A 71,862-nucleotide genomic window follows, 5' to 3' on the forward strand; every position below is an offset into this window, starting at 1 on the left:
CACACTCAAGCGTCTTACCACGCTCTTACAAATGTTCTTACCAACGCAGCAAGGAGGAACAACCGTGGAAGCGTGGGATGATTGCAAGAGTGAACCTGTTCGGATCAAAAGAGGTGGAGCTTGGAAGGCACAATATGGTAGCAAGGATTAGCAATAACTGTAATCAGATGAGCAAAGCTAAATAAGTGTCCAAAGTATGAATCACAGTTGCTGGTCTATCACATGTCCCTAGTCCTAGCACAACAGCTGAAACAAAGCTAAAAAGGATGATCAGAGAAAGACAGCAAATAGCACAATGATCTGGGTGTTCTCTATGTGCTCCTCTTTTTTGTCTTTTAGCACTAGTAGGAATCACGAATTTTTTTTTTGTATTTTTCTGATATTTTTTTCTGAACTAGGAGTACACAAGCAACAACCACAGAAATTTTCAGCTCAAACAGATGCAAGATGTGGCCTATAGAAAATCAAGCACGTTCTCTGAAAAGCGTGCGGAAACTTCGCGGCTCAAATACTCAATCTTCCGAGCCGAATTTGGGGAAAAAATTTTGGCGGAACCCGAGGAAGTGAGGGAGCAACGGATGTAACTTTTTTTGTAGATATCCGTGAAAATTTTTTTTGCCTGATTCTGAGTCCGTATGAGAAAGTTATGGTTGTTTTACTGAACCCCTATCGAGTTAGGGTTTTTTTTCAAGCAACTCTTGCAGAAATTGACCTCTTTAAGGTATTGCAAGCAATAGGATCGCGAGATGAACAAGGATGGCAGCAGTGGCAGGGCAAGTGATACAAGGTGGCTTGCGACCTATCTAGGGTTAGCGTGGCGGAAAGTAACACAAGGCGACTCGCGGTGGCAAATCGAGTAATGTGGTGGCTCGACTTGTTGGTGGGGATGGAGGCGATGGGATAGCGGCGTGATCAAAACAGCACGGAGCGTTGACTAAAAACTAAGAACACGACTCTAAAACCAGCAACAAGACTCGACCACGGACACAAACTCAACAACGCGCAACTGAAAACAAAAATTGCAAAGGCACAAAGGGTTCTAGGGCAGTGGAAATTGACGGAATTTTTTTGGCTTTTTCTGGACTCTAGGTAATGAAAAACAGACTAATCTAAAGGGGAAAACGAAATTACCTAACGAGCAACCTGAAAATCTGATACCAGTTGATGAGTAATGTTGGGGAGAACTCGACATTGATGATCCAAAGGCTTCAACCCGAACAGATCGTCTCACTTGCAATCACTATACCACAGCTCTGGTGGTTATCAACCGTGTCGCGCGGTTGACCTCGCCAAGAAGGCTCAATCCCTGCAAGCGTACCGAGAACACAAGCAAGAACGTAGAAGATGCAATCTGAAATATTGCGAATTGAATTCAAGCACTCGAAGTCGGGGTTCCACAAACCCTTGCGGCGGCCTAGTCGGTCCGGAACAAGAGCGAAAATCTCACAACTATGTGTAGATCAATATCTAAGCAAAACCAAACCCTAATTAAGGCGGCGGCTACTGTATATAAAAGACTAGGGTCGGCCAAGGACCCCTGGACGTGTCCCTAATGGACTCCAACACGTTACACGGCCCAACGGCCCAAAAGATGGTGGCGCAACACCCTGACAGATTCTGGACGTAGTATTGTTTCGACGATTCCTGTTGACTCAGACAGAATTTGGACATGGGACCAGTTCCGTTGGAAAGCTTATCTCCTTAGCTTTCCAACCATGTGTAGAACGTCAAAAACGGAGTCCGTATGCATCCTGGGCGACGATTTTAGTGCAGACTGGTCCTGAACTCCGAAACGGACTCGAACTGGATTGGACCTCCACCTTGCCTTGGGCGCCCTTGCTGTTCTTCTCCCGTGTTCCTAAGTAACAATACATCACAATTATTCAGTAGCATCCCATCCTCATCAAAATATAAAGGAACACTAAGGAACGAGCTCACCTCATGATTTAGTTGACGTGCACGAGCTCGTGTCAATGGACCTATTGTTGGAGGAATACTCGGTGTGTGTGTATCCGAAAGAGTGATGTCCTCATCACGTGCGGCAGCTCCCGAGCACTCGGGTCCCCGAGGATCCGTACAAGAGTGCTCGGGAGAGAGTGCTCGAGGCTGCGCGCGGTAGCCCTCGAGCACTCGGTTCCCCGAGGATCCGTACAAGAGTGCTCAGGAGAGAGTGCTCGGGGCTGCGCGCGGCAGCCCTCGAGTACTCAGTTCCCCGAGGGTCCGTGCAAGAGTGCTCGGGGAGGTGAACAGTACCCCCGAGCACCCGGCACCCCGAGGATAAGGATAGGCATTCTCGGGCGAAAGTGCTCGGGGATGTGAACATCCTTGAGCGACTCCCTCAGGACAGTTATAGCATCCATACAGGAGTAGGGTATTACGCCCCCGTGCGGCCCGAACCTGTCAAAATTCCGGTGCATTTACTTCTTCTTGCATTAGGTCAACACCCCCACCACCGGTTGTTGCATTCATTCCCATTTATTTCTCCGACAAACTTATTCAGGATCATCCCCCTGGCCGAATCTCTAAAAAGGGGTCTCTCAGGATCCCTGCGACAGGAGTTAATCCTCCGACAGCTGGCGCGCCAGGTAGGGGGGAAGCATCCCTGAATCTGTTTGTTTGTTTTCTTCCACAGAAAAAATGGCCGGTGGTCACCGCCTCCAGCGTTCCGGCTCCAGTTCCAGCGGGGAAATGCAGCCCCTCGCACAGGAGGCCCCAGCCGCTGCTACGTCCCAGCAGCAGCCGCGATCCGCACGTGCGGTGTTCCCCTCCCAAGGGGACCAAGGCGCTGGGCCCAGCAGGGCCGCCGCCGCCGGTGCACCATCCGACCCCCAGCTGGTGGTTGAGACTCCGGCCGCCAGGTCCGCATCTGGACAGCGCCGGGCGCCCCTCCGGCGTAGGCTCGCCTTCGGCGAGGCCAGCCCCTGGAGCGCGCTGCTTGCGGCGCACGCTCTCCTCAGGCACCCGCCTGTCCAGGCGACGGCGGAAACCCCGGGGGGCCGCTGGCTCCAAGAAGTCGCTGCCCTGGTCGGCACAGCTCGTCGCCAGGTGTTGGCCGAGAGTTCTCGCGCCACCACCCAGCGTGGCGCCGCCAGAACTGGCCCATCGTCGGGTAACATTCGCACAAGCCGGGGGGCCTCCAAGCGGAGCGCCGCCCCCTGGCCGCGTCCGAAGCCCAAGATCTCCGCTTACGTCTCAACGAGCGGAGGGGCCTCGAAGATGCACGTGTCACTCTCGAGCGCCAGTGGGAGACCCGACAGGAGGCCGAAGCTGAGGACCAGGCTTCCTCTTTGCCGGCCTATGATCGCTAGGATTCCCCGGCCTGCCAGCGTTCACTGCCAAGGAACACCACCCGCGTTACAGGGTACGACACCGGCTGTCATGCCTTCACTAGCGAGCTCCGCCAGGTCAAATGGCCCTCCAAGTTCCGCCCTGAGCTGCCGGAGAAGTATGACGGGTCCATCGACGCCGTTGAGTTCCTCCAGATATACACTATGGCCGTCCAGGCGGCCGGTGGCAGTGAGAAGGTGATGGCTAATTATTTCCATGTCGCCTTGAGGGGCTCTGCCCGTTCTTGGCTCATGAACTTACCCCCAGGGTCTATTAGCTACTGGGACGATCTTTGCCACCAGTTCGTGGCTAACTTTCAGGGCACGTTCACGCGCCCCGGCTTGGAGTGCGACCTCCACGCTGTCAAGCAGCAGGAGGGGGAGACGCTGCGGCGTTTTATTCAGCGCTTCAGCCAGGTCCGCAACACTATCCCACGGATAGCCCCCCACGCTGTTATTGTCGCTTTTCGGCAGGGCGTTCACGACGAGCGGATGCTCGAGAAGCTAGGTACGCACGAGATCGAGACCACCGCGGAGCTCTTCGCGCTGGCCGACAAGTGCGCTAAGGCGGCGGAGGTGCGGGCTTGGCACGCTCCGCGCCCCGAGCGCCCCGTCGCTGACCAACCAAGTTCTTCCCGCTCTGACAGGCGGGAAAAGAAAAAGAGAAGCCCAACCAAGAGCCCGACCACCGGCAAGAGCGCCAGACCGCCGGCAAGAGCACCGGGCGGCCGCCGACAGGCGGCCTACGCCTGCGAGGGCTCCGGCTCCCGCAAGGGCTTCGGCCCCCGCCCGGGCTCCTGCTCCAGCAAGGGCCCCCGCTCCTGTGGGGCCCGAGCCAGGCAAATGGTGCCCAATCCACCAGACCAGATGGCATGACTTCACGGGAGTGTCGTACGGTCAAGGGCCTCGTCGAGCAGCGCCAGAGGGAGTGCGACGAAGCCCACGGGGGAGGCGACGTTGAGGCCGCCCCCGGCAACGCAGAGCTCGGCTTTCAGGAGCCCGAGCACACCGTCACCTTCATTGACGGAGGTGCCTATACGCCTGCCTCGCGGCGTGGCATCAAGACCATGCGGTGCGAGGTATGCTCGGTAACCCCGAGCGAAGAGGCCACAAGGCCCCTGAGATGGTCGGACACTCCGATCACATTTAGTATAGCCTATCACCCCGCCAATACTGCAGGCGTGGGGCGACTACCCTTGGTGGTGTCCCCCACCATCTGCAATGTCAAGGTCGGTAGGGTGCTGATCGATGGGAGCGCAGGCCTCAACCTCCTCCCCAAGGAGGCCTTTGAGAAGCTGCAGGTGCCCTCCAGGCGCTTAAATCCATCGCTTCCATTCTGCGGAGTGACACCCGGGCACTCCCTGCCCCTCGGGCAGGTCAAGCTACCCGTGACCTTCAGGAGTCGGGAATTTTTCCGCACGGCGAACGTCCTCTTCGACGTTGTGGAGCTCCTCCTCCCCTACAACGCCATCCTTGGGTGTCCGGCGCTCGCAAAGTTCATGATGGCTGCGCATTATGCGTATCTCACGGTCAAGTTGCCGGGTCCAGTAGGCCCCATCTCCGTGACCGCCGACTCCGGCGGCGCCGTCTCCTGCGCCGAGCAGTCATACCTGGCCTTGGTCTCAGCTCAGGCCGAGGTCGAAGGCTGTCCAGGGGGCCCGGGACCCTCTTCATCCAAACCTCGACTCACTGCCGATGCCTCCGTTCCTACAAAGGAGGTCGTGGTGGGCGAAGACGCCTCCCAGCTCATCCGAATCGGCGGTGACCTGGACAGCAAATAGGAAAGCACGCTCGTCACCTTCCTCCGGGCTAACGCCGACGTGTTTGCTTGGCAACCGTCCGACATGCCAGGGATCCCTAGGGAGGTGATTGAGCACCACTTGGCTGTGCGTCCAGACGCACACCCGGTGAAGCAGAAGGTCCGGCGGCAGGTGCCTGAGCGCTAGGAATTCATCCGGGAGCCGGTCAGCAAGCTCCTTGACGCTGGATTTATCTGAGAAGTCCTCCCCCCTGAGTGGCTGGCGAATCCAGTTATCATCCCGAAGGCCAACGGCAAGCTCCGTATGTGCGTGGACTACACCGATCTAAATAAAGCTTGCCCTAAAGATCCTTTTCCTTTGCCCCGCATAGATCAAATTGTAGATGCAACCGCGGGATGTATCTTTTGTGTTTTTTAGATGCAAACTCTGGTTATCACCAGATTCGCATGGCCGTAGAGGATGAAGAAAAAACTGCTTTTAGCACCCCGGTGGGGACTTATTGTTATATGTCAATGCCTTTTGGTTTGCGCAACGCTGGGTCTTCTTTCCAGCGCGCTATTCGCATCACCCTTGATTCGCAGGTTGGCCGCAACGTTGAGGCCTACATCGATGATCTCATGGTCAAGTCTCGAGACCGCGCCACCCTGCTCGAAGATCTCGCCGAGACTTTCAATAGTCTCCGCACTACCCGCCTGAAACTCAACCCCGAGAAATGTGTTTTTGGGGTACCTGCGGGCAAGCTCCTCGGTTTCTTGGTTTCCAGCCGAGGGATCGAGGCCAATCCAGAGAAGATCCAGACCATCGAGCAGATGCGACCCCCGGCTTGACTCAAGGAGGTTCAGCGTCTCACCGGCTGCATGGCGGCCCTCGGGCGCTTCATCTCCAAACTTGGGGAGCGAGGGCTCCCCCTCTTCAAGCTCCTGAAGAAAACTGGTCGTTTCGACTGGACGCCGGAGGCCGAGCAGGCCTTCCGCGATCTGAAGAAGTATCTCACCTCACCACCCATGCTGGTGGCTCCGTCCGAAGGCGAGCCACTGCTACTATATGTCTCGGCCACTCCTCAGGTCGTAAGCATGGTGCTGGTGGTAGAGCGCGACGAGTGCGTGGGGCCAGGTGCTGGGTCCCAGCTCCCGGCCGCCCCGGGCACTCCCCCGTCCTTGCGGATCGTCCCGAGCAGGGGGTCAAGCCCGAGCACCTGGCTCCCCCCGAGCAGGGGGTCGCGCCCGAGCACCTGGCTCCCCCCCCCCCGAGCAGGGGGTCGAGCCCGAGCACTCGGCTCCTCCCGACCAGGGAGTAGAGCCCGAGCACCCGGTCAGCCCCGACCACGCCGCCGAGCCTGGGGGCTGCAACAGCCCCTCGGGTGAGGCCACGGTCCGGGCCCGCCGGGTACAACGACCGGTGTACTTCGTCAGTGAGGTCCTCCAGGAGGCCAAAACGAGGTACCCCCAGGCTCAAAAGCTGCTCTACGCCGTGCTCATCGCTTCCCAGAAGCTGCGCCACTACTTCCAAGCGCACAGGGTCTCGGTGGTTACCACGTACCCACTGGGACCCATACTCCGGAACCGAGAAGGCACTGGGCGTGTTGTCAAGTGGGCGGTGGAGCTGGCGGAGTTCGACCTGCACTTTGTCAGTTGCCAGGCGATTAAAAGCCAGGCACTCTCTGACTTCGTGGCAGAGTGGACACCCGTCCCCGAGGTCGTCCCAAAAGAGATTTCTACGTATCCCGGGCACGATGCGCCGGGGTACTGGATCATGCATTTTGACGGTTCCCTCTCGCTAAAAGGCACGGGGGCCGGAGTGGTTGTCACCTCCCCAACGGGTGAATAACTCCGGTACGTCGTGCAGCTGCAGTTCCGCGCGTCCAACAACATGGCGGAATATGAAGGTCTCATCGCTGGCCTCCGAGCCGCGGTGGGCCTCGGGATTCATCGCCTCCTGGTCAAGGGAGACTCCCAGCTGGTAGTCAACCAGGTGTCCAAAGAGTACCAGTGCACGGATCCTCAGATGGCGGCGTATGTGGCGGCTGTCAGGAAGCTGGAGAAGCGCTTCGATGGTCTGGAGCTGCGGTACATCCCTCACCACGACAACGCTCTGGCCGACGACCTCTCCCACCTGGCCTCCTCCCGTGCACGCGCCCCTGCCGGAGTCTTTGAAGAAAGACTCACACGACCTTCCGTCCTACCTGCCGAACAGGGCGAAGGGGAAACCTCGAACTCAATTCAGGGGACCCCGGCGGCGCCCTCAGTGGGAAGCCCCGTCAGGGTGCCACCGTCCGGCGAGTGCGTTGCACTTGCTGAATGTTCTCAAGATGCCTCGTGGATGGATGACATCCGAGTGTACTTGAAGGAAAAGTTCCTCCCCAGGGATGAGGCGTCTGCCGAAAGAATTGCTCGGCAGTCCAAACGCTATGCCATAGTAGATGGGGATCTCTACCGGTGTAGCACAGGCGGTATTCTCCTGAAATGCATCTCCTGGGCAGAAGGCAGCGAGCTTCTCGCTGAGATCCACGAGGGCGAGTGCGGTGGCCATGCATCGTTCCGCACGCTGGTCGGGAAGGCTTTCTGGTAAGGTTTCTACTGGCCTACAGCCCTCCAGGATGCTTCCAAGCTGGTTCAGCGCTGCAGAGCGTGCCAATTCCATGCAAAGCAGATTCACCAGCCAGCTCAGGCTCTTCACACCATCCCCCTTTCATGGCCTTTCGCGGTCTAGGGGCTGGACATTTTGGTTCCATTCCCTCGAGCAATCGGGGGCTATGAGTACCTCTACGTCGCCATCGACAAGTTCACCAAGTGGCCGGAGGTGGTCCCAGTCATCAAGGTGACCAAGAACACGGCGCTCCAGTTCATCCGCGGCATCACCAGTCGCTTTGGTGTCCCGAACCGGATCATTACCGACAACGGCACCCAGTTCACAAGTGCCTTATTCGGGGACTACTGTGAAGACCTCGGCATCAAGCTCTGCTTCGCCTCCATCGCTCATCCTCGGAAAAACGGGCAGGTTGAGCGCGCCAACGTGGAGATACTGAAGGGGCTCAAAACCCGGACCTACGATGTGCTCGCAAAGCACGGGAAGGGGTGGATCGACGAGCTGCCTGCCGTGCTATGGGCCAATCGGACCACGCCAAACCACGCTACCGGGGAGACTCCTTTCTTCCTCGTGTACGGCACTGAGGCGGTCCTCCCCTCCAAGCTCACTCTAGGCTCCCCTCGGGTGCATGCCTACTCTGAAGGTGAACAGGAGCAGCAGAGGCGCGACAACGTCGACTACTTGGAAGAGCGCCGGTGGCGTGCCGCCGTCCGGGCAGCCCGCTACCAGCAAAGTCTGCGGCGCTACCATCAGCACCACGTCCGGGCCCGGTCTCTCGAGGTGGGGGATCTAGTTCTCTGACGCGTCCAGTCACGCGAAGGAAGAAATAAGCTATCCCCTATGTGGGAAGGCCCCTTCACCGTGATCGGGGTCCCGCGAGAAGGCTCCTTCCGGCTGGCCGCAGAAGATGGGCAACCGCTCCCCAACCCATGGAACATCGAGCACCTGCGCAAGTTCTACCCGTAGATGGCCGTGCTCGCGGCTCAGGTCAACCAGGCCGAGGGCTTCCCCCCCGCCCAAGTTGACCGGGGGCTACCACTAACTGGGTAAGTCACCCAACCTTGTAAAAAATTGTCAATACAGTATCAATGTTAATGTGCAATCATGTGTCAATTTCATTTTTCTGGATTCCGTATGTTTAATCTGTCTGGTGAGATGCTCGATTGTGCGAGAAAAGTTCGCTCCCTCTTTTTCTCCGCTGATAAAAGAATCCCGATCGGTATGCGCGCGGGCAGTTGCTGCTAACTTACGTCTGATGTGGTAGGCTGTGGTGTTCGGTGTCGTGGCAGGCTCCCGGGCACTACCGAGCCTCTGGGGTTCTCGGGTAATCCTATCGCTCGAGCGGCTCGGGTAGTCCGGAGCCTAGGCCCCAGGGGCGGGCTGTCGGTGCTCGGTCTGGTCTGTCATACCTGGGCGCCACCGAACCATAGGACCTCTGGGTTATGCCTCCGTCTGCTCTTGTCCGCCGGTCTGGGTATTCGAGAGGTCTCGGGTCGAAAACAAGAGCAGTCTATAACGAGTACCGCACTAACAGAGCGCACCAAGCAAATAATTCCTCTATTTTTTTCTCAAGTCACAAATCGACAATCAAAGCAAAAGCAGCTCGACCACGAGGGCCTCAGTGCCTAAGTCGCTGCTCGGCCCCAAAAGGTCCTCAGGTGGTCCTACCGCTCAAGAGTGAGTGGTCGAGATCGCCTGACCCCGGGCTCCTCACGCGCCCCTTGGTGCTCGGGCACCCCGGCCGTGGGAACCAAGTCCCCGGGAATCCCGAGCTCGGAGCGCATACCCCTCCTGGATCGGTTGGCCGAAAGGCTGACAGCTGTCCGGTGAGTGGTTAAGTTCAGGCGAATTTACATTCAATAATATTTTGTTCCCGAGTTGTCCTCAGGGACCCTCGTATTCTAATATGCCCGGTGAGATGGTCTCCTCGCGCACAAAACCCTACCGCGTGTCCACTTTTTCCTAGAACGACAGAACGGTCCGTAGAAAGGTGCACCGTACGTGCGGTAATGTCCGATCGAAGTCTTTCATGGTGGTCATGGTGTTCGGTCCGCTTTTAGGGCCCCGAGCACTACCGAGTCCTTGGGCGCCCTGGGTAATCCTATCGCTCGAGCTGCTCGAGTAGTCCGGAGCCTAGGCCTCAGGGCCGGGCTGTCGGTGCTCGGTCCGGTCCGTCCTAAGCCCGGGCACCACCGAACCATGGGGACTCTTGGTCGCATTCCCGCCCGCGCGTGTCTCCGGTCTGCTGACTGAGTGGTCGCAAGGCAGAAAAGTGTTCACGGGTCATGGCATGCCCCGCGCTGGATCGATCTATCTCCCGAGCAAGGGAGTTCGTGCCTTTGTCTTTTGACTTAACCGATGCAGACTCGCGAGGGCTCGACAGGCTGAACGCACCGAGAAGGACGATCGGGACGACTTCGTTCTCGGCGATGGAAAGATCGGGGTCGGTCCGACTGAGTACTCCTCGGGGCATCAAGTGAAAACAGCGGAAACTACACTAAGTACTCAGAAATACTGGAGTTGCGACCCCAAAGAAAGGCTTCCATTACATTCACAGAGAAGGGTAGCTGTTCTGAGGGATGACTCCCAAATTATATCAAGTCAAAAAGAAAAGAAGAAGGAAAAACTACTACAAAAGCCTAGTCAGAGTCGGAGTCAGAGCCTTCGTCGCCGCTCCTCGGGACTGGGGGCGGTGGCAGCTCCCGCTTGAAGCCGACCACCACCGCGGCGGCGGTGCTCCAAACTGCCTCCCGGGCGGCATCCTCCTCGGCTTCAACCACCCCTTCCTGAGCTGAATCCAATGGGAAGTTCGGGTCTCGGCTCCGGTAGCAAGCCAGGACGTGTTCGGCCACTGCTTGGGCCAAGCCACGCCCCTCCCGGGCGGCGAGTTCCTGGATGGCCCAGGGCAGTGCCTCGAGGTGCTCGCAGACCTACTGGAAGCCTAGGGCATACCGGCCAGGGCCTCCCCCCTTCGTCTCCACGATGAGTTGCCTGAGCCCGACCGCCGCCACGGACCGCTGCATCCGCCAGAGGGTGTCCTCCAACATCAGCTGCAGGCTGGCCCGCACGACCGAGGCAGCCTCGAGCTCCTCCTTCGCAAGCCGCAGCCGCTCCTCGAGCCCCTGGCCCCCGACCGCGCCAGCAGAACCGGCGCCGGGTGCATGGCCGGCGGCCAACTTTACCTGCCCCGCCAGGACGGACAAGGCCTGCTCGCGGGCGGCCAGCTCCGCCTCGGACTTGGTGATCTGCTCCTCCCTAGCAGCAGCGGCCGCCGCCGTCTCGGTAGCCTCCGACTCCCGGCGGGCCAGCAGATCCTCCCAGGCGCCCAACTCCTCCACCGTTATCTCGGCGTCGGTCTCCCGGATCGCGATGTCTTCCTCCCGGCTTTGGAGCTCCCCATCGACGTCCTGGAGTTTCGCTGCAAAGTGCTGGAGCTCAGCATGGGTCCGGTCGACTTCGCTTTTCTGGCGAGCTAGGTCAGCCTGGAGGGCCTCCGCTGCCCTCTCGCGGTTCCCCGCCGCCTCCTCCCGCTCCTGCGCCTGCCTCTCCCTTGCAAGGGCCTCGGCAGCCTGCTGCCGCGATGCCTCGGCCAGGCGGGCGGCGTCTTCTCGCTCCCGCACAACCTCCGCGTGGGTATCCTCCAAATCCTTCCGCTCCCGCGCGACCTCGGCGCGGGCCTCCTCCAAGGCCTTTCGGCCCTCCTCCGTGGCGCGCCGCTCATCCTCGTTAGCGACACGTGCCGCGGCGAGCTGCGCTCTTTCCGTGGCTAGAGCGGCGCGCTCCGCCTCTCGCCGCACCATCTCCTCTGCTAGAGCCGCCTCCAGCCGCCCGAACACCTCCCGGGCGCTCCCCAGCACGACCGGGAGAGGTTCGGTGGATTGGATGGGCGGCGGCTGGGCGCTGGGTCCCCTGCGAGCCTCCCTCGGGGGGCTCGGGGTCCCCAAAAGTTGCCACGCGGTCGCCAACCCCGTGCTCGGCACGCTTGGGGCGGGTTCAGACGGCTCCGGGCGCTCGGGCGGCAGCCGCGTCTCTGTCTCGGCCACTGCATCCGCCGGCCCCATCTCGTCTGCCGCATCCGCCGGCCCCAGCAAGGCCGTCGTGTCCGCCGGCACCGGCTCTGCCGCCGCGTCCGTCGGCCCCGGCTCTGCCGCCGCGTCCGTCGGCCCCGGCACCGCCACCGCGTCCGTCAGCCCCGTCTCCGCCACCGTGTCCGCTGGCCCCGGCTCCGCCGCCATGCTTGCCAGCCCTGTCTCCGCCGGTGCGCTCGGCTCGGGGGCTGGCGCCGGCCTCGGCGCCTCCGGCCACCCCTGGCACTCAGCGGCGCCCGTAGGCAGCCTGCAAGAGAAGGACAAAGATCAAAACCGAAATCCAGAACTTAGTTCGGGCAAAGCACGCCCAAGAAAGAATGAAGAACAAGACTTACGCGGTTGTGGGTCTTCGGTACTGCCATCGTGCTGCCAGAATCCTAAACTCCGGGCTCGATGGCGCCGGCCCGGAATCCTCCCTCCTCCTCTTCCGCCGGGGGTTCTGCGGGGCCTCCGCGTGGTCTCCGGGCGCTGGATCGGGCCCAATCCGAACAAGGCGCGGTTCCAGAACCGGGAATGCCGCCCCCACTGATGGCGACGGCGGGGACTCCGGCACAGGAGTGAAGAGCCGAGGGCGCTTCCCCCGGTCTTCCGGTGCCGACGGTGCCTCCCCCTCCGGTGCAGTGGCTGCTGCCCGCAACAGCCCCACTGCTGGCCTGCGGCTCGCCGCTCGCGGCGCCCGGGCCACCAGTCCGCACCGGACCGCTTGCGGCCCCCTCGCCGGCCGCCTCATCCAACCCGGGGATCTCAGCGATCTCGGGACTTCGGCGCCTCGATCGGTCAACCAACCCCTGGGCATCGAACTCCGGCAGCTTCGCCTGGATCACCACCCGCTCAGGGTTGGCGCAGAACGCCATTTCCATCCACGGGAGCTCCACCCGGCTCATCTCATCCACCCCGGTCACCACCCAGAGCATGCCCTTCAACTCCGCCGTGCCTAGGTCCCAGTCCTCACCGATCTGGGTCCGGGTGATGTCCTTGGGGCTGGTGTAGAGCCAACAAGGCCGGGCCCGCTCCCGCAGGGGCGCCAGGCGGCGGCGCAAGAAGTCCGCCACCACCATAACTGAGGTGAGCCCGGTGTCCCGCAGGAACCCGATGCGCTCGAAGACCGGCTCCAGCCGCGCATCCGACGGCGGCGGTACCTCCCAGGTCACCTTCTGGGGCTCCACCGCCACCTCCGGCAGGGTGAGACGGTCGTGGGGGTCGACGTCGATGTAGAACCAATCGCGCCGCCACTCCTCCCACTTGCTTTGCAGCACCTGGGGGATGTATCGCTCCCCCAGGCCGTCCCGCAGCCGGAAGTTGCAGCAGCCCGCGACGTCCGCGGTGGAGTAGCCCCTCTTCTTCCCGGCAGATCGCAGCGTGAAGAAATGCCGGAAGAGTGTCACCGACGGCGCCACTCCCACGAACATCTCGCAGAAGTGGGCGAAGACCGCCAGGATGACGACCGAATTGGGGCTTAGGTGCACCAGCTGAATTCCGTAGGTGTCGAGGATTTGAAGAAAAAACGTGGAGAACGGCGGCACCAGCCCGGCCACCATGAAAGAGGTGAACAGGACGATGCACCCCGGGCGGGTCGTCGCCGGCGGGAAGCTCACCGGCATCACCACCAGGGCCCCCTGCTGGCCCTCGGGGACCAACAACTTCCTGATCTTCCCCGCCGCCTCTTCGTTCGTCTGGTGAGACTCCGGCAGCACGCCGTCCGGAGTCCTATCGCGGCGGCTTCCTCCAGCTTTCGGCATTTCATCGGAGGGGGAGATGGTCTGGGTGGTGGAGAGGGAGATCTGCTCTGATCACCTAGGAGACTCTAAGGGCTCAAGAGCGTGAAGGAAGCAAGGGCTGGATCATGAGATGGCGTAAAGAGGAGGGCGGTTAGCTCCCCTCCTCCTTTTATACCTCAGAGAATTCAAACGTCTCCTGCCACGGCACACTCGGCGGTACGGTTTCCTCGATAGACGCAACTGCCAGACGAGTCTCCCACAGGTCGTGTGATGTCAGCGGTGGCCAGGCGTATTTTCCTCGATCTGCGCGACTGCCGCGTATGCCGCCTGCTCTGTCGTCACGCACCGCCCGTCCCGTTGTCATGCCCTTCGGGAGTTGTGTGGACGCGTGTCCATTCATCTCCCCGTTGGGCCGTACCAAAGGCCCGGACCGAAGGGGCCACCTTTCTGAAAGCTTGCCACGTGGCGTCCACGCCGGCTTCGGCGGCCTCGTTTGCGACGAAGGGCCCATCCGCAGTCTCTGGGCTATCGCCTGCCGATGGGTCTGGGGGCTACTGTCGGTGTATCAGGAACCAGGGGTCCCCAAATCCCGAGGCCAGGCCAGCCATCCGCCACATGGCGCCATCCCGCGAGGTCTCTCCTGTAGGATGAGAAAAGGTCAAGTCCCAGGAGAAGGTGCTCGGGGCCACGGTCGGTGGCCCCCAAGTACCCCAGTTCCCCGATGATCCACGGAATCCAAGTACCGGGAAGAAAGTGCTCGGGGAGGTGTACGATCACCCCCGAGCACCCTAGTCCTCCGACGATCAGAAGAGCTACGTTCCGGGAGAGAGTGCTCGGGGCTGCGAGCGGCAACCCCCGAGCACTCGGTTCCCCGATGATCCGTACAAGAGTGCTCGGGAAAGAGTGCTTGGGGCTGCGCGCGGCAGCCCTCGAGCACTCGGTTCCCCGAGGGTCTGTGCAAGAGTGCTCGGGAGAAAGTGCTCAGGGAGGTGAACAGTACCCCCCGAGCACCCGGTACCCCGACGACCCAGAAAGACCCCCGAGGGGCCTGCCGATGAGGTGCCAACCAGTCAGAGGTCCGAGGCCGCATTTAATGAGCGTGCGTGGCCTGACACCTCCAACTGCTCCCGCCGCGCTCAGCGTCAGTTCCTGCCATGTTTTGGCAGAGGGGCGTGGGGTCATTAATTGCACAGGTCCCGTCCCGTGCCATCCGGCTTGTCTCGGGATAACGTCGTAAGGATCAAGGCGTTCTGTCTGCCGCGCTGCTGTGGCAGGGGAACAAGACAGGGCGAGCACGCCGGGTTGCTCTGCGGCTGCCCGGTGGGCCCTCTCTACGGCGCCCGTTGCTAGGGCATTTATGGTGACGGGCGACCGGGCGTGCAACTCATTTTCCACCCCCGTTCACCTCGCCCAGAAGAAATGATGACGCCCTCTCCATTTATGGCGTCTCAGAACTCGAGCCCCTTCCTTCCGTTCGGGGCATGTCGTGGCTGGCGAGTACTTAAAGCAGCTGGCGGCACAGAAGCGACGGACCGACCAGCAACGAGAAATAGAGAAAGCGAGACAGAGAAAAGGACAAAGAACACAGCGCAAGAGAAACACTGTGAGCAAGGCTGAGTCCAGTTCCAGCCGAAGAACAAGGAGCCTCAAGCTCTTAGTTAGACCAACATTCTTGTAACTAGCAACATCCTTGAGGGACTCCCTCAGGACAGTTATAGCATCCATACAGGAGTAGGGTATTACGCCCCCGTGCGGCCCGAACCTGTCAAAATTCCGGTGCATTTACTTCTTCTTGCATTAGGTCAACACCCCCACCACCGGCTTTTGCATTCATTCCCATTTATTTCTTCGACGAACTTATTCAGGATCATCCCCTCGGCCGAATCTCTAAAAAGGGGTCTCTCGGGATCCCTGCGACAGGAGTTAATCCTTCGACAGCGTTGGTGTTGTTGTTGTTGCTGTTGTTGCCACACTTGGTGTTCACCATTTGTTGATAGCCAAGATACGAGCGGGGGAATATAAGAGAAAAGCGAGGGCGGAAAAGCAAGACAAGAACAGATATAGCACGAAAGAAAGAAAGGGCTCCCAACTATTATTATATTATTAACTGATGCAATGTAAAGGAAAAACCCCCACATTACACCAACACTCATGCAAAGATCCAACTCATGACAAGGTTCATACTATAGACACACAAGCAACAAACACGGACTTGAACAAAAGACACACGAGACTAAACAATTTATTTAGCTAAGGACATCCTCCTAGCTCGACACTACGACTCGTCTGCTGTGCCTGATGGACCAGCTACATCTGCCGAACGAAGCCTCTTGCGTGATGGGGAACGGGGTGGTGCAGCCACGGGTGCCTGAGGGGCCTCCTCGAGGAACTGGCCAGGGTCCTCCAGCAGAATCTGTAGCTTATGGATGCTCTGCTCTTGCTCCGCATGATACGGATGCATATCTTCCAGCTCATCGAGGGCTCTATCAAGCTCAGCGTATAGGGTGGCAATGAGGTGGACCTGCTCTCTCAGATATCTATCTGGCTCATTGTTGACAGGCACGAAGATGACCTCCATACTACCGGACGGGCACTGTGGGAACTTGCCAAACTGAGTGAGGTAGAGAACCTATATGTTCTCCCGACAGAGAACAACCAGAGCCTGGCGGGCGGCATCCTCGATCTCAGCCTCGAAGGTAGCTCTACGGGATACAACGGAGTGAACACGGCGAACCCGTCGAAGACTGTCATTAGTGGGCCCCTCGAACATGGTCACCTCCACTGACCAGGAGTAACCACGGTCTCTAAGCAGAACTCTGACTCCCTTGTAGAGTGGAGCGTCGTGGTAGCCCAGACCCTGAAGTAGGTACCACAACATGTAGGGGAAGTAGCCGGCGAGCTGTCCATTAGAGTAGAACTCAATAGGGGGTTGGTGCGCCCAAACAGCACCAGCGAGGATCTCTTGATCAGGAACCAGCACACGCTTGCTCGAGGTGATCTTCATGTGGGCCATCTAAAATTTTTAAGAAGGCAAAAAATTAGTAATAGTTTTATAAAGAACAATGGACAGAGTAAGGAGAAACTGAAAGGAAAACCATTTTGTAAAAGTAGTTTGTACAACATAAGTTCTTAACACATCCTTTCTATCTAGGCCATGTCGTACTATCAACACGGCTCTGACACCACTTTTGTACCACCCAGTTTCAAAGGAACAAAACTAGGTTCAACATATGTATGCCAGGATCAAGTTTTCATACATACGTTACATCATCAGTGTATCATCACAGTGCCATTATTACAATAACGTTATTAATTTATTACAAAAGGACCCGAAGGTCTTAAAAGAAAACACAGCGGAAAAGAAAACTCCAGCGCCAGAGGATCTTCCATCATCCACAGGCGTCAACCGGGGGCACACCAGCCTAGAACAGGAGCTCCCGGTCGAAGCTGTCTTGATCGAAAGATGCGGCTTCATTGACGGCTTCTGAACAACAGAAGAATGCAAGAGAGAAAGCAACGGGTGTAAGTACACAATGTACCCAAGTGTAGGAAAGCATGATATGGGACTTAAGACAAGGAAAGGTTAGACACTGATTAACTGCACTAAACAACCTTAACATATGAGTCTAATAATAGGCATCCTATTTACTAAGTGTGAAAACACAACTATAACAAGAAGGATAACTCATCATATTCCATTCGACTACCAAAACTCACCAGATAATCATACCAAAACCCTTATTCCAACTAATCAAGAAGATGTCCAAGCCTGCTACCATGAGCACGGCTGATCGATCAGTTTGATACTGTGTAGAGTTTGCACAACTTTCCCCAAGAGTCATGATTCCCATGTTGCTTCACACTTCCGAGGTGTGGAGTTGGGGTCTCACTACAGAGACTTTACAAAGTTCCTACCGATCCATAGACAGCCACTAAGGCTTCATCGCTAACAGACGATTCCATCGCTACAGAAGCCCCCTCTTGTGTCACTCGACCGTCCATTCGTGCCCGCAGAACCAGAGGGGTGGCTATTTATTTGGCTAGGCTATACCCATATAAGCCTCATGGTTGTGTGGTTTAACTTGATTACATATTCAAGAACCGGTCCTTAGGATCCCACACAGGAACAACCACAATCCAACTGCGCATTACCCGCACACGTGCATTCCCGCACCATCATCACATAAACATCATGTTAGGATCCCTATACCATGTTGCTACAAAAGAATACCATACCCAATTCTTGTTTCATAAACATTAGTCAAGTTTAACATTTACCTTAACCATGACAGCGACTAGAATATCTACCCTTCATAACCCAAGACTCATCAACAACCACAAGGATAATCATACAGAATCTAGTAAACCCTAACATGGGATTCCAATTTAGACAAGCATGCAATGAAAGATAAACAACTACATAAATATCCTAAAATAGGAGCAAGATGTTCAAGGATACTTGCCTTCAGCTGAGGGTTGCTCGAAATCCTCAAAGGCATGATCTTGCAAGTTCACAAATTGATCACCTCCTAATCGACACACCGGAAAAGCATACAAGGGAAACTACTATGAACTGTACACCAAACAATACTAAAACTAGGTAAAAACCCTATAAAAAGATTCTACATGTCACTATAAGAATTTAAGCCTGAAAATCACCCAAATCAGAGCAACGAGCAAAAAGTTACAAGCTTTTGAAGTTCTAGGGCTTTTATGCAAGTTTTACTTAATTACAGAGAATAAACCGAATAAATTTTATACTGAAAATCTTGATTATGATATCATAAAGCAAGAAAGGAATTATTTTGTTATTGTAAAACACGTGGACTGAGTCTACGGGATATGAAGCGAAGGGAAAAGCTCTCGGTCCACCGGTCCACGATGGACCGGAAGAACTGGCGGGCTCGGCACGGCGGCGGGCGGCTGGAGAAGCGGCTGAAATGGCACTCCCGTGGCTAGACTTTGCCAATGAGTAGTAGAAAATGGAGGGCAGGTGACGGTGATCTCACCCCATGCAAAAACATCACCGAAGAGGAGTCGGAACAGCCGGGCGATGAAGAGGTGCAGCTGGTGGAGCTCGGGCTTGGTGCAGGCGGCGCTCCGAGGGTCGAGCGACACCGAGAAGCGGCTGGGAGTCTCTCCGGTGACCCTGCCATGCCGTAGAGGGGAGAAATGAGGTTAGAGGCGCTTGGCCATGCAAAAATGAGCGGTGACGGAGCTCTTTACTGGTGTCGGGGAAGAAAGGCACAATAACGGCGCAAGAGCGAGGGAGAGAGGGCAATAGTGGCTGGACGGGGTGGAGAACGGGTGCACGATGCTCGGGAGGGGCTTAAATAGGGAGGAAGGGGGCTCGAGGAGGGAGATCAACACGGCCGGAGCCGTTTCCAAACCAGCGGCCACCTTCCATAAATCAGAGTGAAGAGAGGGGAAAGAAGGCCTTCCATAAATCAGAGTGAAGAGAGGGGAAAGAAGGGGAGAGGGCCCGAGCGGTTTCCATGAGATGCGTAAAGGAGGGGAGGGGATCGTGGGTACGGTATTGAATCGGCGAGAAACGGCTCGGGGTGGCGTCAGATTTGAATGGCCAGCGGCAATTGGGGGCGGGATTGATGGGGAGATAGGAGGAAGAAGGAGAGCTGGGCGGGCGGCTTGGTGGCTCGGGAGGCTCTAGCCGGACCCGCTGGTAGAGAGAGGGGCGGGAGGGGGCGGCTCGGGCGCGGGAGAGCCGGCTCAGCCAGGCGGGCTCAGCCCGAGAGAACGGAGGGGAAGGAGAATGGACCATAGCTCAAGTGGGTGAGAGAAAAGGCAGCCCGTAAAGAATAGAAGGGGAGGGGGGGAAAGGGATTTGGGCCGGATTAGAGAGAGAGAAGTCGGCCCAGGTCGGTTTTGCAAAATTATAATGGCTTTTCTATTTATATTTCAAACCATTTTGAAAAGAGGTTTAAATGAGTGCCTTCTAGCGTACTTTTGCAAATATTTTTCACGCATAAAATCCTATTGCAACTACTGCAGTATGAATGCATCAAATTTAAATATAACCTATGACAAATTTAAATTTAGAAATTAATTTCTTTCTATTTGAACAAAATTTACACTCCTATTTAATTCTAGCAAAATTTTAAACTATTACAAAAATTAAAAATTTAGGGTGTTACGGTTGAAATTTTCCTTGAAAATTAAGATTTCCTTATGATATCAAGGAAAAAGGGTCATCTTAACCAAAAGAAATTGAAATGGCAATCAAAAGTGTTGCTTTTATAATAACAACATAAATACTCAGCACCTCTCTTTTTTATCGTCACTTTGCTAGTTCAGTTTGTCTTATAGTCCGAATTGCTCTATGTATTAATCCACCTAGGAGTTTTTCTCACAAATGAAAAAGATTTTTGTTGGAGTGTCCGCTTTATGTGGGGCTATATAGCTATGCCAAAATGACATTACTCTTCTCACAAACAGAAATATACAACTTCTTGCAGGTTATCTTCATGTGAGTTTATTGGCTAGGACATTGGGCATTGCTGCAAAATGATGAAGAAAGAGAGCCGACATACATGTCCTGCAAAGCTTTGGAGATGGTTGTTATGGAATTTTTCGTCATGCATGAGTGATGGTTTAGTAATAGGCTACCTATTGCTTGTGATGTCAACCACTATATGACTTGTTATGTTGTTGCTTTGAGACTTCAACCTTGAGCTCAAATGATGTAATAAAGGATGCACCACATGATGGAATCAGAAAAAAAAATATATCATTTGTTTCGTTGATTTGAAAAAAAGAAGAAGCAAAAGGCTGGAACAATTTTTCCATTATCTAAAAAACAAAATTAGTCGTGCCCTAATAATGGAGTCATTTGAACTGAGAGCAGGTTGTTTCAGTATCACACATTGCACAATTAATCAAAGGACAGTGCTAAATTCTGTCGTTCATCTCTCAAGGTCCAACAAAATTAATTCATCGGAAAGGGAATCCAACAAAAATGGTTTTAGGTGGTATATCAATTTTACCTACCATTTTAAAAAGTAACCAGTCACTTTCGCACAGATGGACCAAGTTTGTCACCAATCACAGCACCAGAAAATACGATCAATCTTCCAAAAACTACTTTTTACCAAAGTTGTGAAGGCCATATGCATATAGCATATAGCATCCAAAGTTTTTTCTTTTTAAAAATATATGATGGCAGCTAAAGAAACTGATAACCAACTTACTCAAAAACAGTAAGAGACAACCACAAGGAAGCAAAATATCTTCAGAAAGACGAGAGCAGGTAGCCGATAGTAGCATGAATAAATCAATCACCCATGGATTCAGAAATAATAGTTTATTACTTTATAATGCCCTTATCTATTCTAGATTATCCTACTCTCTCAAGAATGCCCATGTTTATAGTTTTAAACTAGACAGTGGCCGACAGTAGTTGCAAGAATTGATGTTTTCCTGCGTCCTTTTCTCATTTTGATGTACCGAAGCTTATATTGAGAATTGAGTGGCTACTGAAGAATGAATGGCACTGCTACTAAATAGCCAAATCAAACTTAAAAGTGAAGCTCGAATGCTAGTTCGCTAAAAACAGTTGTTGTTCTTCTGTGTCTGAAGAGGGCACTGGGTCAGACCGGCAACGTTAAGAATAGCATCAGGCTTCGACAAATGCAATTTGGCACTCAGTCACAAAAGCCACAATGTCGTTGCCGATCTCAGCCGGCCCGGGTCCCTGATAACAATCTCCACCTTCCGAACTCATCTTCCCCAGCATCATGGGGTGCTTGGAGGTGTTGACGGGGTAAGGGAGGCATTGGCATGGTGGCGATGCGGATCCCCATGTCGGCGGTTCGGATCCCACTAGATCTAGCCTGTAGCGACGTCGAGGAGCAGAGGAGGAGGTCAGGAGTAGGCAGCGCCAACACTGGACAAGGATTTGCATGGATTGCTGGTTCAAGAACTTTCCACCGCCTCGCCGCTCGTTGCTCGCCGCCGATTCTCGTGCCCATCTCCCCGTCGACTGCCTATCCTGTTTGGGCGCCGGTCATCCTTGGGTCCATCTCCTCGCCGCTCGCCCTGGGCTGAGGAGCGCGACCCCCAGCCCCTCCTCGCCGCCCGCCGCCACATCGTCAACACCGTTTTGGCAACCGTCCCCAACTCGTCGTCAAGTTCCACCAAGCTGCACCACTCCGACGGGGTGTCGCTGGTGGGAGAGGACGACTGCAACATCGAGGACCAGCCCAAGAAGACGTCGGTTTGAGGGGCGTCATCGACGTAGATGCCAGATATGTGAGATCTACAAGATCTACATTCCGAACCCCAAAAGCTCCCGATTTTGATCATTGGAGGATGGAGTAGGAAAAACAAGCTGCTCCGAGTTGAAATTGGAAAAAGTCCAAATTAACCCTTAATTGTTGTTGTGGTCTAATTTTCATCCCTCAATTTTAATACAGAAATCTTTCATCTCTAAACTTTTAAAATTGTTTAGAATTCATCCCTCAGTTCACTTTTGAGTAGTTTTGCACAAGTGATGTGTATGACTAGGATCCCTTGTGGGCCAAACATACTGAGTTAGCTGTCTCTTCATCTCTATCTCTCTCTAGCATACCAGCATAGCACAGCACAACCTGTTGGCTGGATGGTCCTTAACATAGCTCCACATTGCCGGCGATGCAGACTTCCTGATCTGAGCCATGACCTTGCCCACCTATTTCTAACCCTTGTTACATTCCCTGCCCTGACTTGCCACTCCAGTCGACCGCATGCTTTACTTAGCATCCTAGGTAGCCCTGCCCTGTCCACCACTTCATGAGCACAATCGAGTGTGTATGCACCATCATTCATCTCGTGTCCCTCTTTGCATCACAGGGCAAAGTGGTGCAGCAGTGGTGTTGGTCGGTCAATGCGATCATGGTGACCCCGTCGTCAACGTGCGACGAGGGGTCTGAGGTCGACGCGTGCTCGCAGTCCGACTACGCCACTTCGATGACCTGGACAAGTCACGGGGCCACCGTTGGGAGGGGTCATCCAATGTGTCCTCTGAGTGCAGCGGGGAGCCCGGGAGCCCTGTACGGCTCGTCATACCCACGTTGGCCGGTTTGTAAGCTCCCCGTGCAGATGTCGCAGCCATCGCTGCTGAAGGGGCTCAGCATGACACGGCATGCCAGCGGCGGCACGCGTGATGGGAAGACCGGCTTATGGCAGTAGGTCTTTCTCTATCATTGCTTTAAGTTTTATGGCTCCTTGATGCTAAATTGCTAACTAATAGTGCGGTGAATTCGGAGAGCTGTAGCTAATGAATGAGAGGTACTCAAAGCTTCTACTAGGGGAGGACATGTCGGGTGATGGTGACCAGGCAGAGGTCCAACATCCACGTCAACCTCCCTGCCCTCAAGAAACTCGACGACATGTTGCTTGTAAGATCTAAACTTCTTTTTCTTGTGTTGCTAAATGGATTTGAGCCGTAAAACTTGCTGCTTGCTCAAATCAAGTGGTGGTTGCCCATGCCATGCATCATCAAGCCCGAGCTGACAGAACCAGCACGAAGAGACCTACAATAGAAGTGTGAGTTCGCAAGCCAAATCCACAAGGCGGCCTTGGCAATCAACAATGGCATTCTTGCAGAGATATGAACCCCTGACCTGTACAAGCAAGCACTACCCAAAGTAACATTAGATCTCTATGACATTTCTTGAGATTACGTACGATTCATCAGCATCCCTGAATCTAAAAATGGATTCTGAATCCTAAATGTTGAATGTTCAGTGCAGGTGGGCTAGCGTGGGGAACCTCATCTACCAGCACATGTCGTTCCCGGGCAAGTTCTCACTAGAGTACCTCCTGGACTGCCTGAAGATCTTATTGAAGCATGAGGCCTGGTAGGCAATAGACCGCGTGGAGGTGGCGATGCACATGTTGCGGTGGAAGGCAAGCTAGAGCCACTCAAGGTTACCCTGGAGCATGATCAAGGACATGATGGAGTCCGATAAGAACGTGATGCTAGTGAGCCACACCGATGATGTGCTGCTCTGCCTCAAGCAAATCAGGGGTTTTGGACGGAGAGGCCATGGCGGATTTTGAGGTCGAAGGGCCTTATGGCGATGACAACCATGGAAATAGGAGGGAAAGGATAGGGGGAGAAGAAGAAGAGGCTGACAGGTGAACCCTAAAGTGGAAGAGGCTAAGTCAGCATGGTCAGGCCACGCGTGATGCAAGTTAGTAGCATGACATGTGCAAAACCGCTCTAAAACATGTCAATGGACGAGTTCCGGATGGTTATAGATGTTGGGGGATGAGAAAGATTTCTAGCATTAGAGTTCAAGGACAAAAACTAGACCGCAATGATAGTTGAGGGATAAAAAATAGACTTTTTTCGTTGAAATTTAGAACTTCGTCTAAAATAGAGAGTTGAAATTTGGAACTCATGCACTCCTGGTGCTCGGCCTAGAGGTGGTGTTCCACTCTGCTGCCGTCCGACCTCCACGTCGCGCCCCTCATCCACTAGGTGAATCGGGTAGCGACAAGCCCAAGTTCCTATTGGATTGGTTCTCCAACACCGTTGGCCTCCTGCGCCGCTCTCCCCCACTAGATCTGAGTGGGGGAACATGCTGCATTCATGCTGTAGGGGGCTCCTCTATGGGCCCCTCGACGTCACTGGCCATTGCTGGTGCTTCTCTCCCCTTACCAAATGCATGCAATGACACTCCACCTCTCTCTTATGTGTCTATCACCCAATGATCACCTCCTCACCTCAAAATCATCATCACAGTGCCATTCTGATCTCGAAAAAGTGAGGCACTTCCTCCAGCTCTTTTTGACAACAGCGTCGCACGTCCAGCTGATGCATCATCAAGACCCCCACTATTGCCTAGGCCAAAGGGACCTTGCACAACCACCCTCATTATGAAACAATCCATCGAGAATTAGGATGGATCCAAATGAAAGGCAAATATTGGTGGTGGTATTACACTCAATGGAGGGCTCAGATCGAGCCCAAAGCAAGAAGACTCTTTAACCCTCTAGCTCTTTCGCAGAAGAACTCATGGGAAATGTTTCATTTGCCTCACCTCTGACCACCGTGCCTTTGCCTGTAGAGACCCTGTGAAGTACTTTCACTGCTACTACTTTGGACTCCATGAGCGGAGCTGCTCTTCAAGCCACAACGCACCTTTGGTAGACTGTACCATTGTCACGCTAGCAATAATGACAACACTGATGGTTGTGGTCATTGTATAAGCAATGACCACGAGCAGAACTTTGAGGTGTCTTCCTTGGTGTTTGGTCATGATGAGGTGTGCCGAGAGCACGAACCACGGCAATTGCATCAGGGTGCAAACTGTCATGAGGGTGACCAACACCGCATGATTTCTTTCATTCCTAGGAGCCTCCCGCCACCTCTGCAAGGTATGCTAGTTGCGGTTGACAGCCTTCAACCCCACTCGCCATCCTAGGATGGCCATAGAACGAAGTCAACCAACAAGGATCTCTTTTCATCCTACACGGTCACTCTCCGATGCGAGCTCAGCAGCCTTCTCCATGAGAAAGTGCATGCTGCAATCAAGATGCAAGAACTCCAAGATGCAACCAGGCAGTGTATGTACATTGCCGAGGACTACGTGCTCTAAGCTAGGGCCTTGGCGGATAGACTTCGCATGTGCAATGCCTCTCTCAAATTAGCCAACCCACATCTAGGAGGATGGGGTGTCATGCTGTGGCACTCATTGTGCACTGAGCATGATGACATGACACATATGCCTCCTCAATTGTCAGCCATGATGAATTTTTCAACTACTGACCGTGTCAACACTACTATAGTCATGTGCGATGACATGATATCTACCTTGTCGGGGGCAACTCACGAAAAAGTTATAGTGACATTTGACTACATGGAAAAGACAACGGCATTCCTGGCTGGATTAGTGAATGTTGTGCTAGCGAGCACAATCAATGCTTCAACGACACCCAGCTTGCCTGTAAACATAACATGCCTAGCTACTCTATCTCCTCTCTGTGATGGCGAGGAGTGCTTCCCAAGCAACGGTGATGCTGAGCAACTCCCTAACACCAACTCTAGTGGTGGTGCTTAGGCCAGGCTCCAAACGCGCCACTTTTTAAGTGCCAGAATCCCCTGATCACGATCAAACTAAGGTGGTTACTCCCCCTAGGCCCACCTTTCGTGTGTCGTGGGTTGAGGACCTCTTCACCACCCCGGAGCGACCCATCCTACAGTACCAATCCCCGCCTCCTCTACCAATAGAGGCACCTATGAGACAAAGAAGTCAAACCTTCGACATGTCCATGGTCCACACAAGTACCCGCCTTGGCAATAGATGACCAATGCCAACCATGCAACATGCCATGACAACTTGTAGCACAAGCTCGGCCTCCTCCATGATATATGTGAGCCTTTGGAAGCCGCTCTCCAAGAGTACTTGGCTATGTTTGATGGTCCACTTCCAACTAGATGTTCGACCTCAACAACAATTACGTCACCTAGATGAATAATGCACTTCTCGAGCGTGTGGGCAAAGGAATTGCCAACTTGCAGAGTGGTTGCTCCAGTGGTGGCCTAAAGGATTCAAGATGACTCGATGAGCCCTCATGGAGGAGAAGTAATACGATGCAGACCTCAAAACATGGTGGTGCTTGGTCTCACATATTGGCGATGGCATGGGTGATAACTCCTAGGATTCCAAAATTTTGGAAAAAGTTCTAGCACAAGAGTCGTGTCGACAAGATCCGAGAGAAAGCGAGGAAAGTGAGGAAATAGTTTGGAAAGAGTTCAAGCACTATCACATAGGCGTGTCGCCTGGCCTGCAGCCAGTCCCATTCGAGACCAAACTGCGGCCCAACCCAACCTAGGTTTCGGCCCATGCATGCAATCCCCAGAGTCCATGGTACATGCCTACGAGTGGCGCACCACTGCCGCTTTCTTGACGCAAGCAGCTTTCCTGTCTCCCATGCTGCAGCCCGCAGCCCGCAGCACGCAGGGAGACGGATGATGGGAGAAGGGGAGGCACGGGTCCATCAAGCAAAGCATCGTCAACGCGAAACACGATGGAGATGCTTTCTCGATAAGGAGGCATCCATCGACTCGACGGCCTCTCCTCCCGGTGATACCATGCGCAATAGAATAGTGCCGTGGGCGCCCACCGCCCGCGTAGATCGGACGCTGTCTTACAAGCCCACGGCCGCCATGCTCCCGTGGCGAAAAAAAAGAAAAAAAGCGGCATCCCGCCCTTTAAAAGCCCCGCGCGACCCCGTGGCAAAACACGAGCGAACCTCACCGTACGTCCGCGGGATCGTCGATGGCTAGCCTGACCGTGCCGCCGGCGCCAACGTGGCCCCGGCAGGACGCCGTCGACCTCCACAGGGCGTTCAAAGGTCGGACTCCGTTCCTGCGGTCAGATCCCGGCTCGAAATTAGCAGCTCTGATTGCTAACTGGCCTGTGCATGCAGGGTTCGGCTGTGACAGCACGACGGTGATCAACATCCTCGCCCACCGCGACGCCAGGCAACGCGCGCTCATCCAGCAGGAGTACAAGGCCATCTTCAACCAGGACCTCTCCCGGCGCGTCGCGTCGGAGCTCAGCGGACACCACAAGGCAAGCTAGCCATGCATGAAAACTGTTGATCAACCACTGAGTAAGACTACTCTTGCTGAACAACGTACTAACCCAAACCGACACCAGAGAGCGATGCTGCTGTGGATCCTTGATCCCGTAGCGCGCGACGCGACGATACTGAAGCAGGCTCTCACCGGGGACACCACCGACCTGAGGGCAGCTACCGAGATCATCTGCTCCAGGACGCCGTCCCAGCTGCAGATCATAAGACAGACCTACCGCGCCAGGTTCGGCTGCTACGTTGAGCACGACGTCACAGAGCGCACCTCCGGCGATCACCAGAGGGTACGGTATTTGTTTAATTACTCATCTAATAAGACGACGAATCAGCTCAATCAGGACCTGAAGAATCTCTGCTGAGCGCAGTTGTCACTTTTCTGCCGAGGAAGAAGTGAATGATAGATCTATACGATGTGCATTGCAGCTTCTGCTGGCGTACCTGACGATCCCGCGGTACGAGGGCCCCGAGGTGGATCCGTCCACGGTGACGCTCGACGCGCGGGAGCTGTACAAGGCCGGGGAGCGGCGGCTGGGCACGGACGAGCGGACGTTCATCCGCGTCTTCAGCGAGCGCAGCTGGGCGCACATGGCGTCCGTCGCCTCCGCCTACCACCACATGTACTACCGGTCCCTCGAGAAGGCCGTGAAGAGCGAGACGTCGGGCAACTTCGGGTTCGGCCTGCTGACCATCCTCCGGTGCGCCGAGAGCCCCGCGAGGTACTTCGCCAAGGTGCTGCACAAGGCGATGAAGGGGCTGGGCACGAGCGACTCGACGCTGATCCGGGTGGTGGTGACGCGAGCGGAGTTCGACATGCAGCACATCAAGGCGGAGTACCACAAGATGTACAAGAGGTCGCTCGCCGACGCCATCCATTCCGAAACGTCGGGGAACTACCGCACCTTCCTCCTCTCCCTCGTCGGCCGCGACCGCTAGCCATCGACGCCACCGCCACCGTCGGGAAAATCTTAGTTATTAATTTCCTAGTGTTTCTAATTTGGGCATCCATTGAGAACATGTAGATATTTCTGTTCAAATAATACCAAGAGGCTGGTCTCGCTTGGACATAAGATGAGATAGACATTTGGATTCGTGCACAGAGGCTGAGAGATTAAAATTTCACTGAAATTTTAGAGAGGAACGAAATATCTAATTACGAAATTTTCTTTCATGAATATGTAAGACTCACGAAACAGAGGATGAAAAATAACCAAAATTTTATCGTGACTTTACAAATTTCAATGCTGAAAGAAAAATTGTAAAACGAAATTGAAATCCTTAACTGAGAACGTGTCAATATACAACGAGGCATCTTTCACAATGTATATGAAGCAAGTAGCGATGGCTATCAAAGTTTATCAGGTCATATCACACTTGGACCAATATTAGCCGCTATGACATACATGCTGCTAAAGTTGAGACCTAGGAACACAACAACTAAAAGGGACGGATACACCGAGAGAACCAAAGCTGCCGCCACAAGCTCGTTATTCTCTACTCTCTACTATCTTAGTCCAAAGTAGGATAACTCGTATAATTCACACAGATCAAGCTTCGTACAGGTCGTCCAGCGAATCGAAACCAGCTTCAGTCCACAGGCTTCTGGTTCACATGCAGGGAGTACGATTAGGACGCCAAACTTGTCGTGCCGATGGAGTGCTTCGTCAGGTCCATGCTTTTCCTTGCAGCCAACCAAGTCATCCAGAAGAACCCAACCCAACCTGCAGTAGAATAGGATGGTTTCTGAACATTAGCACACGTGATGTAAAAAGGTTCCCAGAAGGCGAAGAATTGCTTTTGCGCCTAACAAATCTGAAAAAAGTGTATTTTCTCGCTGCAAGGAAGCTGCTTTGCCAAAACAAATTATTCCGTGCTTACATTTCTAGATATGGAGCATCACGATCTCCATAAGTTTCTGACGCGAATCAACATTATATCTATTTTTTCTAAAGGGGTGCCACTTTATTCTCTCTTATCTCAGCCTACCTTCATTTGAATCATTCAGTTATTCTCCACAATAGTGCAAAAGTGCCGTGGTGATTACCATTCCCGAAGCGAAAAAGGAGAACTTGACAACATATTCCAAACTATTGGTCAGTTGCATCTTGCCTTTCAAAAATTTCGTCATCTAACTATTTTATCAGAAGGTTCAAACTTAGTGGTTGCAATCACAATTTTCCGGTACTTGAGTTCTACTGCTTTGCTTTCCCCTGACATTTCAATTTTCATTTCTTCTATTTTCGAAATTCTTTCATGTTGCAGGTTCATACTTTTCACCACATCTCAAAGTCTGACTCAACAGTTAAGCGGGGACGCATGCTAAGTATTTGCGGTGAAACAAATTTCACTGTTGCTCCACTTTTAAAGAAATCCTGTTACAATGGTATTGCAGTGGTTAAACAACATCCGGTCGCTCTTAATGCTGAGAGATAATTGGGTCCATGGCTTGATCGTGCTAAAGGTGAGCACATAGGCAACCCAATGGCCAGTAGCCCAGTACTACAATCAGCCCATGCAAGAACAGGAATACTGAATTCTGATCTAATTTTAATTTGCCAGGTAAGATAATGAATTTGAGATAATTCAGTTGGAAAGATAGATGTTTGTTAAGAACTTCAACATATTAACACTGACTGAATTAACTTAACATGCCAAACATCTTCAATACAGGTTGGCCATTTGCATGTCATAAATTATGACTGAAGGTGGTTTGGATATTAACATATCAACAAAACTTCAATCTTTTAGAGGGGAAAAGTGATGATTTACCAGTAGCAATCATCACTCCAACAATTGCTGAGATAACCGTGGCAGAGATGGTGAATGTAGCAATTGATACTGCCCCAATATACACTGCAACTAAGCAAGCAAAGAAGATAGCCAAGAATCCTCCGGCAGCTGCCAATGACATCAGGACAGAAACGACGACGGCATTGGCAGTCGCAACCAGCAGGAAGAACATGAAGATCAGAAGGCCAGTCAACGCAATAAGCGTGATTGTCCCAATCTGCCACATCAAGAACAGATGAAATGAGGATAATTAATTCGCTGTGCAATTTCAAGGATTCCTAAAGCAAATGGAATATCAATGGCAGCATGTAAGAGCTTTTTTTTTTAGAAAATGGAATTAGCATTATCCCTGCCTCTGCATCAAACGATGCAGATAGCCGTAAGAGCTACAAATAAATGCCACCTCAAATTACCAAAACTGCGCACATATCTGGCTCTGATAGGTTCAGGTATTATGTAATGTCCATGTATTTTCACTTACAACTTATATTCAGCATATTATTCATTTGCTTCCGCATATTTTTTGTGGCACATATTAATCCAATTTAGCATGGTTGGCAACTGTGGCATGGTAATAATCCTAGTGACAAAGAAAACACATCTAAAGCAACCAAAAAACTAGTCAGACATCTATAAGGCCAACAAATGATAAAAGTGAGTCCAATTTAGTGAACGGAGGAAGAAAATTCATGGTTATTCGATGGATCAAGGAACGTTGTCAACGAATGGGCACGCGCCGGCTCACGGGGATGACGAGGATGGCGCGGAGGCCGCTGCCCCGCCTGGTCCACTCGAGCATGTCCCGCGCCGAGTTCCGGGACGCCTCGCGCAGCCGCGGGACGGCCTCGTAGGACGCGTCCCGGAGGCGCCGCAGGAGCGGCTCGTCCCCGCCGCCGGCGCCCGAAGAGCAGACGCTGTCGACGAAGCTGCGGAGCACCCCGGGGAGCGTGTCCTCCTCGACGTCCACCGCGCGGGCGCCTGAGGAGGCCTCGCCATTGGGAGCTTGACGGCGGGGGTGGGCCCATCCATAACCTCGGGCGCGGTGGGGTGAGGAGTCAATTGAACTCGCCGGCGTCGGCGAGAGGAACGGATGGCGAGTGATGCGCCGGTCGCTGTGCTAGATTTAACAAGAGGGATTCGGCAACACGTGGCCGGTGGAGTGGCGCGCCGTTTGCCACGTAGGTGACAGGTGTATCCGGTGGGTCCAGCTGTCACTCTCCACTTTGCATTATGCACTTAAAGTGGGATGAAGCGACTGTCCCATTAAAAAAGTTCAAATAGTTTTATCGCATATCGGATTGGGATGTAGTAAATCATGTATTCATCGGATATCGGACATTCGATAATAAAATTGAATATACCCTAAGACTATCTAACGATTTTACATTATACGATCAGAGTGGGTTGAAGGCCCTTCTAGATAGCTGAGGCTTTGCGTATAAACCATTTTAAGCTTAACTGTCTATATGTGCTCTGGTCTGTAGACATCCTGAATTTAATTTTAAGTGTCCTTGAATTTGGATCAAGTTAGACTGAATTATTCGACAAAAACATTATGTTTGCTTACGCCATGGATAGGTGAAAAGTGACAAATGTTCACGCATATTGAACTTTCTGACCATGACGTTACCTCTTGTCGACAATTGCTAATCTTACAAACTTGTGAATGAGGTAAAGGATAATTCATGTAGCCGAATCATACGGCATGCATAGAGGTTTATATAGGTTTAAACCTCTATTAGGATAATAGTCATATATCCTGTATGTCTTATATTGATCTCTGAGACTGATTATAAGAGTGTTCTTGGCTATCTTAGATTGATCTAAACTTAGTCGAGGGGTTCCTTGTGTGTAGTCATGGAGGGTTGCTGATGTAGATCGGTTACACAGAAAGCTTGAGGGCTCAAGGCTTCTGTAGGTTTGAATGGACTTCAATTGTCTTGTCCTCTGCAGGGTCGCCTGACTCTGTATATAGGAGGTCATCGTACAACCTCTAGACTCCTACCTTATCATTTTTAGAGATAAACTTTAACGTTTATGATATATCCCGGATACCTGTGGGCAGCTTCCATACATTTAGGGATTCTCTTCCCAAACACAGAGATATGCCCTAAGGATATCGGAAACCCTTGGGGATCGAGATATGTCATTTTTATACTACCTATCATCAAACTCCCCATCAGTACATGAAATGAGGCTTCGACGGATCAAAAGCATAGTCAACAAAGATAAACATTTTGATCTATTGTATCTTTGAGTTGTAACTCAGGTTCCCATATAGGATAGTTCATCTAATCGGGATGTCAGAGTCCTCAGGTCGTCTAGTCGGGATTCCGAATACCTCCGAGTGCTCAGGTGAGCCGTTGAGAAGGCATTCCATCCGAACATGAATTTTGAGTCCAGGAAATATTGTCCCAACCTTTTGACAGGGATGGGGAGAAAAGACTTATCGCTGACTAGGTTTGAATTCGTCACAACGGAGATTTTGCGTGGTAGTAAAAAGAATCTTTCCCTGGCAAAAGATCATGACGACGTTTGGAAACTGGGTGCGTATGGTGGAGTAGTGTGTCGTTCTCCCTAGGGTACTGTTTCAATTGCTCCTACTTGCATCAAAAGATATCCTAAGCATTTAATATGACAAGACGTTAGCGTTAGAGGTTGCAGCCTTGAGTTGTACTTACAACCGTTACCGTGCTAGTCGGAGAGCCATCAAGTGCCTCTATGTCTGTGCAAGCTCGCTGAGTAGACATGATTTGATTTATGGTATATGCTTGGTTTAACGTGAATCATTATGAGGCCAAAACCATCGAATGACATTTGAAGACAAAGAGTCACGACCGCTCCATGGCCTAGAGGCTGTTTTTAACCCCCAGGTTGCGAGGACTTGTTATCCCAGGTAACCCACCTTAGCCTCGAAACCTAGTCATGGAGTCTTCATCATTTTCTAACTCTCAGAAAATCAAGGATAGGGTTCCATCACCAACAGGTCCTCTGCCCTCATTACTAAGGTCTCTCCCTCTAGCACCACCACCTTCCCCAGCTGAGTCTAAATCCGTTGTGGAGGTCATCAACATCTCCTCCGATGAGGAGATGGATGAGGCAACAGTGGCAATCAATTCCACCGTCACTGGGATTGAGCAATACGATGAGGCTCCGATCGCCAAGCACTCATTCCCAAGCCAGGAAGAAGTGGACTGGGATCTCCTGGAGGAAGAAGCGCGGGAGGAGGCATCAAATGATGAGAAGATGGAGGAGGCCAAGGATTCCACTTCGTCCTCATACCTAAGCGACAACAACAATGACAACGACGGTGACGATAGCGGAGCAACCAACTACTACATTAGCTGCTCCAGAGGGAGGAACCTTGGGCATAGGCTTTTCTATTAGGGCCTTCTGATCTTCTCTTTCTTCCTCTTCCTGCACGACGTCGAGCTAGGACATAGGCCTTCTTTTGGACATTATTTTGGATTATAGCTTCTCTAGCATATCTGTAAATAGAACTTAAAATCTCGTTAATGAGATCTCTACTTTCTACTGAATTGCCTATGTAGTGATGTGGGACTTCATGAGTACAGGATACAGAAAGCATGCATCAACTTATCAGCTTAGCCTCTGACATGTTTTCCTCCAATTAGTTTAGGAAATTTGTAGCCACTTGCCGAGATGTACATTGTGGATTGCCTTAGGTCTGACTTGATTTAAAGGAAGCTTAGCCTTCAGGCACTTGAGGACTTGATAAGGATTTTCATGGTCCCTATAGTTGTGACTTAAAAGCATTACCCCTTCTCATTAGAAACCATTTTGAAGCATGCACAAGATGTATTTGTAGCATTTAGTACCGAGTACTCATTAAGCCTCGACTAGTTATCTGGGAACTATTCCCGGATAGATAGTATAGGTCATAAAAGACAAAAGTAAAAAATCATACTACCCCTCATTGAGAAACCTTGAGCACACATGTAGGTGTAGATACCCGAACAATGACTTATCTCATTATTAGGCATTGAGTTGCAATGTGGAATAGGAAGGGTGGAAGAAAGATTCATTCGGCTTCTCAGGTAATTTGACAACTACCATTACAAGATATATCCTAAGTACTTACACATAGAACTTACAAAGTAGATTGATATTCCAAGAGTTTTTAAGAACTTGACCATCTTCCATTGCTAACCTATATGACCCAGGACGATTGAATTCAACCACCTTATAAGGCTCCTCCCACTTCAGAGATAGCTTGTCGCTATTCTTCTAGCTTTGAATGAGTCGTAGAATCAGATCTCCAGATTGTATCGTTCTTTTTCGAACGTTCTGGTCATAGTAGGGCTGGAGAGCTTGTTGGTATCTTGTTTATTGTGTAAGCGCTTGAGTCTTTTTTTCTTTGAGAATGTTGAGATTATCCTGTCTTCTCAATAATTATTGATGTGTAGCTCAACGTTGGGAGACTTGATATTTACTTCATAGAGTAGCATAGCTTCGGCTCTAGCATAGGTAGATAAATAGTTGAAGACACATGTCTTGATTCCTTATAGTACTATACCATTGGTCCACTCAACTTGTTCATTGCTCTACGGATGAGCTATTGACGTAAAGCAAACCTTAGTGACTAGTCCTTCGTAGTAATCGGTGAAGGTTGCACTTGCGAACTAAGTTCTATTGTCAATGATGATCCTACACAGGATGCAGAATCTTGTCATTTCATGATGAACTTCTTGGCTGCTGCCGAGGTGATCTTGCCAACTGACTTAGCTTCAATTCACTTGGTGAAGTTATCGATTGCGTCGAAGAGGAACTTGAAGCCCCTGGGAAGGGCCCCAAAATATCAAGCCACTAGTCATGAATGGCCATGACAAGGGGATCATCTATAAGGCTTGTGCGGGCTAGTGTATGTGCCTGCTATGAAATATACGGCTGGAACACATTTTTACCATCTCACTCGTATCATGGAGAGCCGTAGGCTAGTAGAAACCTTGTTTGAATGCCTTTTCAACTAGGGTTTGGAAGGAAGCATGTCACATCCCAAATCCATAATCACACGCTCATATTTATGCGTCATTAGTGTTATGATTAAATTTGAGGCAATTTATTTAGGTGCATTAGAGCACTTCGTTTGAAGTCGATTGGACGAGAGAAAGAAATTCGAGGGAGAAAAGAATCGTTCTCGCAGTAAAACATACTTTCTTCTTTTACACGTGGGACCCACCTAGCTGGCTGGCCCCACCACCTCACTCCCTCACCTGCTCCCTCGTTCTGCCTGTGCTCTCTCTCACTCCCATGCTCCCCACCGGCCACAAGAGCAAGGAGCTCCCTCTCTCCCACCCTCCCTCAAGCACACACTCTCTCTCTCTCCCCCAAAATCTAATCTCAAGAGAAGGATTTGAGGTAAGCATATGGTACTCACACGATCACAAGCTCATAAGCTTCCTATCCCTCCAATTTATTTTTTTCCAAAGGATTTGAGTCGGTTTTGATGTCTTTCGGTGTCCATGGTTGAAGCACAAGAAGCATCAGAGTTCTTCCTCTTCGTGAGCTTTTCCCCCTTGAACCAACGGTCCCAAAGCTCTACAAAGTACCTTGGATGAGTCTCCTATGCTCTCATGGCACGAATGCATATTTTGATTGGTCAATATTCGAGTTTTAGAGCTTTGTTGCAAAATGCCCGAGTTCTTGATGTTTTTGGAGCAATAATGAGATTTTGGTGAAATTGAACTAGGGAATCGAGTTGATAGGTTAGTAAGTAAGTTCTAGACCCCATGAGCCATTGCAAAATCTTGATTTTTGGTTTGGAATCGAATCAACCAAAGTTTCCTCTCAAAATTGCTCTCTGCGCATGTCTGAAGACTCCGGACAAATGTCCGAACAGTCCAGACTTTCCAGAAAAGAGCCGTTGAATTGTACTAAAAAATCATTAGGGTTTAGGGTGCAAGTGGGGTCTAGAACCCTTTGTATAGTGTATATGCATATCGATGTAGCATAGATTCGTCACGCGAGTCGAATCGATCGATGAAACGGCAAACGCGTTTTCCACTGGAAGTCCGGAGGGTCTGGAGAATTTTTTGGAGTCTTTGCAACCCGGAGAGTTCGGAAAACTTCCCGAAGAGTCTGGAGATTTTCCTGGAGTCTTCGGCCTCATGTTGGTTTTCCGATGTACTTTAGATCGCACAATTGTTATTCTTTCACATGTCTTACACTTTAGCGTGTTGTTATGCATATTGTGGCATACTTTGTTTCACTTCATTCATACTCATCATTGCGCGCGTTCTTGTTTAGTGAATGAAGAACCGGCGTGTGACCCGGCCGCGGTTGAAGGCGACGCCAATCTCTCTGAATTCTGTGAGTGTTGCGTAGGTAGCATTAGACGGTCACCTAAGCAGCAAGGCAAGCACCTAAGCATATTTCTCCCAGTACTTTAGATCATATGTGTCTAATGTGATAAGTTATGCTTTATGTATGTTCGCATGATGATGAGTTGATGTCAGGTTTATGATGGGTAGAACCTATGTTGATGCACCAATTCTTCTGTCTTGAATAACTGTTGATTTGTATCCTTGTAGCCTAGGTTTAATATAGTGTTATCTAACTTAAAATGTCATTCATGATGCTTAGCAAGTGCTTAGGTCTTTGATAGAAGTCGAGTAGTGAAATATTTCATTGTTCACGAGCATAGGCTTTAATTACTTGCACAATGATCATAATGATGGGTTGATGGTGTTGGTTGGATAAGTGGTGAGGATGAGATGAGATGTGGGTGGTGTTAGGGGTGTTTGTCCTGCTCGGATGTGAAGTTCCCTTGGGTAAGTCAGGAGAGGGACCCAGACACCGTAGACCTCTTGCATCGTTTAAGCATCGATCATTGTTGCAGTTGACTTTAGTACTTTCCGTGCTTACTACATGTCGCATATGTGCTTACTACCTTTGTAGCTATGGCTTTTTGGTGTGCCAATGGTGCCAGGCATGAGGCCAGTTGGGGTTTCCATTTTGCTCATGGAGTAGTTTTGGATGACCCTTGCACCTATTAGCGCATGATCAAATGGCCAGGGCTTATTGGAAAAGGTTGACATGAGTAGCCCCTTTTACGGACCTATATGATCATGCAAGTCGTATGGTCCTCAAGTTATGTAGGTAAAGGAGTACCCCCTGCATGGTATAAAAACATTTCAAAATGGCGCGCTCTCGGTCAGGAGTATGCTTTTGTCCATTTGTAGCAGTCGTAGAGTTATGAGTGTGGATTGATGTGGTTGATGGGTTGAGATGGTACTTTACAGATATTATTCTTATGGCTCTATTTACATATATGTTCAGTTGAGGTTTATGGGTTAGATAGTCATGTTGGTCAAGTATAGATGCTCATACATGTTTATGTCAAATTTTCTTTCGCATATGAAGTTTACTTAACCATGTGGCCTTTCTTACTAACTTCCAAATGCATAATCCTTAGAGTTAGACTATTTATAAGTACCCATTATGATTAAATCTTGCGAGTACTTTCGTACTCACACTATTTTTTGGTGTTGTTGTCGAGGAGTTAGTCTTTGGCTTCTTCACACTTGCCAAGGGTGGTGGCAGGCATGAGTAGGCAACTACTCAGAGGTCGTGCTTTTGGGGTGAAGCCTAAGGGTATATGGCTTCACCAATCTTTTGCTGTCTTTAGCTTTTATTTCTACTGCGTAGTTTCTTTTATTAGTTAGGAGTTGAGTCAGTTTTTATCTCCTCATAGCTCTCTTTTATTGTAAATTATAATAACTTGGTAAATGCTTATGAACATGTATTTTAATGTTAATTACTCACTCTTTATTAAGCTGTGTTGTGATGCTAAATGTTGGAAAGGCATGTGTTTTGATCTTGGGCACAAAACACGTGTCAGGGCTATCAAAATAGTTTTTGGTTAATTGTTGAAGTCATGATTAAGTAAATGATCAACTTAATGATGAATTAGAATACTGTTTGGACGGTTCCTTACAAAGCATGAACTCTACACATCCCTCCATAGATTTCTTTGATTACTTCTTCACCCTGCTTCTGAGAGATGCACTACATGAGTACTCTGTTGGCACCCCTTCAATAGAGGATACCGTCCACCAAGGTATACATTCTGGACCAATGGGATATGTGATCGGATAGTGCATTGGCTTTAGGCACAACTTGATCTTGAAGAAACTTGCAGATTGGATCCATCCACGAACTTCGTACTCGAGCAGAGCCACAAGTTCCCCTGTGTCTCCTTTTGGAGTGTTGATTCTGGCGAGCCCTTGAGTTGGTTATAAGGTCTCGTAGACCACCACTCCTTCGGCCATATCGTTTGATGATTTCATGGACGACTTTGACAGTCTCTCTATGAAGACCCTTGTTTCTCCTAAAGAATGTGAGGAGGCTAGTTGGGAAAGACTATTAGCGAGGCAATTGTCCTTTCTAGAGATGTACTTGACCTCGAGTCTGATGAATTTATTTTCCAACTTCCTCATCTCCGGAAGGTAGTATGCCATGGTCTTGTCTGAGGTTTGGTACTCCTTGCTAACTTGCTTCACTACCAACTGTGAATCCGCTTTCACGAGAAGACGGCTGATACAAAGTAGGGAAGCTACTCGAAGACCGATGTGTAGACCCTCATACTTGGCTATGTTGTTTGTGGCTGGAAAGTCTAGCACAAAGCATATTATAACCTTTCTCCTATGGGAGAGATGAATATAATTCCAGCCCCCAAGCCTTGAAGAGTAAGCAGACCATCAAAGAAGAGAGTCCATACATCAGAATGTCGCTATGGTTGTCCTTGGGTTCATCGAGTTCTTCCCATTCAGCGACGAATTCCGCAAATACTTGTGATCTGATTGTTGTCCGAGGTATGAAACGAACATCGAATTTCCCGAGCTCAACAACCCACTTAGCGATTATTCCAATGGCATCTCTATTGTGAGGATTTCTCCGAGTCAAAATATTGATGATATAGTGATCTTATGGGCCTGAAAAATAGTGTCTTAGATCGCGAGAGACCATCAGTACTGCATATAGCAGCTTCTATACTTGAGGGTAGGGCTCCTTGGGACCATGGGGTACTTCGTTGACGTGGTATACCGGTCACTGGCTCTTTTCTCGCTTGTTGGGCACTTCCCGTTCCACCACCAATACTCCGCTCACGGTGCGTGACCCCGCTGCTATGTATAACAAGAGTTCTTCGTTTGGGTCAGGAGCGAGTAGCACAGGGGGCAAAGAGATACCTCTTTATATTTTTGACTGCATCATAAGCCTCTTCAGACCATTCGAACTTGTTGTGTTGGCATAGTAATTTGAAGAAAGGAAGTCCCCAGTCTCCGAGTTGGGATATGAAATGACTAAGGGCTGCGATGCACCCGGTTAGTTTTTTAATTTCTCGTACTAAACTGTGGGGTTGCATTTCTTTGATGGCCTTGATCTTGTCGGGGTTGACCTCAATTCCTTGGTATGACACTAGGTACCCCCGTAGCTTTCATGCATTGATTTCGAACACACACTTTTCTGTATTAAGCATGACCTAGTGCTTGCATTGATTGTTGAAGGTCTCTTGCAGGATGGGGATAAGATCTTCCTTTTTTTAGTCTTGATGACAAGATCATCAACATAGACTTCGACATTTTGGCCAATCTGATCGTGAAGGGTTATTTGCATACCGCGATGATGGGTGATGCTTGCATTCTTCAATCCGAATGGCATCTTTACATAACAGGATACTCTGAAAGGAGTTATAAAGGAGGCTTTCTCCTCATCCTCGGGATGCATACGGATCTGGTGATATCCAAAGAAGGCATAGAGAAAGCTTAGATAGTCGCATCCGGAGGTAGAATCGACTATCTGATATATACGAGGTAGAGGGAATGCATCCTTGGGGTAGGCTTTGTTGAGGTCGGTAAAATTCACGCACATGCGCCATTTGCTATTAGACTTTTTAATCATGACAGGGTTAGCGAGCCATCCGGGATGTTCCACTTCTCTAATGGATCTTGCCTTAGTGAACCTTTCGATTTCCTCCTTGATTTCTTCCTTCCGGTTGGGCATGAACCGCCGGAGCTTCTGCTTGACTCGTTGGTATTGGGCCAGATAGCTAGTTTGTGCTCGATCACCTCCATAGGGATACTAGAAAAATCGAACAACTACCGTGCAAACACATCGGCATTTGCTCAGAGGAAGGTGACAAGTGTGAGTTTCTATTTGGGATCTAGGTTAGAGCCGATCTGAACTACCTTGGATGGCTCCGCTGGGTCCAAAAGAACGATTGTGACTTCGCAGTGAGACTTCACGGCTGCCTTAGGCCTCAAGTTCTTAGTCTCCTTATCGGGTTGATGTTGAGTCACCATATTGAAATCCGGCTTGTCACAGCAGAGGCCCGTTTTGGGGCATCCCTGAACGGTAATGACTCCCTTGGGTCCTGGGATCTTCACGAACTGGTAAGCGCAATGTATAACAGCCATGAACTTGACTAGAGTTGGTCATCCTAAGATGGTATTGCACGTCATCTCGAAATCGACCACATCGAATAGAATCTTCTCTATCAGAAAGTTATCATGCTTTCCAAAGGTGATGGGAAGCGATATCTAGCCGATGGATGTGGCCAAAAATCTGGGTACTATGCTATAGAAGACTTGGATAACCGGTTTGATGACAGATCGAGATATCTGTATCGCATCAAGTGCACCTGAGAAAAAAGTGATTTAGAGAACTTCCTCTATCGATAAGCACTTCATCTGGGCAGTTGCATTGGCCAAAAGAGATTTTAACATCCGACTATTTGACAACCTGGCCACTGGTGAGCACCTGACGTTAATGCTCTAGCTTTCCCTCTTTTTCACTGTACGAAACAATGAACAAATCCCTGCTTTGTATTTTATTACCAACAAAACAGCAATAATATGGATATATGCGCCGCAAACACTAACCCAAAAATTGATCTCGGCCGCCAACCAATCAATAACTGTAGAAAGACTTCTCTAATTTTCCTTGTTTATACACAACAAGGACTAGAGAGTATGATCGGCAATATTGGAGAGTAGCAGCAAGTGGTACTCGGTACTATATATCTTGACAATTATCTAGCAGATCAATCTCACTGGCAGCAGTAATAACCAAGACGTTTTAAAAGCAATCCGCGTCAGAAACAAATAGCTTGACTTGATTTCTCAAAGGAAAACGCAGCAGCAATATAACAGAAACAGCTCGGCTTCCAGAAACATGCAATAGATGCAAAATGAAACTACGGCTAATAACAGACGCTATTTGTTTATTTATTTGCGAAAGAATAACAGACCCTATTTAATCCTCACGGCCGGCAGGATCAATCGACAAATACTTTGACAAATACCAGGAATAAATCAACACACTTCACGTCACAAATAAATTCCTGGATCGAACTCACAGCAGATAAAATAGCAGCAAGAGAGTTGGCCTACAACCTGTTCGGCAGCACAAAACCTGGAGCAATTCTTCCACCCGTGAACCTAGGGCTCACGATCAGAAGAAGGGGAAATCCCGGGAGGAATCCAAGACGAGCCAAAGCTGTAGCAGCTTGATCTCTCACTCCTCGCAAACGCTAGATGGGTTCGGTAGCAAAATTGTCACAAGATAATGGAGAGGGGATCGCCCTCTGCTGTTCCGGAGGAGGAAGCCCTCGGCACCAAACTCGACAAAATTCCCATCTGCCATCCATACACGGGCCTTGACCCTGGATAGGCACGCAAGCCGGCTCGGACTCGACACAAACTACCTCGTGCGATTAACTGTGATTCAACTTGGCACAAATGGACTCAACCAGGATAGACTCACACCAAGAATAATAAAATAATGTGATTACCTTACTAATACTCCGACTATAACTCTACTAATAAAACTAAATAGCCAGAACTCACACTAAGAATAATAAAATAAAGCGGCTACCTTGCTAATTCTCGACTCTAATAAAACTAACTAGCTACAGTCCGAATATAAGGCTGTGTTTGTTTGCTGCTTCTGAAACTGCTTCTGCTACTGGCAGAAGCCAGAAGCCAGAACAAACGAGGTTCTGGAGAAGTGGCTTCTGGAGAAGCCAGAAGCCTGTTTCTGAGGAAAATGAACTAAAGCTGAGAAGCTCGCTGAGATGTGCTTCTCTGAGAAGCTATGTGCTGAGAAGCCAAAAATTTATTGTAGAAGCCAACAACCTATTTCCAAAAGCAGCTTTTCAGAAAAGCCAAAAGCACAGCTTTTCAGAAAAGATCAAAAGCAGAAGCTCAAACAAACACGGCCTTATTAGTATGTATGGAGCCAATCTGAATGCATGGCTTCGGTTTCTTCTCCTTGTGCAAATTAGCTTCGACAAATAATTTCTTGCATGGCGGAACATCTATACGGGTTATAGTTGTGATTCATCAATAATAACGACTCATCATTGATGAGTCATTCTAGATCAGTCATAGATGACGGGTCAAAGTTATGACCCATCACCTATAACGACTTCTCAGTAACGGGTCATCCTAGCCAGTCATTAGTGACGGAACAAGCCGTCATCAATTACTAACTCATAGTGACGGGTCATCCTAGATAGTCATTAGCGATGAATCAAGTTATGACACATCACTAATAATGGTATTCACAAATACATGGCTCAATATATGACACTATATGATGCTATATGATGCTATAATTAAACATATATAGATATACATATTGAGGAGGCTATATTGTATATATATATATCCCTAGGTATTCATATACTTAAGTTTATGTATATATATACGTACACACATAATATTTATGGTTGTTTTTATAGATATACATGATCGATACATAGAGCTATTATTTCATGTGGTGCAAAAGTACATGTACTTCTGGTTTATACCATATGTGTGTATATATATGTATAGTAGTAGAAACATATACTCTTTCTATATATGTATATGTATATGTATATGTATATGTATATGTATATATATGTATATATGTATATTTGTGTATATATGTGTGTGTGTATACACATATATAGTGGTCTATCCATATACTCCATGTTGGGGAAAGGCCTAAGCTTACAAAGAAACCCATGTATCAAAGCAACCCATGTAAAGGCCCAAAGGTCTATTTGTAATATTTGTACCCCATAAGGATTAGAGAGAAAAAATTACCTCTCCTCCCTCACCTATATAAAGGACCCAAGAGGTCAAGGGTCGGGGCTGATTTCCACCAGTCACCACCTCCACTCTTCTCTCTTTGGCAGGAATGAACCCTTCGACTACTATAGATGGAGATTGTGACAACACTTGGCACCATCTGTGGGGATCGAACCCATGACAACGGAGGGTACCCAAGTGAAAATCCCGTCCTGGGTCCCAAGTATTTGGCTGACGCATGTGAGCAGAGATGTGAGAATATCATTACCTTCGGCGAGCCACGACAGTAGCCTTCAACCTCTGTTATGTTGGCTACGTTGAGCCTGTGCCTACCGAAGCCTCGGCAACAACCTTCACTAAAACACCCTTCATCTAGCTAGACAAAGATGTACCTTTGACTTCGGCTACGGAGGAAGAAGTACCATTGCCAAGCACAAAAGTCATCAGCTGTTGCCGAGCAAGACAAAGCCTAGTTATAAGAGTGTTTAGCTCTAGCAATCATGTAAAGAAGAACATACGCATGTACATGCTCTTTTCTCTATGTCATTCTTTCCCACTGGATTTTTGGGATGGAGTTTTTAGCGAGACATACACAACAACAATAAGTATGGGGCTTTTCTTAAGTCGTAGCTGCTCGCCCCGTTGTCCTATCAGAGTTTACAGCTGAGGGGCTATTGTTGGGGAAATGCCTAAGCTTACAAAGAAGCCCATGTATCAAAGCAGCTATGTAAATGCCCAAAGGCTTATTTGTAATATTTGTACCTCATCAAAGGCTAGAGAGGAAGATTTACCTCTCATCCCTCACCTATATAAAGGATCAAAGATATGAAGGGTTGGGGCTGATTCCCACTCGTCACCACCTCCACCCTTCTCTCTTTGTTTAGAATGAACCCATTCGGCTACTGTAGATGGAGATTGTTCCAACACTCTAGTTATTTTATGTTATTTTTCTCTAATCATCACGGGTATATATATATATAATGCAGCCTTCAAATATATGTATATGATACTAAATTATTTTATTTTTCTCTTATTTTTTCTCACCTTAGCAGCACTAGAATAGGATCCATTGCACATTTCTGCTCAATTTTGATGTAAGGGGTGGCGGCTATGGACACAAACGCGTATTCCAAAAATGACGTAAAAAACTTCAGAGGGCGATAACTCAATCTTACAGGCTATTTTTGGCCTCGAAAAATCCACCGAATCCAACAAAGTCAAAGAGAAACAAATGTAACTTTGTTTGTAGATGCCCGTAGAGTAAAAAAAAATGTTGAAATTAGAGTTCGCATACAAAAGTTATAACCATTTTACCAAAGGCACTTCGGGTCACCTATCAAATTACAATTTGACAAAAAATCCAACATAAGTGGTGGGTCACGGTTATGACCCGTCACTTATGACCTTCAACAAAAAAGTTAAATGGACAAAATATCCGGATTCCTTCAGAACACACGCGAGAGTGAGGTGAAAAGGGGTAACACATGCGAGCAGAGGTCGCGAGTTCGATTCCTATGGAACGCAGGGTATAAAAACAGTGTGAAAACTAGAAAGTGACACATGACGATTGGTGATGGCTCCTGCGTTGGGATGGCTCGGGTGAAAAAAAATATTTTTTAACTTTTTTCGAGTCTGAAAAACACAAAAAATGTTCATCACTCATAAGTGATTTGGGATCAGAGGAGTTGTCATCAGCGAAGGCTGGCCGATGTTTTCTGAAATCAGAGCGATGAGATCCTAAGTGTTTGCGGGATCGTTATCATCATGATTGGGCGGACCAGTGTTCCCATCTCTGATTATGAAAACTTCTCGGGAGTAATCTCCAGTGGAGGAGGAGTACAAATCCATCATGAATATGTCATCAGAGGAAATCTCTAGGTAGGTACTTCAACAATCCATGTTGTCGGAAGCCAAAGGGAACATCTCGACTTGCGGCAAAAGTCACTTGTGCGATCATCTTGGCCACCAAACGTTCAAACTCAATGCCGAAATCTTTGGTGCACTGATCCATAAAATGACTTACCTCATCGCTTAGTCGTCATGAGCAAAAGGTCATCATCGAGGTCCACCCGGTTGACTATCAGTTCGTTGTTGGTCGAGAGGGTAAAGTTGTCATAGAACCTCTTGTCCAAGAAGCCGGTCCTTGGTGTAGACTTGGGTGAAGCCGATGGCATGTTATGTGTTGAAGATTCGATGTGTTTAGTCATAGATCCTCAAGGACGACGTTAGCTGTCGATGATTCGTAAACTGCCGATCTTAACAAGTTATGGATGAAGTAGGAGATATTTCCTGTAGTCAAATCACAAGGTACACATAGATATTTATACAGGTTTAGGCCTCCAATATGATAATTATCCTATATACTGTTTGTTTTGTATTGATCTGTGAGGCTGATATAAGGGGGTTTTTAGCTAGCCTAGATATATCTAAATCTAGTCGAGGGGATCCTTGTGCGTAGTCGTGGAGGATTGCCGATGTAGATCGGTGGCACAAATGGCTTGATGGCTCAAGGCCGCTGTAGGTTTGAATGACTTGAATAAACTTTAATTGACTTGTTCTCCATATGGTCTCACTACGTGAAAAATGGATATGGGTGATGGGTGATAACCTTAATGGGTGACGGTTACTGTACCCATCACCCCAAACGCGTCACTGATGACTAGTCATTGGTGACGGTTCCGTACCCGTCACCAATGATGAAAAAAGGTGACGGGTATTAACTGTTACCCGTCACCTATGACCGTCTCCCATGTGCTGGGGAGAAAATTATAGGTGACGGGTGAGCTCTTCACCCGTCACTTATATGTATAATAAGTGATGGGTAACTAGGTTACCCGTCACCTATGTATTAGTTATAGGTGACGGGTGACTTCTACACCCGTCATTTATGTTCTTTATAAGTGACGGGTAGCTATGTTACCCGTCACTTATAGGTTTAACCCATGTACTGGGAGAAGGACATAAGTTACGGGTAACCTAGTTACCCGTCACTTATAAAGAACATAAGTGACGGGTAGACATTTTACCCGTCACTTATGTTCCTCTTGCTCAGTAGGAATGAGCTGTTTTCTGGCTGCATCCTGGAACGTAGCCAGGATTTGACAGCCGTCTTCTCCCTGCAAACAATAGCAACGCATCCAAATACATATCGACAAACACACTTGTAGGAGTACTCACTTCATCATAGAATTACAAATATTACAAAGTTCAAATGTATTCATTATAGAATCACAAATGCTACAAAATTCCGATCAACTCATAATTACTTAAGACTTCACAACTTAAGGCTTCTGTAGTGGAACTCGCCCTGTGGGCTGATAACGTCATACACCATGAACTCAGCGATTCGTCGTCGAATATCCGGGAGTGCACCGGCGTCGAGAAACATACACTTGTATTGCTGAATAATTTAACGCGTAACCAATGTCATGTTACCATGGAATTAAACTAATTACCGAAATTAGTTATGAATAATCTTGTATTGAACTTACATCGGGGGATTTGATATTCTTTGCTCGGAGCGTGAGGAGCATGTTCCACGCAACATAGAATCCACAGGTGTTGCCCGGTGGTTGTTGGTGGCACTACTAAAACGAAACTTTACTGTTAGATGAAAAGAGAAAAAAAAGCAACAGAGAATATTTGATATTTTGTTTGGTAGCACTTACCGCGTACCCGGTCTTGTGTGTCAGCCTACAACTGGCTTTCGCGTCGTAGTCAAGTTGTGCTCGAAGGTACATGTCGAAAGCCCTACATAAAGAGGGATCGATTATGGAGCCTTTGAATGTTAGAAAAGTTTAATATGTGAACTAAGACAGGCAGAACTTACGTGTCAAGGAGTTGTTTTACAACGCTGTAATCACGTGATCTAAGTTTGCCTTTTGCAGATGTTGGTCTTGACGAGTCGACGTAGAACACCAAGTCCCACTCGAGGCAAATGTTAAGTAAGATCCAATGGCCACCGGTGTTGTGGGCGCCCATCAGGTACTTCACTTTTGAGTATTGTTGCATTGCCCTGGCCACATGATTCGCAGCGTAGTCGAGGTGATGTTGGATGATCGATATTGTAATGGCCTCATGGTCAAGAAATGCGATGGGATCCTTGTTCTTCCTTGTTTCTTTCATCAAGTGTCTACACATAAGGACACAGTTAGATTCAAGTCTTAATAGTATTAATTAATGAATATCCAATATCATGGGACTTACAATGTGAAGATCCGTAATAACGATACATCCAGGCCATCAAGGTTGAAGAGGTCATATAAGTCATTGAAACCCACAATGAAGTAGCTGTCTTGATCACTTAAGAAGTGTCGTTGTTTGTACTGTACGACTATGGACTAATCATTGCTGTCTCTACAAGCCTGTATGTAATAATTATGCAGGTCAATACATGCTTTTCCTGCCCTTGCTAGCTCATCTACCGTCATCAAGGGCTTCCCATATTTGAATTTCGTGTTGGCCTGAGTCCACACTGGTGCAATGTCCGTGGACTTCTTCATCGGTACAATGGACTTCGACTTCGCCGGTACAATGGCCTTCGACATCTCCGACAGGGGCTTCTTAGAGTCTTTCTTCTCGACCTCCTTTTCCTTCTTTTTTGGGCTCTCTTGGGGGACGGTATTGGGTCTGGAAGCGACGCTGTCGGATGCGGATGAGAATGCGGTGAAGCCGACTTCTCTGGGGGAGGAGAAGGCAGTGAAGTTGCCTTCTCAGGAGGTGACCATCGCGGCGGCGGCGCACTTGGAGCTCGTCCGGACTGGGATGCACTGGAGACCACGATGTCACCTCTCTTCCACTGGATCCTTTGATGAAGAGCTTCACCGAGAGTTATGACTTCCTCATTGGGGGGGGGGGGACCTCCAACCTATGTACCATATCCACCGTAACCACGGCATAGCCTGCACGTATCAGGACCGTATGTAAGATACGGATGCCTAGAAGCACCTGGCCCCTTGCAACCTCGATGTGATATCCGCCAGGCCTGATTACAAGGCTGCAGGACGTGGGCCCTTCTAGCAGGTCGATTGTATCCGGCTCAGTCTCGGTAGCAGCTACTTGTTGCTCGACCTCCCTGGAGGCACAGCTACTCTTCCCTGCAGCTCCAGGGCTAAAATCCTGTGGCATGGAAATCTCTATTCCCTTTGCTGCAAGCTGCCCCATGATGCTTGAGTAAACTTTCTGGGTGATGTCCCGTGTCAATGCATCCACATCCACTGCATCCGACCTCTTCCTCTTCTTGTACATCTCGATGTCTTCGGGAAAGTCGTTTTTCCAGCCCTAGGAACTTGATACACCTCGCACTCGATGTGGGTCTCCGGGTTTCCCAGTGCCGTTGTGAGAACATCACTTTCACTGACCCCGGTGAAAGAACCTTGGCTGGCTTCGGCTGCCTTTTCTTTGACTTTTTCTGCGACTGCCTAGGTTTCGCTGTTTCTGATTGTGATTTCCCCGCTATCGGACAGCTCACCCCTTGCACGCAAATATGACCGCGATCATCCTGGGAATTGATTCCAAGGATTCTCACGGCCTTCTCTGGCTAATTTCTCATCCTCTACCTGCCATTTCGCCCTTTTCCCAGCGTAACCTGCTGCACCGGTCCTGTGGTCATGCTTGTTCTTAGCCCGAAGCTGCTTCTTCTTCTCACTCTCCATCTTGAACTGCTCTGAGTTCTTCATCTGCACAAAAGCATCCCAATCTTCCAATTTCAGGTGTTTGTAGCTCTCGTAGGGTGCCACCCCTTTTGGTAAGTACCGATTCACAAGCTTGCTCTTAAAGCTTCGGTGAAGTTTCGCGATCGCTTTCATTGCTGCATTGACTGCGGTGTTCTTTTGACGCTCGCTCATGTTTCCAGGGTACTCCAGATACTCCATGACGACATTATTGAACAAGTCCCTCTTCGCTTCGTCACTGAGGTCATTGAACTTAGTCGTTATCGGCACCCTCTCCTGAGCAATGTGTCCTGCGACCCTCCAAAATCTTTTCAGGGCCTTTTCATCCATAGGCAGCCCGTCAGCATCGATTCTTGTGACGGTAACCTTGTCCGTCGGCCACTGTGTTTGTGTCCTTGGCTTCCGGGCGCGTGCAACACTACCAGCTGTCTGGCTTGGAGACTACACTGCCACCATCTAGAGAGAAAAAAAGTGGAGTTGACATAAACAAAGAATATTCCTCCATTCAACAAGTATAAAATGTATTGACTCGCTCGTATCAATACCTCTTCGACGGGATTGTATTCTTCGTCACTTGCCCGACGTCGGCTCTCCCGATTCGGTGATGGGTCAGGGCTCGGGCTGTGATACTGGCTTTCGCTGCTGCCGGAGGAGGACATCGGGTGCGGGCTTGGGCTCCTATCCGCCCCATCTTGCGCCAGGGCGGCCTCTAGTGCTAGCATCCTCTGTGCTTTTGGTTTCTTAGGGGTGATAGTCCTCTTCTTCCCTATGGTTTCTTAGAGGAAAGAAAAGGAATCAAGGTTAACGATTATGATCCAAATTTCACCATTGGCTCCAACTAAATACATAACAAACCTTATCACCCAACTAACATATATAAGTAATCGAAAAGTAACACTAATAGTAGAGGAATGTAAAGTCCAGGCAAATATAGTTGTCCAAGATTCTTTTCTGGACGTACTGATGGCATATATAGTTGTCCTTCATGTAGTATACTACCACATACTTTTTCATCTTTACTAATTTAGTTTGACTTTCTTTCAAGATTAAACCTAGCATGAGGGCGTCCAGAGTACATGCATATTTGTGAAAGAAAAATAATCATGACAATATGCATATAATTGGATCTAGGGCTTGTGGTCATGCCATGCGTGTACATACAATGTCCTCGAAACACTTCAAACATACTTGAGGTAGCCGGCTATGCTAGTTAAGTATGTACATTGGTCGAAAAGTTCAAAGATGCATGCACATGGACTGACACACAGCTGCTACTTGATACTTTTTTTAGCTATATGTATGTGGTGAATGTCTTTTTGATTACTATACTAGTCATATATATATGTATATGTGTGTGTGTGTGTGTGTGTGTGTGTGTGTATATATATATATATATATATATATATATTTACATACACTAGCTGTAATTTGTAAAAACGGTCAATTATAACATGTCAGTTGGGTTTTCTCTGTTGGACAATACCATTCATGCAAGAAATGCTTTAACCCTTAATTATCTCATGAAATCACAATATGATTCTGTAAGGGAGAAGGAGAAGGGGGAATTGATGCGACGTCAAGGCATCTCAATCAGAGCACACAGGGGCAGAAGCTGGGGCTGGTGGGTTAGAGTAATTCAATGGTAATGGTGAGTAATAATAATCGAATTTTGATGGGTATTTTGATTTTTTCAAGAATTAAAAGCTGTGGAAAGCTCTTTCAAATTGGATTGTGAAATTTTAACAATCTTATGAACTAGATTTTAAAAGCTGAGACAAAAAGTTAGCCGTTTGTTTTCAGTTTAAATTATAGAAGTTACTTTCCACAATTTAAATGAAAACAAACCTGTCCGCCAACCATACTTCTACATGCAACCATTGAACCATGTCTTATCTCCGCAACCAATATTATTTTCTCAAGGATAATGAAATCCTATGGACCATCTCCTCCTTGTGCACCATCAGAACCGCAAGAACTAGGGCACCATCTCCTTCTCCTTGTGCATCACACCTTGTGACTCCTCTCTATCTCCTAGAACTGAACTGCATGCAGCAAGGAGAGGGCGTAAACCTTGACGACGGCGACGGGGTCGGGGGGCGACGGAGCGTGGCGACGGCATGTGGTGACGACGACGGCGCGTGGCGACGGGGCGACGATGATGTGTCGATGGCGACGGGGCAACGGCGACAGGTGGATGACGATGGCTCGTGGCGGCGAGTGGAGGGTGACGGCGACGGCGAACCCTAGCTTTGCGCAGGCAAAAAGACTTAGGCAAAAAGAGACTGTGCGCGCGGGGACTAGCTAGGGTTATATTAAAAAAAGTCATAGGTGACGGGTGATAATATTACCCGTCACCTATAATTATCACCCGTCACTTATTGTAAGTAAAAGGTGATGGGTTATAATACTACCCGCCACCTTTTACTTCGACTCGGCCTGTACATATCAGTCATAGGTGATGGGTGATAATATTACCCGTCACCTATAATTATCATCCGTCACTTATTGTAAGTAAAAGGTGATGGATTATAATATTACCCGTCACCTATAATTATCACCCGTCACTTATTGTAAGTAAAAGGTGATGGGTTATAATATTACCCGTCACCTTTTACTTCGACTCGGCCTGTATATATCAGTCATAGGTGACGGGTGAGAATATTACCCGTCACTTATTGTAAGTAAAAGGTGACGAGTTTTTAATATCACCCGTCACCTTTTACTTCGACTCGGTCTGTACATACAAGTGATAGGTGACGGTTTATAAATGTCACCCGTCACTTATTTCCTGTAAAAGGTGACGGGTTATTAATATAACCCGTCACCTATTGGAAGTAAAAATTCAAATTTTACATTAATATTAGAAATTCAAATTTGAAATTAATATTACAAATTCAAATAACTTTGAAACTTAAAATTCAATTTTGACATTAACATTAACAATTGAAATAACTTAAAAGTCAAATTTGCCATTAATATTACAAATTTGACATTAATATTACACATTTGTCATTAATATTACAAATTTCACACTGATATTCAAATTCGTCGTTTTCGTGCTTTTTTGACATGGATCGCTTCGTTATGGTCGGGGCGGATGTATGGAGTTTCCTCGATCAGCGAAAGGCGTGGCACGACTGCAGTAGCAAAATTGGGGATTTCATCGAATTGATTGAACTCCTCCTCATCAATGACGTTTGCAACTCCGACGATGCGTTTTTTCCCAGCGAGAATCACATGGTGTTTCTTCTTTGTTATGTCAGTCACATAAAAGACTTGGCAAACATCTCTAGCAAGTACGAAGGGTTCAGACTTGTATCCAACATGTTTGAGATCAACGCTAGTGAACCCATACTTGTCATTAGTGATGCCCTTTGCCCCACGTACCCAACGGCACCGAAACAGGGCTACCTTGAATGCCAAGTAGTTCAGCTCCCAGATCTCCTCTATTTGACCATAGTATGTGCCCCCTCTACATGTCGTTGCAATAAGCTTCTATACGGACACCACTATTCTGGTATATGCTCTTCTCATCTTGGGCAACCGTGTAAAATATGTATCTGTTTATATCGTACCTTTGATATGTCATAATTGTGTATATAGGGCCCGATGCTAGTTTTTTTATCAGAGCACTTGTAGGAGTACTCGATTGTCTGATTCGATCTCAGAACCAAGTCGTAAACCTTCGCATATGTTGCCTCGCAACCCAAGCTTCAACCTACCCTAGATTCTCTTCAAGCAGCATCTGCTTGTGCTCATGGACATATCGGCACACTTCGCTCATTTGTTGCAGCACGAGAAAATGAGCTTGGTCATAAGCCTTCTGATCAGGAGTTATTGCCATCTTCCCCAGAACTCCCACACCTGCGAGCCTCCCCTCATGGCGAGACTTAGGCATGCCAATTGGGTTATTTGGGTCAATGTAATTAACAGACCACTCCAATGCCTCCTCTATCGCGTAACCCTGCACGATGCATCACTCAGGAAAGGCTCGATTCCTTACGTATGACTTGAGAATGCCCATATATCTCTCGTATGGAAACATGTGATGCAGGAACACGGGGCCAAGGTAGTGTATCTCCTTCATGAGGTGAGCAATGAGATGTACCATGATATCGAAAAATTATGGTGGGAAATACACCTCAAGAATACATAGAGTCTCAAAGTGTCTTCTTTCTAGCCAGCGAGTCTGGATCGAGCACCTTTTGTTCAATTGCATTGAAGAAAAAGCACAGGCTCGGGATAGCCTCGCAAACCTTTATTGGGAGGATGTTCCTAATTGCTACCGCAAGCAGTGACATCATCATCACATGGCAATCATGAGACTTCATCATGGCGAAATTCATTTTTAGCTCTTTCACCGAGACAAGTCTTGCGATGTTGGACGAGTAACCGGAGGGAACTTTCACACTGTGCAAGAACTCACAGAATTCTTTTTTCTCCTTCCTGGAGAGAGTGATAGCTACTGGGGGTAGGTGTTTTCCTTTGTCCGTATCTTGTGCATGGAGCTCCGGCCTTAAGCCCATTTCTTCAAGGTCAGCTCATGCGTTCTCATGATCCTTTCCTTTTCCCTTCATTTGGAGCAATGTACCGATCAGACTCTTGCAGATATTCTTCTTTACATGCATGTTGTCGATAGAGTGACCAACATCTAATTTTTCCTAATACTCTAGCTCGAATAGTATTGATTTCTTGTTCCACATTCCTAACTGTTCATCACCCTTAGAGGATTGATTTCGCTTGTCAAGGACAACATTGATATTCTTAACCTGATTGTGGACATCTTCCCTGCTGAAATGCCTCGGAGTTAACGCTTTCTCCCTTGTGCCATCGAACTGCTTGTCCATGTTTCGGTATGGGTGTTTCCTGGGAAGGAAACGTCGATGCCGCATGTATACTATTTTGTTTGAGTTGTTCAACCTCAAACTGCATGTGTCATCTAAGCAATGGGGGCATGCTTCACCTTTTCTTTTACTCTGACCTGATAAGTTACGAAGTGCTAGCAGATCATTGATGGTACTCTTGCTTGTACTGATCCCAAACCTTGACGCCTTCCGACCAGAGTTTCTTAAGATCATCGACTAAAGGCCTGAAGTACACATCTATATTGTTGCCAGGTTGTTTCGGACCTGATATTAAGATCGACAACATAATGTATTTCCGCTTATTACAAAGCCAAGGTGGAAGGTTGTAGATCGACAATACAACAGGCCAGATGCTATGTGAGGTACTCATGTTACCAAATGGATTCATGCCATCCGTGCTCATAGCAAACCTAATATTTCTCAATTCTTCAGCGAACCAACCAAATGTGGAATCAACGATTCTCCACTGAGCGAAATCTGTCGGGTGCCATATCATTGTGTCGTTCTTACGACCCTCCTTATGCCAACGCACCAATTGGGCCTCCTTTCTGTTGGCAAACAGACGCTTCAGATGGAGAATTACAGGAAAATACCACACCACCTTCCTAGGACCACCTTTACTTTTCTTGCCTTCGTCCCCGTCACCACCGTCATTTCTACGCTTATATAGATGGGTTCCACACACGGGGCATTGATCCAACTTTGTATACTCTCCACGAAACAAGAAACAATTCTGCTTACATGCATATATTTTTTCTATTTCCATTCCTAAAGGACAAATTATCTTCTTCGCGTCGTAGACGCCCTCGGGCACCAAGTTCCCCTCTGGTAGCATGTCCCTTAGCAGATCCAGCAATGCTTCGAAACTCTTGTCAGTCCAACCATGGGTTGCCTTCAGCTGTAGAAGCTTTAGGTTCCCAAAGATTCACGTGTACTTCTCCTTACAGTTGGGATAAAGGGGCGTTTTGGAATCCCGCACAAATTCCTGGAATTTAGCAAACTCACCATTGTTATACTCGTCGTGCCGCTCAACATCCCGCACCATCTGGTCCACATTCTCCACAAAATCCTTGAGATCATTATCATTCAAACCTAATATGTCCTCATCCCTGAGATCATGATCTATTTCATCAGGTGTAAGTCCTTGATACACACTATCGGCATGGAGGGTCCGATCCATCTCTCCCTCGTTAAGGCATTCTTCGCCATGTTTGTTCCAACATGTATAATTCTCTTTAAATCTACATATGACCAAGTGTGCATGGATATTTTCTGGTTTCGGAAACTTCTTTTCATTCCTGCAGTTGCGACATGGACAATACATTGCCGTTATACCATGATCTTTCATATCCGCCAAGGAAGCACTCATGAAATGCTTCACCCCGCTCAGGTACTCCGTACAAGTCCCGGTCTCGAGGTACATCCAACTTTTGTCTGTCATCTACAATTAATGTAAAAATATTCATTCTTCATTAATAATGACCTTAATTTCGTGGTTAAGCACGCGATTAAAATCTCCAACAAATACACTAGATCTGTGACATCTCGCGGTAGATCGGCCAAACCTAGTACCATATCTAACATAAATACAACTCACTTGTACTAAGATTTTGGATAAAGATGCAAAAATGACCGATTACAACTCAAAGCACAACAAATCTACCAAATAGGGATTAGAGAAGAAGGAAAGGGGGAGATACAAACCTCCAAAGGCCTAGCACCAATTCAAACTTCAAATTAACAAAATATTAGAAAATCGCCAGAACTATCGCGCGGTACCGTTGACTACTGTTTAGTCTGCACAGTGGCTGTCAGCTAGCTTTATATAACAAATGTAAGTAATAAGTGACGGGTGATATTTACTACTCATAAGTGACGAGTCATATTACGACCCATCACTTATTACTGGACCAGGGAGATCCGTCACCTATACCAAGTCATAAGTGACGGGTTGTACCATGACCCGTCACTTATAACTGGTGCCAGGAGACCCGTCACTTATGATCAGGTTATAGGTGACGGTTTTAATCGTTACCCGTCACTTATAATATGTTATAGGTGACGGGTAATATTACATATTATAAGTGACGGGTATATACCCGGTCCCAACCAGAGGCGACATAAGTGACGGACAGTGTAATGACCCGTCACTAAATTGTGTCACTTTTATCCATTTTTCACGTAGTGTCTCCTGACTCTGTATATATAGGGATCATCGTTCGGTCTTTGGACTCTTTATCATTCTTAGAGATAAACTTTTCTGTTTACGAGTCTCTAGTACTACAGATAGTTTTTATATATATATAGGGATTCCCTTTCTAAACACTGAGATATGCCAAAGAATATCAGAAACACTGAGAGATCAGGATATAACAATTTTATACTACCCCATAGTCACCTCTCAAGCCACAGTGACAGCTTTCAATTGATCCGTTTCCCACATTTCTGTAACGCGTAAACACCTGCAAACTCTTTACATAAACGAGAATAAAAGCCGCTAATCAACCTGTCAATCAATCAGAGGATAATTGACATACATGAACCAATGACAAACTATTGATAGAAATTAAACTAAACTCCTTTGCAAAGAAAACTAGGTGCGAGAAAATCCGTTGTGCCTAGCGAGAGCTCGTGTTCTTCTATTTTTGCACATGGATTTACGATGAGTTTTTTCCGTAAGAATTATGGCACAAATGTATTGCCAAGTAGCAGTAGTACAAAAGGGGTTGTAAGGTACGATCAGTGAAACAGGTTGGTGTTCCCGTGAGGGGCTTTTTTTTTTCTTGGGGAGGGTGCTGAGGAGTCAACCGTAACTCGTCGGCGTCGGCAAGTGAGGGCTGTGATACGCCGGTTGTGAATTTTTTATTTTATATATTTTATTTTCAAAATGAGTAGAAATATGCATCCGTTTCAAAAAATTACAATAATATAGTAATCAATTATCACCTGTTCAGTTGACGAGACATAATTACCGCCATCTGTAAGATCAAGAAAAGTCTACCTAGCTGCCATGCCATGATGACGGCCATCCAGGCTAAGAAATGTATCGCCCAATGAGTGAGCTATCCATAGAAAAAGTTTCACCCGACAGGTCATTCATTGCTTGTTGCTTTTTTTTTTTTACTCTTCACCACTGAATACAGCTGTAGTATCTGAACATGAACGCGCGCACTCACCCCCACACACACACCCACTCCACACACACCTAACGCACGCACATGCTAGGCCTACAACTACACACAGCTTGAAGAAAGCGTCCATCCAAAGATCACCAGGACCCATCGAGAATCCCGTAGATGACGAGCATGTCGTAATCCCTTCTGTAGCGCCACGCCGGAGAAGCTGGAGAAATCCGAAATAAATCGAAACTCCCCGTGCGTCACCCGGACTTGAAGCCCAGGTGGGTTCGGCTCAACGCTGGAGCCTTACCACCGTGCTGAAGGCACGTTCGCATGCGGACCCTGCCATGAGGTGCGGTCATCATTTTGGAGGAGCTTCGAGACTGCAAGATGATGTTTTGTTGTAGCACTAATGTTGTTCCACCGTGGCCTCCTCACCCAACATTATTGTCCACTGCTTGTCCTCCTCACCCCTCCTCAATGTTTACGGCTTGACCTCCCCCGACCCCACGCCCAATATATGCTACACAGTTCGACACCCCTTCCCTAAACATAGGTAATTCTATCAACAATAGATTTTGTACTTAGTAAAGTTCGCAGTTGCCTATTATACTAACTTGTCTTGCTTCGTAATGCATATGCAGGGATCGCTGGTTTTGGCGAGCAAGATGAGGCGATGCATACCTCGAGCGCTACGTGCGACACTCTCCTCAGTACAACCTCAATGCCTTCCTTAGTTCAGGTGCTCCGCACGTGGTGCTCGGGGCATCCTAGTTAGACGGCACACTTCCTGTACCGACGCAACAGTCACAAGAGGAGTACATGATGCTTGCTCCCAGTGACCGGCCTATGTGGACAATGGCCCCGTCAGACCGTCTCATGGGCTCAGCACGCCATGTGAGAGCACGGGGCTGCAAGACACTGAAGCCTTGGATGGTTAAGGGGTCGACAACTTATTCTATTTTATTTGTATCAGGTTACTTTTTCCAATTTCTGTCCTTTGTCAGCATTGCAACAAAGGACTCTGAACAAAATTATCCAAATAGTCATTCAAAAAAGGGGCTTGAACCTAGGGCCTTCTTGATTTTCTTTCTATTTATTATGACCTTAAATTAATTCTAAGTCTTATTTAATAACATTTGTGTTATTGCTTCATTAACATTTTTATTATTTAATTTATGTACTATTAATTTAAGAATGTGAAATTGGGCTTTTACATCTTACTAGAGAGTCATGGATTTCTAGAGAACCAACCCTCTCGCAGTGTCACACTAGCATGAAATTGTGGTCGTGTGGTCATTGAGCTTGGATGAAGACGTCCATTGATGTAGAGACCCTTGGTACGAGGTTCTTCAAGTGTCTTGAAATATACCCTGATTTCATGGTATGTTCCCCTTTCTCACTCTTCGATACCTTCCAATTTCATATTATGAACTACTGCAACACCCTAATTTTTAACTTTTTGAAATAGCAATAATTTATCTTTTCTTTAGAATTAGGGTGTTAATTTTTTGTCCCAATACCCTACAAGAAAATACTTTCTGAGTTAAATAATTAATTAGGCTATATGAAAATGTGTTGCATTCATGCTGGAATAGATGCATTAGAGTTTTTATTGCGTGAAAATGAATTTTTGAAAAAAGCTTCAAGGCGCACCGTTTGAATTTTGAATTTTTTTGAAAATGCTTTCATAAAAAGAAAAGCTTCATTTCTTCCCTGGGCTGAAACCTCTTTCTTTTTCTTTTTCTTCATTTTTCCTCAGCGGCCCACCCTCCCACTTCCCGGGCTAAGCCGTTTCCATCCCCGCCTCCCCACCTGGGCCGGTCGAAGGCCAAGCCTAGTCCGCGCGCGTCTGCTAACAAGTGGGCCCACACTAGTCTTCGTCCCTGAGCCGAGCTTGGAGCGTTGCCTGAGTCCTAGTCAGCCACGACGAGATCCGTCACCTCTTCGGGCCCAAATCCCAATGAACTCCCAACCTAATCCAAACAGCCCTACGCGTAGCCCTTCTATATAAGTCAGGCCCCCCTCCCCTCGATCTATTTTCGCTCAAACCCTAGACCACCACCGCCCACCATTGTTGCCACTCGATCGTGCTCGTAACCGGCCAAAATCCGCAGTGCTTTTCCCCGTACGAGCCACCCATGAGCTTCGCTGTCGTCCTCTGAGTGCATGGGTGCGCTCATCTTCGTGTCTTGGTCACCGGAGCTTCCTCCCGATGTGAACCCATGCGCCGCCGTTGCCTCCACCACTGCCGACTACCTTCCCGTACTGCGCTGTCTGAGGTAAGCCTTCAAACAGGTTCACCATGCCCCCTCCTTCCTGTTTCACCGCTCGCCATCGTTCCTCGTGCCTGGCGAACACGGCAACATGAAAATCACGACCCGTGGGGAAAGTTGGATAACCTCTGTAGAGTGTAAAATCTGATATATCAGTCGTGCTCACGGTTATGAGAGACTTGGATCCTCACATGATTAGATGGATGATGTGGTTTAGTTTGTTTGGTTAGTGGGTTGTTAGTTGTGATGGTTATGAAGTCAGTTTGGTTTGGGATCCTGATGTGTTGTTCAGGTAGTTAGGAAACATGTGGAGATATTTCTAGGAGTTGGAAGTCTAGTGATGAATCACCTAGTTAAATAGGTTGCTTTTATAACTCTACGTTAGCATTGTTGGCATTTATACAAATTTAACCTGTTATAGCATGTTTCTTTATTTAAGTTTGCATGTCATTTATTTCCCACACTTGCAGAGTACGACATGTACTCACACTTGCTATTTCTATCTAAATGTACATCAAGTGCTGCTCAGACAATGAAGGAGAACCGGACTATTACATCGATAAAGATGAAGATTGCTAGGCTGGTGGACCCTCGATCAATTGCTTGTGAAAGATGGGAGCTTTGCTGTGTTTTGCTAGTGTGTTTTAGTTAAAGACTTTTGAGATCTTCCTATTTTGTTTAAGTTAAGTATTGTAATAATGACACTGTGTGTGATACACTGATAAAATCGCTGCATGTATGAAACTTGATCCTGCATGTATGAAACTTGATCATGCCATATATGTGGTTTACATCTAGTTTTGTCCCTTTATAAAACCAGGTGTGACAACTACACTCCTTATACCATGATTGTCAACAACCATCTTGTCACTTCAAGCATTGGATCGACATAAAGAAGCTGTCATACAACGACGGATGGATCCAATAGGCCAAAACCAAAGGGGAGTACATCCATAGGATCAAAGAAGTATGCTAGAGGCAGGAGACATGTCAGATGCGGCATGAGGAAAGTCAATGACTAGAACATGAACACATGCAGCGGGATGAGGATCTTTAAAGGCAGGATGAGGAACACCGCCTACGGGAGGAGAAATTAAAGAAATAGGAGGAAAAACTTCAAAGCCATGAGAAACTACATTAGAGATGTTAGGCTCTTCTACATTGCTAAAAAGAGGAGGAGCACGAAACGGCACATGCAAAAGGGAGAAATATCACCTCTTCATGCAATATAATCCATATTCTGTCCATGATATTCTACTATTCTAAAATATGTACCACATCTTTGTAATAGCCATAGATGCATTGTATCCATCTATCTATCTATAAAAATGTCGGGTTCTAGTATCAAGGAAATCTTTACTTGACAATTTTTTTTAGAAACATCTCATCTTTTATAACAACACTATTCTCTCACTCTGAGTAGGTGAGAAATATTTATCTCCCACTCATAGGGATAGAAATATGGTGAGAAGTATTTCTCGCCTACTCAGAGGGCGAGAATATCCTTTATATAGCCACGTTAGCACGCTATGTCATTTGTCACTCGTTTAGTGAGCCACAAATATAGATCACCCAAGGCAATCCATATTTCTCACTTGCTCAACGGCGAGAAGCCCTTATTTTTATAAATTTTGAAAATAGCCACATATTTTTGCTAATTTTGAAAATAAGAAAATTCCGCCGATTGCTACTAGAATGTAACAAGAGGGCTTTGGTGACACGTGTAATGAGAGCTCGTGTTCTTCTCTTTTCACACATGGATTTATGTTGTTCGGTTTTCCGTAAGAACTATGGCCGAATAAACTGTCAAGTAGTATTAAAGACGGGTAGCATCAGTGAAATCGTCATGGTGTTTTGATAAGGGGCATTTTTTTGGTTTTTTTTTTTTTTTTTGCCCGAAAACTGACAAGTTATCGGCCCAAGTACTAGCGTGGATGGATTTCTGAATTCTCAGTAGTCAGTACCAAGTTTTTCAAATTCTATAAAATGTAGGTTGAGAACTGGGTCCCAAACTCCCAATGCCATAATTGATATTGCCCCTTAACATAGATGTATTATATACTAACTACTTATTGATTATACAAATTAATATGTAAGAATGTAGAGAATAAAGAGACTGAGAGATAAAATTAGATATTCTTGTTGGCTTCTATCAGAAGCATGCAAACTGCTATATATATATAGCCATATAACAATGTTTTAAGAATTGATGCTAGGATTATTATATCACTAATGCCATGGAGTTTAAAGATTTGATGGAATAGGAGTTATGAACATCCACATAAATGAAGATTTCATAACACTCCTTAGATATCCATTAATTATGAATATGTATGCTTTGTTAAAAACCTTGCCAAGAAAAACCTCAGTAGAATAAAACCATGGTCAAGAACAAAAGAGTACACACATATTCACTCCCCCTAATGGCAATATCACTTAATGTCTTTGAGTTGCCGCCATCCAATACCATGAGTCAATTTCTTGAATACTGAAGTGGAGAGTGCCTTCGTGAATAAGTCTGCTAGATTCTCGCTTGAAAGAATTTGTTGGATTATAATAACACTATCCTTTTGAACATCATGGGGTGAAGAAAAACTTCGGCAATATATGTTTCACTCTATCTCATTTGATATATCTATCTTTTAATTGAGTGATGCAAACAATATTATCTTCGTGTATAACTGTAGGTGCTTCTTCTTCTGAAAGTAAATTGCATTCTTTGCGAATATGATGTGTCATATTCCTTAACCACACATATTCCTTGTTGGCTTCATGAATTGCAAAAATTTCTGCATGGTTAGAAGAAGTTGTTGTTATAGTTTGATTCATTGAGCGCCATGAGATAGATGCACCACCACACATTAAAACATAATTAGTTTGTGATCGACCATTGTGTGGATCAGATAGATACCCTGTATCTGCAAAATCAACTAGTTCTCCCATGCATATATTAGAAAAGTATAAACCCATGCACTTTGTACCTTGAAGATAAAGAAGTATATGCTTGACACCATTCCAATTTTGTCATGTAGGATAAGAGTTATATCTTGCTAACAAATTAACAGTGAATGCAATATCAGGTCGTGTATGAGTAGAAAGATACATGAGTGCTCCTATGATACTTAAGTATGACACCTCAGGACCAAGAATTTCACTGTCACTTTCTGGTGGGCGAAAAGGCTGGATCTTTGGTTACATCAAGTGATCTGACAATCATTGGGGTACTTAAGGGATGCGCTTTATCCATGTAAAATTATTTCAATATTTTATCTGTATAAGTTGTTTTATGCAATAGAATTCCATCCTTGAGATGTTCAATTTGTAATCCAAGGAATAATTTAGTTCTCCCCAAATCCTTCATTTCAAATTCCTTTTTCAAGCAATCCATTACCTCAGTGACTCCATGAGGAGTACCAATCAAATTTAGATCATCAACATAAATAGCTATTACACAAATTTAGATCCAGATCTTTTTATTAATACACATGGAGCAATATCGTAATTCTTGTACCCCTCTTTTGTCAAATATTTATTGAGATGATTATACCACATTCGTCTAGATTGCTTTAATCCGTATAATTACTTGTTTAATTTGATTCAAATATTGTTCTCGAGAACCTGCTCCTAGTAGTTTAAACCTTTCAGGGAGTTTCATGTATATGTCACTGCTATATAAGTATGCTGTAAAAACATCCATTAGATGCAAGTCAAGATTATCTTTTGTTGCCAGACTTATAAGATATCTAAAAGTTGTTGCATCCATCACGGGAGAGTATGTTTCTTCATAATCTATACCAGGTCTTTGGAAGAATAATTTGGCAACTAATCATGCCTTATATCTTGTAATTTCTCCATTCTCATTCCGTTTTCGCACAAAGGCCCATTTATAATCAACAGTTTGACACCATTAGGTGTATGGGTTACATGTCCAAAAACTTCTCTTCTTGTGAGGGAATTCAATTCTTCTTGAATTGCGTTATTCTATTTTGGCCAATCTTTTCTTTGTTTGCATTCCTCGACTGATTGAGGTTCTTGATCCTCATTTTCGTCCATAATTTCTAACACTAGGATATATGAAAATACATCATCAATGACGGCTTTATCACGGTTCCAAATTTTTCCAGATATCACATAGTTTAATGAGATCTCATTTTCTGAAGAATCAGATACATTTATTTCTTCTGTAGCATTACTATTTGCCATGTCTACTATCTCTTCAAGATATTTTTCGGAATTATTGTTATTTCCTTGACTTGGTCATCTTGATTCTTTGCTCCTTTTCTGTTTTGGGGATTTTTTTTCTTTGGAACCCAATGATCTACAATGTTTTATAGTAGGTTTTGATTTATTACCGGTGGAAGGTTGCTCATCTTGAACATTAATTTTTTTAGGAGCATTAACAGCTAAAATATGTGACTTTGTCACACTTTTCAAGTCTGTGAAAGCGTCTAGAAAATTATTCGCCAAACTTTGTAAATGAATTATCCTTTGAAATTCTTGCTCACATTGTTTTGTACGAGGATCAAAGTGAGATAGTGATAATTCATTTGAACTTATTTCTTTATTCAGCTGCTTGTTGTCTCCCCCTGTTGTTGGGAAATTTGATTCATCGAAATGACAATCAACAAATCTTACGGTAAATACATCTCCTGTTGATGGTTAAGGATATTTTCCCGTTGATGGTTAAGGATATTTTATTATAGATGGAGACTCATACCCAACGTATATTCCCAACCTTCTTTGTTGTCTCATCTAAGTGCATTTCGGTGGAGCAATTGGAACATATACTACACATCCAAATGTTCTTAGATGGGAAGTATCTGGCTCTTTGCCATAAACCAATTATAACAAAGAGTAAGTATGATAACTTATTGGTCTGATACGAATTAATGCTGTTGCATGTAAAATAGCATGACCCCAAGAATGTGTTGGGAGTTTTGACTTTATAAGTAACAGTCTTGCTATTAATTGTAGCCATTTGATAAGTGATTATGCAAGATCATTTTATTTATGAATATTGCTACAGGATGTTCAACACTTTTTCCAATCAACATGTAGTAATCGTCGAAACTTTTTAATGTAAATTCACCGGAATTATCCAATCGTATAGCTTTGATAGGATTGTCTGGAAATTGTGCTCATAGCTTGATTATTTGAGCCAACAGCTACGCAAATGCCAGGTTGCGGGTTGATAACAATGAAACATGTGACCATCTAGTTGATGCATCAATTAAAACCATGAAATATCTAAATGGTTCACTTGGTGGATGAATGGGTCCACATATATCTCTTTGTATGTGCTCTAGGAAAGCATGGGATTCATGTCCAACTTTAGCTGGTGATGGATGCACAATCAGTATTTCTTGAGAGTATGCGATACATGAGAAATCATTAGATTGAAGAATCCTTTGGTTCTTCAACATATGCCTATATGAATTATTAATATTTTTTTCATCATTACTGATCCTGAATGGCCTAACCGGTCGTGCGAAATAATAAAGTTATCATGGTTAGTGAACTTTTGTTCTACCACCATATATGATTCACTCTTGTTGAGATTTATGTAGTTTAAACTAGAAGGCAATGTTGGTAATTTTTTCAACACATACTTTTCCCCAATGACATCTTTGTAATGTTGAGGTACTCCAAATTATCCTCACATATTGTCTCAATGTGATATCTATTTTGTCGGATATCTTGAAAGCTCAATAGATTTCTTTGAGACTAGGGAGAATATAGTGCTTCATGTAACTTTACCTTTGTCCCACAAGGTAATATAATTATGGCTCTTCTAGAGCCCTGTATCAATTTAGAACTTCCAGATATAGTATGAATAGTTGTATTTTGTGTCACAAGATAAGAAAAGTATAATTTACTCTTTAATATGGTATGTGTTATTCCACTGTCTATAAGACATATATCTTCTTCATATACAGGTTCTTGAGCCATCAGCTCATCCATTCACTTCAAAAGAAAATTTACTAATAAATACTAATACGTTTAAATGAATTTATAAGTAGTGAAACAATATATCCATGAATGCTAAATACAAACATAATAGAAATTATTCATTCATAAATAAAGTGCAACATGCTTTATTCTTACTATTATTACATCATATTTATTCATGCATGAAGAAATAAGTAACATCTAGATGATCTATTCTTGTGTGAAGAAATCAGCAACATCTAGGTGAGTTGCATCATCGTGGCCGTTTTCTCTATAATCTGTCGCACCAATAAGTTCATCTTTGAAAATATCATTACCACTGCCGCTTGCAAAGTTTGTCTCTATCTTTTTTTTCTTCTCAAGTGATTCTTGACATAGATCAACATGGTATTTTGGCGTACGACAGTTACGTGCCCAATGAGTTCTTCCTCCACAATGATGGCATGCATTTTCAATTATTTCACCTTTTCTATTTATCTCCCTTTTCTTGCCTTTTATGAGGATTGACTGGGTTCTTGAATTGAACATCATAATTTCCTCTACCACGGCCACACCCAAATCCATAACCACGCCCACGACCACGTTCACGTCCACGACCTCGTCCACGTCCTCTATTTTTATTATCATATCTATTTGCATTTGCTTTTGGGAGTGGACTTAAACCACTTGGACGGGACTCGTGGTTTTGCATCAAAAACTCATTACTTTGTTCAGCCACTAGTAAACAAGAAATAAGTTCAGAATATTTCTTGAATCCTTTCTCACTGTATTGCTACTGAAGCAGCACATTTGAAGCATGAAATATAGAGTATGTTTTCTCTAACATTTCCTCATAAGTAACCTTTTCTCCACATAATAATAATTGTGAAGTGATTCTAAACATGACTGAATCATATTTAAAAACACTCTTATAATCTTGCAACCTCAGGTGCAACTAGTCATAATGAGCTTTAGGGAGAATTACTGTTTTTTTGGTGATCGTACCTTTCTTTCAATTTGTTCCAAAGAACAAGTGGATATTTATCAGTAAGGTATTCAGTCTTTAAACTTTTATAGAGGTGGTGACGAATAAAGATCATAGCCTTAGCTTTTTCTTGATCAGATGTTTTATTTTCTACTTTGATTGTTTCACCAAAACCGTTGGCATTCAACTGAATTTCAGCATCTAGCACCCAAGGCAAATAGTTCTTGCTAGTAATATCCAAAGCCATGAAATCAAGTTTGGTAAGATTTCACGTAGCAAACTACAATATAGATCAACAAAAAATATTCTTAAAGAAATGTAATTCACGATAGCTTATAGAGACATTTGTGCTGATAACGTGCTATATACTAACTACTTATTGACTATCGAAAATTGGTATGCAACAATTTAGAGAACAAAAGGACTGGGAGATAAAATCAGATATTCTTATTGTGTTTTATCAGATGCATGCAAACTCCTATATATATATATATATATATATATATATATATATATATATATATATATATATATATATATATATATATATATATATATATATATATATATATATATATATATATATATATATATATATATAGCCATACAACATTATTTCAAGAATTGATACTAGGAGAGTTCCATCAATAATACTATAAAGGTTAAAAATTTGACAGTATAGGGGTTATAAATATCATACATAAATGAAGATTTCATAACAAGATCCGTAATCTTGGAACTACGTGTACATTTGGTATTGTGTTGGAAATACAGTGAAAATGAGTTACAATCCTCAAAAGAGGGAAAGAGAAAAAGAAATGAAACAGTGGGTATGAAGAAATATGCCTTCCTCTTTTGGTTGGGCCGTCTCAAGGTGCTACCGTTATCTGAGAAAAGCAATTAAACCGGGCCTTCATATTCATGGCCGAATCACTCGCAAAAGAAAAAGAGATTCATGGCCCAAATTAGAAGGCAAACCCAGTTACAGCCTCTTGTTAGAACACATATGCATCTTCGACACAGCAGTATTTGAACACTGGGTATCAGAATTACTAAACATTCTTACACGCATAAAACATCAGAGAACACAGATATACCATACACTCGTACGTCAGTTCATTTTAAACTCTATTGAATGCTATCTGCACCGTACATACCAGTGGCTTGATTAGTCAGTACTGCACACCAATCTGAAATTCATTCAGTAATTAATCAATAATAGGCCGTCTGATCCGTACGCTCCATCGAACAAGTACACAATCAAGCTGCTGAGCAACTGACCAAACACATCGTCGGTTTACGCGCCTGTACGTATATATGTTTACGACTACGTGTGCTATCTGCTTTCATGTGTTTACGGATGTATGCGCGAATGTTGGGCGGTGGCGCGATCGACGGCGGCGGCGGTTTCATGTGTTATCCACACTTCTGCGTTGGGTACATCTGAACTGATCATCAATGCTGTCGCCGGCAATTGCAAGGCGATGGTTGCTGCTACATGGTTCAAGACTGCGCCACATCGCCGGCCACCGGCCCCAGAGCCCAACTGCCGGAGGGTGACTGGTCTTCGTCAAGGCGTACGTACGCGTCCAACTCTCCGGGGCCGTGATCAAACATGCAAGAGATCCAATGGAATTCTGCGCTCAGAAAAGTCTGCATTTAAATCGAGGTAATGACTTAAGTTCAACGACAGTGTAAGCGTCAGCTCATGCCTGCTATGTCCATTATTTCTTCTGTAGCACACCTCGTTACTACCCTAATGATACCAGTGGAGCCTTTACACATAGCTGCAGTACCGGTTGACGTACGACGTCAATTACCCTTCCTTTTCTATTAGCTTAAGCTTTTAGGACAACTAACCGATTAGGCGGCACACATTTGCGCGGCTAGAACTGATACACGATCCTTTTATTATATAATTCTATTCCATAAGTTAAAAGTGTTATTACAATTACTATATAATACAAATGTATATAATTAAAGCTATAGTTGTAGGTTATGCAAACGTAACACCTCTAATTAATATATATTTTTAACAAAACAGACATGAGAGATGTCTTTTATATTGAAAAGCAAAAGTAAAGTCCAGATGGGCAAAGTACAAGGGGTAGCGAGGCCCATGAGAAAACAAAAAGAAAAAAGCATCTTCTGGATGAACAAATCACCTATCTCCTACAAAGCTCCTCATTCTGGCCTCCTCTTTTAGCATGGCCCTCGGCAATTGTGTGGACAACTCGTTATGTTAACACCACCTCGTGTTACACTCCTTCCACTTCCCACTTCTAGCAAGAGTCTCAACACTTTGATCACTCAGGTTAACTAGGTTGCCTATGGAACAGCCCCTCAGGCAGCCACGTCTGGCAAGTGGACGACACCTTCTCCAACTAGCCTGATAAGGGTGTTGTCCATCTGGATGATTGTTGATGTCAGTTATTATATCATTTTAGCATCAAATTCTCTTAATATATTATTAATAAATTATCACTAATCTTGGTGGTTTTCGTACGTAGTGTTGTTTGAGCATGTATTGCAGAATCAGTAGGAAAGATGATGAAACTAGGCACATTTGGACTTCACTAGAAAAGAAGCGATCATCCACCAACACATGAGCCACTTGGGGCCCAAACAAGGATGATGTTGCATGGCACTCAGACCTGGTGCTGCGTGGCATGGTCCTACAGGAGGCTCTCTTTGCTCATCGAGGGCTGATGATTTTCCCCATGCACATGTCTTATAAAAGCTATCACAATCCACCGCTAGGGATATTCTAAAGGCATCAATATGGAATCCAGAATCACTGAGGATTTGGAATTATCACATGACACCCTTGCCTTGTGCCATGGGGCACCGCTAGGATTTGCTCGTAGAGGCTGCCACCACCTTATAGCACTATAAAACAAGACCCTCCTCTACACATTCCAGACATCAAAGGTCTTAAGTCCCGAGTCAATCTCAGCGAAACTTACACTGCTTTAGGTTTAGTTATCTGGGCTAGTTAGGCTAGTCTAGGCAGTCTAATTAGATCTCTCGGTTCTAAATAGATCGAGGTTCAGAACCGAATCTGCCACCATCAAGGTATGCCAACGATGGCGTTTGTATTAATTACATTAATGAAGTATTATTTGTTTTCATCTCGAATTAGTTATCTTGTTTCTCTTGGTCCTGATTATCATAGTATGCTTTTTCTTTATCTAGTTTGCGACTAGGTGACTAGCTAGTAGATATAATTATGGTGATTAGATTTATTAGTTGAAATAGCTACAATGGTTAAGGTGTAACCTAAGTAGGTACGTTGCTAGTCTTCGCTAGGCTTAACTTGGTTGGAATGTCTGTGGTAAATCCAGGTATTCTTCTTGCCTTGTAGACTTCTAGGAGCTGTCTGACATTTATTAGCCATGAGTCTACTTGTTTAGGTTGTATTCATTGAAATGTGAGAGAATTGAATTATCCCATGATGTGATAATGAAGAGTCTTCGTGGGCTTAGTTGGTGATAATTGAGGGAAATAAGAGATATAAAGACGCTTATTAATGATGCATAGTATAAAACTACCATATCTGGATACCCTAGGATTTTCCCATTATTCTCGAGGTATATCTCTATCTGCGGGAAGGGAATCTCTGGATGCATGAAAACTACCTGTATATATTCTAGATATCTCATAAACAGTGAAATTTATCTCCAAGAATAGGAATGGAAGTCTCCAGAGGACGTATGATGACCTCCCTATATATACGGAGCCAGGGAACCTTGCGGAGGACAAGCGCTTACAATTCAACACAAGCCATCAAATGACATTAAAGACTGCACAAGCTCTGACCCCCTAAGCCTTCTACAGTTTATATCTGTATTAGCATCTCCCCCTGACTACTCGCAACAGAGCCATCATACTATGTTTAGATCTATCTAGGCTAGGCACACACCATGTATAAAAACCCTTAATGTGTTCTGTGATTCTTCTACTCGAAGCATCTCCTACTATTTCTACAAGTTCATAAGATCGGCAGTTTACCAATCATGACCAATGACACCGAATCTTCGTCACACAATACGTCACCGACTCCACCCAAGTCTACACCAAGAACCAGTTTCTTGGACGAGGGGCGACACCTGGGAGCTTCAAGTTACTTTTTGTCTCCATCGGTATCTCTACCAAGAAAGGACTCAAGTGTTGATACAATCTGCCAAATATTAAATCCCTTTGGAGCTAGTACACCGATGATGTCCGACAACGAGGCCTCCAAGCTGGGAACCTGGTTCTATGATTTGTTCAGAGCCAACGTAACATCAACAAGCTATCCCCAAAGTGGGAGGGTCACTACATAGTGGTCAAGTCTTCTCGCCCTCGGTCTCTTAGCAATGGAGGATGGATGAGTTTTCAATAATTCTTGGAACATCAACCAACTCTAAAAGTTCTATGCGTAAGTACTATGAGTAAGTTTACACTAGTAAAGCTTCATATTTCTTGTAAGGTCACTTGAATCTCATTGTGTTCTTTTTTGTCTTCCCTAAACTCAACATCTGGAACATATAAGATAGGTACACTAGCGGGAAGCCGCAATCTGGGTACCTCTACCTATCGCGCACACCAGGATAAGCCTGGACAAGGTCACACGGGAATCAACTTCAGGCAACAAGAGTTTCTATGACCAACGGGGAAGTATGAGTATTCAATTGTTTTCTCTTACCCATGCCGGCTAATTCATAATGGCCAGTCGACAATTTTCATCTTATTACCTTTGATTACCTATCTAAGTTTTCCAGGGCTGGATGAATACTATATACCAAGAGCTAACGACAACATATTGTATGTGTGCTAAAGCGACTTTCTTTGTGTATAGATGATGTTATAAGTTACAAACTCGAGGATGTGACAAAGGTTCCCTATCGCATCCTCGAGTGCCTAGGGGCTATGACGCCTCCCACTCACATCGGACCTAGGGCTGACCCGATTAAGCTCTTTGATTAGTAATGAAGTCATTATACTCTGGCCGAAGGAGGAATCAAGTAGCACTAGGCATGTTAGGTTATCAGTATCTCCTTGGTATCGAGTTCCCAAGAAGCCACACCATTTTCCTTTACTTTATTTTTTTCCTAACAGAAAAATATGTTTCTATTCTGAAGCACAGGATACAGAAAAATCCTAAATGGACTCGGCGATTCTCCGACTAGCCACCCGCGGAGGTTCCGAATACTACTCGGAAACAATGATCTTCTGTGCTAGGGTCCCACCACATTTTATGTTCAAGATCTCTTCTAGCACATGCAGTGGTTGTTGATATATGAAATACCAGGAGAGTTGGCACACAACATCAATAAATGCCCTCAGTTTCCAAACATCATTGTGATCTTACGCTAGAAAAGGAGGAAAGATTCTTTCATCACCACATGAAATTTCCACCGTGATGGTTCAACTTTCGAAAAACCCGCCGGATAGAGAGCATATTTTTCCCAACCTTCTCGAGATCCCAAGAAATTGGGACGATGCTTATCGATTAATCTGAACTTCCTACTAGGATGAGGTCCCTACCCGAAGGCTCACAGAGCTATCCGGAGAAGGACTAATATCTCAACTAAATGAACCGATGACAATTAAGAACCCGAAGAGACGTACATCCTACCTGGAAGCCTGAGTTATCACTGGGAGAGGTAGCATGTCGAGATGTCTTCCTTGGCTAGGCTAAGTTTCTTGTTCCTTCATGACCTCATTTTACGTACTGATGGGGGGGGGGGGGGATTGACAATGTATAGTATAAAACTAAAATATCCGGATACCTTAGGGCTTCCCTGTTATTCTCGGGGTATATCTCTATCCTCAGGAAGGGAATCCTTGGACGCATAGAAACTGCCAGCAGATATCGTGGATATCTTGTAAATAGGGAAGTTTATCTCCAAGAATGGGAATGAAAGACTCCAGAGGCCGTACGATGACCCCCCCCCCCCCATATATATGGAGCCAGAGGACCCTGTGGAGGACAAGCACTTACAATTCGACACAAGCCATCACACGCCATTGAAGCCTGCAAAAGCTCTAACACCCTTAAGCCTTTTGCT

General features: G+C 46.9%; 3 protein-coding genes and 1 pseudogene across 3 annotated transcripts; 2 read left to right on the plus strand and 2 right to left on the minus strand.

Annotated features, from left to right (window-relative positions):
* Positions 1-10,602: 10,602 nt before the first annotated feature.
* On the minus strand, positions 10,603-11,907 carry LOC133895124 (uncharacterized). The gene is made up of 4 exons (XM_062335312.1): positions 11,639-11,907; positions 11,296-11,518; positions 10,855-11,079; positions 10,603-10,689 (listed from the first exon to the last, which is right to left on the minus strand). The coding sequence occupies exons 1-4, from the start codon at positions 11,905-11,907 to the stop codon at positions 10,603-10,605; spliced, it is 804 nt and encodes a 267-aa protein (XP_062191296.1).
* A 10,891-nt stretch (positions 11,908-22,798) lies between these two features.
* LOC133895125 (rop guanine nucleotide exchange factor 2-like) lies at positions 22,799-23,534 on the plus strand (annotated as a pseudogene).
* Positions 23,535-26,698: 3,164 nt separating this feature from the next.
* On the plus strand, positions 26,699-28,174 carry LOC133896385 (annexin D5-like). The gene is made up of 4 exons (XM_062336978.1): positions 26,699-26,837; positions 26,913-27,058; positions 27,146-27,364; positions 27,504-28,174. The coding sequence occupies exons 1-4, from the start codon at positions 26,762-26,764 to the stop codon at positions 28,011-28,013; spliced, it is 951 nt and encodes a 316-aa protein (XP_062192962.1). The 5' UTR covers positions 26,699-26,761; the 3' UTR covers positions 28,014-28,174.
* A 184-nt stretch (positions 28,175-28,358) lies between these two features.
* LOC133896386 (uncharacterized) lies at positions 28,359-30,976 on the minus strand. Its single transcript, XM_062336979.1, has 3 exons — positions 30,613-30,976; positions 29,847-30,084; positions 28,359-28,798 (listed from the first exon to the last, which is right to left on the minus strand). The coding sequence occupies exons 1-3, from the start codon at positions 30,890-30,892 to the stop codon at positions 28,582-28,584; spliced, it is 735 nt and encodes a 244-aa protein (XP_062192963.1). The 5' UTR covers positions 30,893-30,976; the 3' UTR covers positions 28,359-28,581.
* Positions 30,977-71,862: the final 40,886 nt, after the last annotated feature.

The sequence above is a fragment of the Phragmites australis genome, chromosome 16, assembly GCF_958298935.1.
Source record: "Phragmites australis chromosome 16, lpPhrAust1.1, whole genome shotgun sequence".
In the NCBI taxonomy this organism is placed as follows: domain Eukaryota; kingdom Viridiplantae; phylum Streptophyta; class Magnoliopsida; order Poales; family Poaceae; genus Phragmites; species Phragmites australis.

Excerpts from the sequence above, each read along its gene's own strand:
- LOC133895124 (XM_062335312.1), bottom strand. The coding sequence starts at position 11,907 with ATGGCGGCGGAGCCGGGGCCAGCGGACACGGTGGCGGAGACGGGGCTG. Across the intron at positions 11,080-11,295 it reads TGGAGGATACCCACGCGGAG|GACGTCGATGGGGAGCTCCA; the intron begins GTTGTGCGGGAG and ends GCGAAACTCCAG. Across the intron at positions 10,690-10,854 it reads TGTCCGTCCTGGCGGGGCAG|CGGTCCGTGGCGGCGGTCGG; the intron begins GTAAAGTTGGCC and ends TGGCGGATGCAG.
- LOC133896385 (XM_062336978.1), top strand. The coding sequence starts at position 26,762 with ATGGCTAGCCTGACCGTGCCGCCGGCGCCAACGTGGCCCCGGCAGGAC. Across the intron at positions 26,838-26,912 it reads CCTCCACAGGGCGTTCAAAG|GGTTCGGCTGTGACAGCACG; the intron begins GTCGGACTCCGT and ends CTGTGCATGCAG. Across the intron at positions 27,059-27,145 it reads AGCTCAGCGGACACCACAAG|AGAGCGATGCTGCTGTGGAT; the intron begins GCAAGCTAGCCA and ends AACCGACACCAG.
- LOC133896386 (XM_062336979.1), bottom strand. The coding sequence starts at position 30,892 with ATGGGCCCACCCCCGCCGTCAAGCTCCCAATGGCGAGGCCTCCTCAGG. Across the intron at positions 30,085-30,612 it reads GCGCCATCCTCGTCATCCCC|ATTGGGACAATCACGCTTAT; the intron begins GTGAGCCGGCGC and ends TTGATGTGGCAG. Across the intron at positions 28,799-29,846 it reads TGGAGTGATGATTGCTACTG|GTTGGGTTGGGTTCTTCTGG; the intron begins GTAAATCATCAC and ends ATTCTACTGCAG.